At 36.3% G+C, this 69,525-nt stretch overlaps 2 protein-coding genes across 4 annotated transcripts; both read left to right on the top strand.

Annotated features, from left to right (window-relative positions):
- Positions 1-10,827: 10,827 nt before the first annotated feature.
- Positions 10,828-27,633, top strand: LOC128217942 (uncharacterized). 2 transcript variants are annotated; one of them, XM_052925410.1, is made up of 8 exons: positions 10,828-11,026; positions 12,452-12,488; positions 24,804-24,853; positions 25,223-25,269; positions 25,581-25,665; positions 26,221-26,407; positions 26,641-26,713; positions 26,887-27,633. In XM_052925410.1, exons 1-8 carry the CDS (start codon positions 10,966-10,968, stop codon positions 27,388-27,390), a joined length of 1,044 nt encoding a protein of 347 aa, XP_052781370.1. In that variant the 5' UTR covers positions 10,828-10,965; the 3' UTR covers positions 27,391-27,633. The 2 variants fall into 2 exon arrangements, with proteins under 2 accessions (XP_052781370.1, XP_052781369.1); XM_052925409.1 differs by having other exon boundaries at positions 25,551-25,665.
- A 4,751-nt stretch (positions 27,634-32,384) lies between these two features.
- On the top strand, positions 32,385-44,506 carry LOC128217941 (uncharacterized). Of its 2 annotated transcripts, none has more exons than XM_052925408.1 (8): positions 32,385-32,531; positions 33,338-33,371; positions 41,420-41,472; positions 41,861-41,919; positions 42,245-42,332; positions 43,096-43,282; positions 43,581-43,650; positions 43,860-44,506. In XM_052925408.1, exons 1-8 carry the CDS (start codon positions 32,471-32,473, stop codon positions 44,355-44,357), a joined length of 1,050 nt encoding a protein of 349 aa, XP_052781368.1. In that variant the 5' UTR covers positions 32,385-32,470; the 3' UTR covers positions 44,358-44,506. The 2 variants fall into 2 exon arrangements, with proteins under 2 accessions (XP_052781368.1, XP_052781367.1); XM_052925407.1 differs by having other exon boundaries at positions 33,335-33,371.
- Positions 44,507-69,525: the final 25,019 nt, after the last annotated feature.

The following is a 69,525-nucleotide window of genomic DNA, read 5'->3' as shown; positions in this document are numbered from 1 at the left end:
TGCAAATACTGTATACAATAGTATTAATATAGAATACGTCAGATTTGAATTGATAACAAAACCATTTAAAAGAAGATTTCGTAATGGAATAAGATATTATGATGCTTGCATGCTTAGAATTAGAACAGTTCAAAGATTTAAAAAAATAAATATCGTTTGCATCTGTTTATAAATTAAATGTGCAAGTATATCAACATATTTAACCATTCAGGGGCAGACGTAGCCACTGGTCGAAAACGCACTATATGTTAACATAACATAACAAATACAACACAAAATAAATAAATGATAAGCGCTGTAAATTTTCAATTAGTTTGTGAGGTAGCCAGAAAAGTATTTGGTAACAAAGTGTTAAACAAGAATAGCTAACGATGACTAACGGTCACATTTACCAGCTTACGGCAAACGACAGTTATATTTCTACAAACTTGCAGAAGTCCATGCATGGCTATGACCACAGATTATGGAAACAAGTCATTATGTGAGTATCTACTTTGTATGTCTTTATCTACATACATATAATTTAATCTTCAGCACTTATAATTTAATCATGTTCCGTTATAAGAACGTGTCCGAATCAAATACTTTATCCGAAAAATTCCTTTACAAGTACTAAATAACGTATTAGCAGTATATTCTTATGATACTTAGTTTTATAAAACAATACATATGGGTATAACAATACAATTAATTAATTAATTTACGAAAACTGTCAATTTCCTTATTTCCAGATACAAGGTTACAAAGAACAGAACAGAGCAGAACATAATTTTATAAGACGTATACCATCACAGTACATAGTCAAATAATATCAAACATATTTACAAATATGAATTCAACAAGTCACATAATACAGAACCGATGTAGGTTGAAAACAAATAGAATGAAAAAGTTGTCGTGAGCAAATGCAAATAAATGCACGTACATACATAATGTGAGGATGAGCATATTATACTAATTATCATAAGTAAGGAAAATTCTATGTTTTACAGATACTTTAATATATTTTGACAGTTTAAATATTGTATTTTCAGTTTTTAGATTTTAACAATTCTATCAACTTATACATGCTTGGTCTAATGTAAAAATATTTCTTAATATACTTTCATCTAATATCAATATAACAAGGACAAATTAATACAAAGTGATATTCATCTTCTATGTCACGAGTGTAATAAAAATACAGTAACGTTCATTTCTGGGAATATTATTAGTTGCATATCTACCAGTATGGTTTCTTAGAGAATGCGCCGAAACACTAAGTCTACTCACATAGAATCGTAAATCATGTGGAAGAATATTTAAGTATTGCTCGTAGCCTAATTATCTTTAATACTATCATACTAAAGAACTGTTTAAGATATACCATGATTAACCCTATTTCATGTTACGGTTCTCAATTTTGGGGATATGAGTTAAGTCCAAGTATTGAATCTGTACATAATGACTTTTGCAGGAAGCACCTTTGGGTAAATAAGACTACCAACACATGCATGGTTCTTGAAGAGTGTGGTAGATTACCGAAACAATGCTATATAATGCTTAAATCTCTTCATGAAGTTGGACGAACTTGTTGTGTAACAAATATTAAAAACATGTTGTTTACATATGGATCTGGATATATTTGGATAACTCAAGACGTTGAAAGTGTTAACGTTTTTCTAACCATCTTTAAACAGAGAATTATTGATTGTTATAACCAAAATTGATTTGAATCTGTAAACAATTCTAGTCGCTGTTCTCATTACAAAAACACTGTTGAATGTTGAAAGATACCTATCAGTAGCTATACCATTAAACACAAGATAGCGCTTTCAAAATTTCGATGTTCAAACCATAAATTGAGAATCGAAACTGGTAGACATCTAAATATACCAAAAGATGATCGTATATGTACTTTTTGTTATGATAACGAACATATATATATGTCTTAGATTGTGAATATCATACAATGTTTGTCTGTAGAAAGTATGACAATATAAGAAGACAATATTTATTTAATTCGTTCTCTGCTGGTATATATTTAAATGACTTTTATAACCTTATGAAAACAACTAATAATAATAATAATTATTATTATTATTATTATTATTTACCAAACTTATATAGCGCCCTTTTCATATACACGTTCAAAGGCGCTTTACAACGATATAAACTGATAACTAATTACAAGCAATATCATTAAAATACTAAGACAGCTTTTAAACAATAAATGTATGACATACTAAAAATATGAAACACAATAAAATAAAATGTGGCATTAAACTTGTCGTCTGAAGTTAAAACATTAAATATCAATCATACGTTAAAAAATAGTCTAGCGAAACTTCGAAAATATTAAAATGAAAGTAATATAATTTACACTCGGCATTTATATATTAAATCAAGAGTCTAAAACAATTTACACAGGATATGTAACTGTACTAAAAGATCATAGTAGAATTAAAACAGGTTGTAAAATTGTGATTAATATTACATAATGGTCACACAGTCTTCGTAAATCACTGTCTCAGATTATTCCTGGTGGAAATGCTATTCATAAGCTTGTATGAAATAGTGTGCTTTAAGTGCACGTTTGAAAGAACACAATGAACTTGAGTCTCTCACACCGGATGGTAGATCGTTCCACAGTTTCGGAGCTGCATATTCAAATCGTCGGTCACCGTAGGTTACAGTTTTACTTTTTGGTATCACTAAAGTAAGTGCTTTGTTCTGAGATCGCAGATTCCATCGTGGTTTGTAAACACATAACATTTCTTCCAAATATTCTGGTGATTTTCTGTTTAAAGCTTTGTAGTTATGCGTTAAATTTTTAAACTGTATTCTGTATTGCACTGGAAGCCAATGTAGTCCTTTAAGTAAAGGTGGGATATAATCATACCGCAAGGTTCTGGTGATGATGCGGGCAGCTGTATTTTGAACGATCTGCAGTTTGTTGATTAATGTTTGAGGTACTCCATACAGTAATGCATTGCAGTAATCTAGGCGCGAGATAACCAATGAAGTCACAAGTTGTTTAGATGCATCAATTGTCAGATATTTCTGAATTCTGCCTATTTGTCTAAGATGTGCATAACATGATCTGCATACCGAATTAACGTGATCTTCCATGTTTATGTTTGAATCAAAGATGGCACCTAAATTTCTTACATTAACAGACTGTTTAATTTTCGAGTCACCGACGGTTACCGATATATCTTCAATGTGTTTGGAGTTATGAGGAGATGAGAACATAATGACTTCTGTTTTATAAGTGTTAAGTTTGAGCATGTTTAAATTCGTCCATAATATAATGTCTCGAAGACAAGATTGAATGCGTTGTAATGTTTCTTCCTTAGAAATGTCATCTAATGGTTTGAAATATAGATACAGCTGTGAGTCATCGGCGTAGAAAAGGTATTGCAGCCTATGCTCTTTGCAAATGACACCAAGAGGTTTAGTGTACATTGTATAAAATTTCGGCCCTAATACGGACCCCTGTGGAACACTAAAATTCAGTGTGACCGGGTTTGACAGCACACCATCAATGTATACTGTCTGTTTTCTATCTTGAAGGTATGATGTTATCCAATCCAGTGGTTTTTCAGCGATTCCGAACACATTTTCAAGTCATTGTAACAAAAATATTGAGACTCTAAGTAAGTTTTCTTTCTATGTATAACATCTTCTTTTAGAAATTGACAATTAAATGGAAACAATCATGTTTAGATATATGCTTACTTTCCTTTTCTTGACACAGCTCGTATATTATTTGTTTTATTATGTATGTCACGTATTTAGGGCCGGTGGCCTTTGATTACTTAATAAATGTCTTGACTTGACTTGACTCATAACAACCAAGAAAACTCATTGCTTAGAGTATTGCGTACTTTAAGTATAGATTTGATACAATCATACATGCCTCTTATTACATTTAAAAAAATACCTCTGACATCAGGTCTTATAAATTTCTGCCAAATGTTTGGTCTTACCACATAATCAAAAGCTTTGATAAAATCTATAAAACCGCAATATAACTTTTTATTATCGTTAATCATATGGGAAATGAATCCATAGTGTACAAAAACATTGTCAACAGTGCCCATCTTTTTTCTAAAGCCAGCTTGAGCCTCAATATAAACGAAATAATGCTCAGTCCAATTATCTAGTCTGTTGCTTAGAAAATGTGTAAACAGTTTACCTAGAGTACTTAACAAGGTTATACCTCTATAATTATTAGGATAATTAATACTGCCTTTTTATGTAGTGGTACAATGAAGCACTAAGACCAATTATTCGGGGATAAACCTAAATTCAACACTTTATTAAAAATTGCATGTAAGCAATTAGCATTTCTTTTTTCCATATATGAAGAATTCATTTAGCATATTATCTGAACCTGAGCTTTTGCCAGATTTCAAGTAATGGATGGCCTTTAAAATATCTTCTTGAAATGTCTGAGTCTAATTCTGCAAAACGTTCGTTAAAATACAAAATATCTTCATCTAGATTAAAAAAATTGTCACTTAGATTATAAATACTTTTAAAATAGTGTTCAAAAGTGGAAAGATTAATTGTATTTGTTTTCACCCCACACACTTGTTTTAACATATTGCAGTATGTCTTAGCATGTTTATGTCTTAGGCTTTCTATTGTTCTAGTTTGTTGCATATCATATTCATATTTTCGAAAAGTGTCTTTATATTGAATTCTAGCATTAACAATTATGACGATTTTCATCTGAACAATTTAGTCTAAAATCGTTAAGGGCATGATTGAAAATTGATTTTTGTCTTTACAATTGTCATTATACCAGTCAGTATTAGCAGCATGCAAAATAGTATTATTAACAGGTTGTTTAATAACATTTTTGAACAACGGAGTAGCAATATCAGCCATAAATTTTACAAAATCATTAACATGTTCATTTAAATTTGTTTTATTCCTTCCGCTCACATCTGCCAATGAGGATATTGTTGATGTTAATTTGTTTTGGACAGTTGCAGAGCTAAGCGCATAAGTATACAGTGTTTGTTTAATACTGTCCCAAATAATGTTATGATTCACTGTCTCATAAGCATTTGAAATCGTATCAATGCTTGGTAAATAAACAAAGTTTTTATATTCAAAGTAGATAACTTTATGGTCAGATAATACATTTGGATCATTTACTGTGAACACTTGAAAACATGCGAAAATATCTTCTGACGCTAAGACATGATCAATAAGACTACTGCCTCTGCTTCCAACAAAAGTACATTTACCAATATTTATATCATTTCCGACTTTGCCTTTTAAAATTCTAATACCAGTTTGTCTACACATATCAATAAAGAGCTGACCGTTTTTGTTTCTTACCTTTAATCTTGTGAAAAACGAGTTTGAAACAAATCAACAATAATTATAATCATCGGGTAACCCTAAGTCATAGCTAGCTGCATCGTATGGCACAGAGTCTGCTAAGGTTGAGGTTCGTCTGTTGAAATCGCCACATAAAATAATATTACATTTACCATTAGTGACATAATGAATTTTAACTATAGAATCAATCAGCCTATCAAAATTATTTTGGTCATTTCTATTGTAACGATAACTTCCCTCTGGCGCAATGTAACATAACCCAATATACAAGTCATCGCTGAGTTCTACCGTATTACCATTTATTGTAATCCAAATCAAATCATCTTCACCCTTCATGATAAACGCAAGGTTTCTGTCTTCAATTGCATTTGCGAATAAAAAAATGCAATAAATTTAGGTGCATGTATAATAGGTGCGGCATAATGATATTTTTTTAAATATTGTTTTCTAAGATCTTTATACAATTGACATTCAAGAATGAAATGAAACTCATCTTTTAATAAATAACATCGAGACATTCATTATCACAGTGTGTTATTGCTACTGGTTTTTGTCATCTACCGGTAATTATCTCTAATATATTTGCAGATACTCTTATTCTCGACAAAGCAGTCCTATATTTTACTATATCACGATCTGATAAATAAGACCGAAGTTTAAAATCTGCAAACAGTATATATGATCTAGCCCAGTTGATAAACTTAGCTGGGATATCCACGTTTGTATAAATATATCAGTTATTTGTTGTTTAACTCCAAACATAGATAGATATTTATTATGACATATGGCCTCCGGCCCAATCATTTGTACAACAAATACATATATCATTCCAACAGGTATTAAAAAAAATGAAAGTTTGCGTCAGTTTTCTGTCATCACTGCAACGGAAATTGTGAGAATTTATTATTTACGTTTATTATAAATATATTGGGGATGGAACCATTTGTCATATTAGTGATGGTTACCATTTGTGTCGACAGTTGTTGCTATAAGGTAGTTGGGTAACACGAAGCGTCCAAGAGCTCTGTTATGTAATTTTTCTTTCCTGAGTTTGATCAAATTAGTTGATCAAAACTAAAATACATAATTTAATAGCAATATTCATCAAAATATAAGACCGCTCTGTGGTAGAGCGTCATCTTCGTATGCGGAAAAATAATGTATTAATGTCAACCACAGCGCGGCTTACAGAATGTAACTAGAATACATATAGGGCGTTCACCGGCTGCTTATTCTGTTGGCATGAACAATGCTTATATGGGAGGTGTTCATCATCATACGTTCGCTATGATACACATCTTTATATGGTACCAAAATAGATCGTGGGTTCCAGCTTTACAACGGATACTTTTTTCTCGGGCTCTGAAAACGAGCAGCAGCATTAGTTCGCACCCAGTAAAAGGACTCTATCCTTGGTTCATTGGGTAGCATAACTTGTAAGGAGTACACTTGAAAGTAATAAGCAATGCCACCCGATAGAAATTCATATAAATGTGTTTACAAGTTGGCTTAAATATATAGGTACAAACTTATTGGTTCCCGCACAGTTTTAAGTCAGGTTGTTTTCAGTGCCGATCATCTTCAAGTTGTGGTTCACGTACAATTTATTGCTATGGAAGTACATGTATTTGGCTGCATTCGCCTCACCCGTTATACACGATAAACATTCATATGGTACTCTAAAGTACTGTAAACAATCAAAAATAATTGAGAGATATTAAAAGATATGGCTGAGATAAAGTGTTGCTAGTAAAATTCATTTCTGGGTGGCGTATGCCTTTAATTTAAAAATCAAATTTTGCTGACACACAATCCCATGGTGCCTTAAATTTTTGTGAAGTATCAATGGTAATCACAATTAGTGTGATTCTTACATGCCTCTTTTCGTGCATAAAATATTGTTTGTACAACTAAGTAACAATTCCCGTCTGTTGTTGATAAGGGTAACTCGTGAATTGTTAAAGGCAATTTGCGATTTTATTAACAAATACCTGCTTACTAGCGAAATGACACAAAATGTACTTTTTTCTGATAATTATCGATTAATCTGATTAAGCAGTCGGTCTGTTAGTCCAATGAATCAATCATGTTGATCAACCCGATCGCCGATCAATAGTGAATACTTAATATATCATTGACATAATGGTCTGTTGGTGCTTATTTTAAAATCATTTGGCATTTGCATGTATCTCTTTTGTTTTTAATCACATTGGCATTTGTTTGGAAAACATAAATATATAAATTAAGGTGCCAAAGAGGTAGTCATTGGTTGCTAAGAATGTAAGTGGTTGTTAAGCTAATTGACGTAAAGAAAGAAATTTAAAAGGAAGTCATTCAAGTGGTTGACAAAGAAGTCTTTGGCTGCTAAGAAAGTATTTTTGTGCTATGGAAGTCATTAATTGTTATGTAGGTAGTTAGTTACTACTACATGAGGCTACATGCCAAATATCAAGGGGCTGGGCCTTGCGGTATCAAAAAAGAAGATATTACTTTATAAATATAAAGAAAACCTGTGACCTCGGGGAATAGCTACTTTTGACCTCCTGGATATAATTAGAACACTCTTGATAAAGGATCACTACATTCGGCTGCCTACCATTTATCAAAGGTATGGTCCTTGCGGTTTCAGAATATTCTAAACTTGTTTACAATGTAAGAATATTGAAAACTTGCGAACCCTTGGAAAGTTTTGATCCCGTCTCATAATTTGAGAATTCTTGTTAAAGGTCCACTATATGACAACACATTTGAATTCAACAGAGATAACTCAATACCTATTTCATAGAGTCTATTTTTAGGCAAATGTCCCCTCAAGACTAGACCAAACCAATTGCACAGATCATTACAACACTTTTGAAACTCAAGAGTTACGACAGAAGTATATAAATATGTTATTTTAAAATATCACTGCAAATTCCGATGCAATGTAAAAAATATAATATTATAACAAATTATAAGGTTTCAAAAATTCAATTTTAAACCTTAAAATGATTCAAAACCACCAACTGGAGAAGGCACAAGACAGTCTGATAAACATGTTTGATAATTTACATCAATACACATCTACCTGACTTACTTACAGTGAACACATGTCCTTAATGTATCAACTATAAAATCTCGTCGCTTTATTGGAATCAGAAAGTGAATAACACCAATTAACACCATTGCATTCTAACAATGCCAAGAATAAATTGACTGATCAACTTAAATCTTCAAAAGGCTTTTAGTAACGTTTTATAGTAAAGTAATTTTGTACAATGCAATACTGTGTCCATGTAATAAAATGTCTAAAGCATTGAAAATGAAGTCTGATAAAATCTGTTTCGACTTTGCTATGTTCAAGGCAACATATACAAAGGGATTGTGGGGACTGTGGTTGTATTGAACTAGAGTGAAAATTGCAGGTTCAGGTTTCACAAAGCGCCAGACCAATGAAAACAACATTTAAAAAACAACAACACCTATATAAAACCATATTTTCTCCAAGCCTCCAAGTGATTGAGAATTACAATAACCGGCCGCTCATCCTTTAAGATGTGTGTTGCAGGAACAGGTTGTGATAGCGGCCGAGTGTGGGGCGGACTTTATAGTAGGGGAAACGTTAAGCCTCATTTGGGAGGCCATTTTGGCCCTTAAGCCATACTAAAGTATGGCAAAGTTATGGGGATTTGTCCTTACATATGTGACTTTGTATACGCCCGTCATTTATGACATAATTATTATTACAGAACCTGCTGCAGCCGGCCTAAACAGATATTGCCCGCTCTTTAACTTTCCCAAATGTACACCAATTGTCTCCAAGCTTGGTCACCATATATTTTGTTTGTATAGATTACATGTCAATGTAACCATTTTGTGTTTTGTGTTGCCAGGGTCCCGTTACAGCCCTTCCGGTAGAACGATTCCGCAGGAGCCGACGTTTTCTCGCTAAAATTACGCGGCACAAGTACTTCTTGCAAAACGTATGTACGGATGAGAAGTTACCAGCTGTATGAAGTTCCTCAAATACCAAACGCCACTCTGGTGGGAAATACCCACAAACATGTATATTAAAGAATGAATGACGTTCTTAAGGAAATTATTTGGTTTAACAATATATAAACATGTAATATTATATTTAGAATATATAATGAGAAGCATACATTTTTAAGAAACAGGCACGTACCAGGAAATATGCATAGATACATTTCTTTGTAGCTATATATATATATATATTTATATATTCACACCATTTCTCATGTTATTGTAGAAAGTCATGCGTTCCTTTGTAGATTTGCACGTGCATGTTAAAGCCCTCGGGCAATTATTCCTTCCACTGGGGCAATTATCAACCAAAAGCCATGGTCAACCATGTATCATTCTATAAATAAATAACTCTCCTTTGCACGACGTTACGCGAGAGAATATCTAATATTAAGACAGTGTTTGCTGGGTGTACCTTTCTGGAGACGGGTCTTATTGTGTACATTCTTTGGTAGAGCTTTATTTCTCATGCCTTTTTCATTGGAATGGACATTGATATTATGGCAAGTTCGATTTGTTTTATTTTCCTTATTATGAAAATATATTAGGCATGTTTTCTTACTGTTGTATCTATTAATTATTCAAGAATTTAACATTTCGTGACCGTAGTCTACACTTGAGATTACTCTTTTACCACTGACGTGAGTCAGGGTTATCATACACGTAACGTTGTCATTGTTAACGTAACGTTCAATTGTCAACGTCGAGACGTCTACATGCGTTAATGAGACTAATTGACAATGAGAAACATAACACTAAAATGCGCCTTTTACCGCGAGATGGGGTTCAAGACGTCGGTCTCTGCTGCGGAAACTCGGCAAACATGACGTACATCGTCTCCCAGGAGTACGGACGGACACCAACGGCAGCCAGGTACGCGCCAGCCATGGAAAAAAAATTTCATCTTCGGCGACAAGACAAAGTTCAAAGCAAGTTCACAGCGAGCATCCGAGCGCATGTCGGAAGAGACTTTGATTCAGTGTAAAGCTAAGCTGTGATGTTGGCATTTTGTTACTGTATAAAAGCTGTACATATGTTTTAACATTCTGTATAATAATTATTCATTTTACTACCAAGTTATTACATTATATCACTAACTCTCCTTGGCACGATGTTACGCGAGAGTGTGATCTAGTGTATCAAATATTAAGACAGTGATTGCTTGGTGTACCTTTCTGGAGACGGTTTAAGTGTGAACGTTCTTTGGTCATGCTTTATTTCTCATGCATTTGTCCGTTTTTTTTAGTTTCCTAATCATGAAACTATCTCAGGCAAGTTTTCTTACTGTTGCATCTATTCAAGAATTTAACATTTCGTGTTACAATATTTCAAAGCGCGAATGAACATTACAGCACTTGAAGCGGTCTTTAGTGCTATATGTCCGGAAATATTTGTGTACGGAAGCTATTAGAATATGGTGTCACGTCAAACTTCCTTGAAGTCAAAGTATGTGCAATACGGAAACAGTGTAGTGTTATCATTGAAATTCATACTTGAGTTGACTGATAAACAGGAACAAATAAGTTTTGAGAATACATGGTTTCATGGAAATGTAGGCCTAGTTTGGGTTTTAGGTGTACATTTTAATTAAGAATTTTCGAGATGAGTTTTAAACTGTGTACCATCACAGTTTTTATTGGCAATTGGTTGCTCATTGCAAGTGGTATGTATCAAAATATATTCTTAATTCGGTTATGGTTTTAACTTTGATGTATGTACGTATTATAATTTGTTTCATGAATGTATGTTAATTAATAGACAGCAGAGAAACATGATACAGTTATATTTAATGTTCAAGCTGGGACGTAAGCAAATTAATGGATTATATGGATTTACAATTGCTTGATAGGGTAAGAAAATCCTCGTGCGCTTGTTTCAAATAAAGCAAGTATGGAAGCTCGATGTGAATTTCCAAAGGTCCATATAAATTTATAATCATAAAATTGTATTTTTGGTTTTTACACCATCTTAATATTAAAACAAATACTGAACTAAGTAATTACTCGTTCTTATCATTGCCTTTTATCTTTTGTGACAAGTATTCCCTTTTCTTTCCTCACAACGTTTATTCTATTCCCTGCATGTAAATCCTCATAACTTCACGTCCCAGGCCAGTGCTATTATTAATATAACATTTGCCATTTTTATTAAATTCATATATAACGTGATGTTGACAATCAGTACAAATAAGTATATTTTAGGAGTATATGTATCTTTTAACCATTCAGCGTGTTTCAATAACCCACGACCATCGATGTTAACAGTAAGTTATGGTACGACGACATTATTATTGTTTGACGACAATCTATGGAATGCCGCAACGGTACTGTATTAACTGGCATTAAGATAAATATATTAAAGACGATATTCTTTGTTTTATTTTTGAGGTGCCATGTTTATCATGTACCTTTGTAAACAACTACATATAGAAATAATAATAGCAACAGTGAGAAGAAAAAATAATAACTGAAATAGGTGATGGCAACAATTATCATTTTACAGCATTGCTTCCTTTTATAGCAGTATGTTATTTCTAAATGAAATATCCACAAAATACTGTCATTTTTCCTTGATTTTTTTTTAAAACCTATATTTCTTTCTTTTGTTTACCTCTATTTAAAGAACTTTTTCTTCGAGTCCCAGGATGGATTCATACTTCAAAGATAAATTGTGAAATATACCGTTCATTTAAAATAATAAGCATGTCATTGTAATCAATAAGTTTTTCTGTTTCCACACGACAGGCAATCATTGGAGCCTTAACAGTTTGTTAGGTGTTGAAAGTTCTAGACGATCAGATTTGAAATTTTATTCAGAACTTCTACATTTAGAACAACTCATAGCCAATCCTATGTGGAACTACATTCTCCATCTATTTTTTTAATATACTCGAATAAACTTCTAAAAAAGAAAAATAAGAAACCCTACTCACTGTTGACACCCACATATTTCACTCATTGGCACTATAACGGAAGACGCGTTTGAGCAACACATAAATTGTTATGGCTCCAATGATTGCCCGCCATGTTCCTGGAAACACTGAAAAATGATATTTCATCGAAACAGGCATATATCTTTTTTATTTCAGCTGGAAAGCATCCGATAACCGACAATTCGATTAAGGGGTATGTTTCTACCTCGTATTTTACTTCTTCCGAACAACACAAAATGACTTACAATTCAATCAGAAAACTGTTTGTTGTCGTCGCCCGTTTGTCAATATCAGGTGTTAACATATTCAAGTTATATACATTATATCATTTCAATTACAGATGATTCGTAAATCAACAGCTTAGAACCGTAATACTTAAATTAATTCCATATTGAATCAACTCATGCTGTATAACATAACCCATTGGATACCATACTTATGGTACAGCTCATCTCGTAACGTTGCCAAACTTATGGTTCAGAGGCTATCATCTCGTTACGTTGCAAAAAGTATGGTTCAGAGGCTATCATCTCGTTACGTTGCCAAAATTATGGTTCAGAGGCTATCATCTCTTACGTTGCCAAAGTTATGGTTCAGAGGTTAATAAAATTACGTTGCCAAAATTATTGTTCAGAGGCTATCATCTCGTTCAGTTGCCAAAGTTATGGTAAATAAAATATCTTCTCGTTAAGTTGCCAAAGTTAGTGCACGACTGCTTTCATCTCGTTACGTTACCAAAGTTACTGTACTAATGTTGACATATAGTAACGTTGCCAGAGTTGTGGTACTGACGCTCTAAGCTCGTTACGTAGCAAAAAAATACATAATTATGATGATATCTTGTTACTTTGCCAAATTATGGTACTGGTGCTATCATCTCGTTACGTTACCAAAGGTATGGGACTGATATTGTCGTGTTGGTACTTTGTCGAAGTTATTTCACAGTTGCTACCATCTTGGTACGTTGTCAGAGTTATGGCACTATTTCTAGCATCTCGTTACATTTCCAAAGTAATTGTACTGACAGTATTATCTCGTTACGTTGCCAAAGTTAAATCATGGTAATGTTGCTATAAACTCCTGACTGATGCAATACATTCTTTACGTTGCCAAAGTTATGTTACTGATGCAAACAGCTGCTTACGTTGTCAAGGTTATACTATACATGCACTCATCTCGTTTCTATGCCAAAGTAATGGTACTGAAGCTTTCAACTCGCTATGTTAGCAAGGTCGTGGTACTGATGCTGTTATATTTTACGTTACAAAAACTATAGTACTGATGCTTTTATCTCGTAACGTTGCCAAAGTAATGGTACTGCTGCTACTATCTCGTTACAATGTCAGAGTAATGATACTGATGCTATCATCTCGTTACGCTGTCAAAGTTATGGTACTGATTCTACCATCTCGTTACGTTGTCAGAGTAATGATACTGATGCTATCATCTCGTTACGTTGTCAGAGTAATGATACTGATTCTACCATCTCGTTACGTTATCAGAGTAATGATACTGATGCTATCATCTCGTTACGTTGTCAGAGTAATGATACTAATGCAATCATCTCGTGACGTTGTCAAAGTTATGGTACTGATTCTATCATCTCGTTACGTTGCCAGAGATATGGTACTGATTCTACCATCTCGTTACGTTGTCAGAGTTATGGTAATGATGCTACTATTACGTTGTCAGAGAAATGATACTGATGCTATCATCTCGTTACGTTGTCAGAGTTATGATACTGATGCTATCATCTCGTAACGTTGTCAGAGTAATGATACTGATGCTATCATCTCGTTACGATGTCAAAGTTATGGTACTGATTCTACCATCTCGTTACGTTGCCAGAGATATGGTACTGATTCTACCATCTCGTTACGTTGTCAGAGTTATGGAACTGATGCTACTATTTCGTTACGTTGCCAACGTTATGGTACTGATGGTATCGTCTGGTTACGTTGTCAGAGTAATGATACTGATGCTATCATCTCGTTACGTTGTCAGAGTTATGATACTGATGCTACCATCTCGTTACGTTGTCAAAGTAATGATACTGATGCTATCATCTCGTGACGTTGTCAGAGTTATGATACTGATGCTATCATCTCGTTACGTTGTCAGAGTTATGATACTGATGCCTTCATCCCGTAACGTTGTCAGAGTAATGCTACTGATGCTGTCATCTCGTTACGTTGTCAGAGTTATGCTACTGATGCTATCATCTCGTTACGTTGTCAGAGTAATGATACTGATGCTATCATCTCGTTACGTTGTCAGAGTAATGATACTGATGCAATCATCTCGTGACGTTGTCAAAGTTATGGTACTGATTCTATCATCTCGTAACGTTGTCAGAGTAATGATACTGATGCTATCATCCCGTGACGTTGTCAGAGTAATGATACTGATGCTATCATCTCGTTACGTTGTCAGAGTAATGATACTGATGCTATCATCTCGTTACTTTGTCAGAGTAATGATACTGATGCAATCATCTCGTTACGTTGTCAGAGTTATTATACTGATGCTATCATCTCGTTACGTTGTCAGAGTAATGATACTGATGCTATCATCTCGTCACGTTGTCAGAGTAATGATACTGATGCTATCATCTCGTTACGTTGTCAGAGTAATGATACTGATGCTATCATCTCGTTACGTTGTCAGAGTAATGATACTGATGCTATCATCTCGTTACGTTGTCAGAGTAATGATACTGATGCAATCATCTCGTGAAGTTGTCAAAGTTATGGTACTGATTCTATCATCTCGTGACGTTGTCAGAGTAATGATACTGATGCTATCATCTCGTTACGTTGTCAGAGTAATGATACTGATGCTATCATCTCGTTACGTTGTCAGAGTAATGATACTGATCCTATCATCTCGTTACGTTGTCAGAGTAATGATACTGATGCTATCATCTCGTTGCGTTGTCAGAGTAATGATACTGATTCTACCATCTCGTTACGTTGTCAGAGTAATGATACTGATGCTATCATCTCGTGACGTTGTCAGAGTAATGATACTGATGCTATCATCTCGTGACGTTGTCAGAGTAATGATACTGATGCTATCATCTCGTGACGTTGTCAGAGCTATGGTACTGATGCTATCATCTCGTGACTTTGTTAGAGTAATGATACTAATGCTACCATCTCGTGACGTTGTCAAAGTAATGATACTGATGCTATCATCTCGTTACGTTGCCAGAGTAATGATACTGATGCTATCATCTCGTTACGTTGTCAGAGTAATGATACTGATGCTATCATCTCGTTACGTTGTCAGAGTAATGATACTGATGCTATCATCTCGTTACGTTGTCAGAGTAATGATACTGATGCTATCATCTCGTTGCGTTGTCAGAGTAATGATACTGATTCTACCATCTCGTTACGTTGTCAGAGTAATGATACTGATGCTATCATCTCGTTACGTTGTCAGAGTAATGATACTGATGCTATCATCTCGTGACGTTGTCAGAGTAATGATACTGATGCTATCATCTCGTGACGTTGTCAGAGCTATTGTACTGATGCTATCATCTCGTGACTTTGTCAGAGTAATGATACTAATGCTACCATCTCGTGACGTTGTCAAAGTTATGGTACTGATTCTATCATCTCGTAACGTTGTCAGAGTCATGGTACTGATTCTATCATCTCGTAACGTTGTCAAAGTTATGGTACTGATTCTATAATCTCGTAACGTTGTCAGAGTTATGGTACTGATCCTACCATCTCGTTACGTTGCCACAGCTATGGTACTGATTCTACCAGCTCGTTGCGTTGTGAGCGTTATGGTACTGATGCTACTATCTCGTTACGTTGCCAAAGTTATGGTACTGATGATACAATCTCGTTACGATGTCAGGTTTATGGTACTGATGCTACTATCTCGTTACGTTGTCAAAGTTATGATACTGATGCTATCATCTCGTTACGTTGCCAAAGTAATGATACTGATGCTACCATCTCGTTACGTTGTCAGGGATATGGTACTGATGCAATCATCTCGTTACGTTGTCAAAGTAATGATACTGATGAAATCATCTCGTTACGTTGCCAAAGTTATGGTTCTGATGCAATCATCTCGTTACGTTGTCAAAATTATGATACTGATGCTACCATCTAGTTATGTTGTCAATGTTATGGTACTGATGTTACCATCTCGTTATGTTGTCAATGTTATGGTATCGATGCTACCATCTAGTTATGTTGTCAATGTTATGATACTGATGCTACCATCTAGTTATGTTGTCAATGTTATGGTACTGATGCTTCCATCTAGTTATGTTGTCAATGTTATGGTTCTGATGCTACCATCTCGTTATGTTGTCAATGTTATGGTACGGATGCTACCATCTCGTTATGTTGTCAATGTTATGGTATTAATTCTACCATCTCGTTATGTTGCCAATGTTATAGTACTGATTCTACCATCTTGTTATGTTGTCAAATAAATGGTTCTGATGCTACCATCTCGTTATGTTGTCAATGTTATGGTATTGATGTTACCATCTCTTTATGTTGCCAATGTTATAGTACTGATGCTACCATCTCGTTATGTTGTCAATGTTATGTTTCTGATGCTACCATCTCGTTATGTTGTCAATGTTATGGTACTGATGCTACCATCTCGTTATGTTGTCAATGTTATGGTTCTGATGCTACCATCTCGTTATGTTGTCAATGTTATGGTTCTGATGCTACCATCTCGTTATGTTGTCAAATAAATGGTTCTGATGCTACCATCTCGTTATGTTGTCAATGTTATAGTACCGATGCTACCATCTCGTTATGTTGTCAATGTTATGGTACTGATGCTACCATCTCGTTATGTTGTCAATGTTATGGTTCTGATGCTACCATCTCGTTATGTTGTCAATGTTATGGTACGGATGCTACCATCTCGTTATGTTGTCAATGTTATGGTATTAATTCTACCATCTCGTTATGTTGCCAATGTTATAGTACTGATTCTACCATCTCGTTATGTTGTCAATGTTATGGTATTAATTCTACCATCTCGTTATGTTGTCAATGTTATGGTATTAATTCTACCATCTCGTTATGTTGTCAATGTTATGGTATTAATTCTACCATCTCGTTATGTTGCCAATGTTATAGTACTGATTCTACCATCTCGTTATGTTGTCAATGTTATGGTATTAATTCTACCATCTCGTTATGTTGTCAATGTTATAGTACTGATGCTACCATCTCGTTATGTTTTCAAATAAATGGTTCTGATGCTACCATCTCGTTATGTTGTCAATGTTATGGTATTGATGTTACCATCCCTTTATGTTGCCAATGTTATAGTACTGATGCTACCATCTCGTTATGTTGTCAATGTTATGGTTCTGATGCTACCATCTCGTTATGTTGTCAATGTTATGGTACTGATGCTACCATCTCGTTATGTTGTCAATGTTATGGTTCTGATGCTACCATCTCGTTATGTTGTCAATGTTATAGTACTGATGCTACCATCTCGTTATGTTGTCAATGTTATGGTTCTGATGCTACCATCTCGTTATGTTGTCAATGTTATGGTACGGATGCTACCATCTCGTTATGTTGTCAATGTTATGGTATTAATTCTACCATCTCGTTATGTTGTCAATGTTATGGTACTGATGCTACCATCTCGTTATGTTGTCAATGTTATGGTATTAATTCTACCACCTTGTTATGTTGTCAATGTTATGGTACTGATGCTACCATCTCGTTATGTTGTCAATGTTATGGTACGGATGCTACCATCTCGTTATGTTGTCAATGTTATGGTATTAATTCTACCATCTCGTTATGTTGTCAATGTTATAGTACTGATGCTACCATCTCGTTATGTTGTCAATGTTATGGTTCTGATGCTACCATCTCGTTATGTTGTCAATGTTATGGTACTGATGCTACCATCTCGTTATGTTGTCAATGTTATGGTTCTGATGCTACCATCTCGTTATGTTGTCAATGTTATAGTACGGATGCTACCATCTCGTTACGTTGTCAATGTTATGGTTCTGATGCTACCATCTCGTTATGTTGTCAATGTTATGGTATTAATTCTACCATCTAGTTATGTTGCCAATGTTATAGTACTGATTCTACCATCTTGTTATGTTGTCAAATAAATGGTTCTGATGCTACCATCTCGTTATGTTGTCAATGTTATGGTATTGATGTTACCATCTCTTTATGTTGCCAATGTTATAGTACTGATGCTACCATCTCGTTATGTTGTCAATGTTATGGTTCTGATGCTACCATCTCGTTATGTTGTCAATGTTATGGTACTGATGCTACCATCTCGTTATGTTGTCAATGTTATGGTTCTGATGCTACCATCTCGTTATGTTGTCAATGTTATGGTTCTGATGCTACCATCTCGTTATGTTGTCAAATAAATGGTTCTGATGCTACCATCTCGTTATGTTGTCAATGTTATAGTACTGATGCTACCATCTCGTTACGTTGTCAATGTTATGGTACTGATGCTACCATCTCGTTATGTTGTCAATGTTATGGTTCTGATGCTACCATCTCGTTATGTTGTCAATGTTATGGTATCGATGCTACCATCTAGTTATGTTGTCAATGTTATGATACTGATGCTACCATCTAGTTATGTTGTCAATGTTATGGTACTGATGCTTCCATCTAGTTATGTTGTCAATGTTATGGTTCTGATGCTACCATCTCGTTATGTTGTCAATGTTATGGTACGGATGCTACCATCTCGTTATGTTGTCAATGTTATGGTATTAATTCTACCATCTCGTTATGTTGCCAATGTTATAGTACTGATTCTACCATCTTGTTATGTTGTCAATGTTATGGTATTGATGTTACCATCTCGTTATGTTGCCAATGTTATGGTACTGATGCTACCATCTCGTTATGTTGTCAATGTTATGGTTCTGATGCTACCATCTCGTTATGTTGTCAATGTTATGGTTCTGATGCTACCATCTCGTTATGTTGTCAATGTTATGGTTCTGATGCTACCATCTCGTTATGTTGTCAATGTTATAGTACGGATGCTACCATCTCGTTACGTTGTCAATGTTATGGTTCTGATGCTACCATCTCGTTATGTTGTCAATGTTATGGTATTAATTCTACCATCTAGTTATGTTGCCAATGTTATAGTACTGATTCTACCATCTTGTTATGTTGTCAAATAAATGGTTCTGATGCTACCATCTCGTTATGTTGTCAATGTTATGGTATTGATGTTACCATCTCTTTATGTTGCCAATGTTATAGTACTGATGCTACCATCTCGTTATGTTGTCAATGTTATGGTTCTGATGCTACCATCTCGTTATGTTGTCAATGTTATGGTTCTGATGCTACCATCTCGTTATGTTGTCAAATAAATGGTTCTGATGCTACCATCTCGTTATGTTGTCAATGTTATAGTACTGATGCTACCATCTCGTTACGTTGTCAATGTTATGGTACTGATGCTACCATCTCGTTATGTTGTCAATGTTATGGTTCTGATGCTACCATCTCGTTATGTTGTCAATGTTATGGTATCGATGCTACCATCTAGTTATGTTGTCAATGTTATGATACTGATGCTACCATCTAGTTATGTTGTCAATGTTATGGTACTGATGCTTCCATCTAGTTATGTTGTCAATGTTATGGTTCTGATGCTACCATCTCGTTATGTTGTCAATGTTATGGTACGGATGCTACCATCTCGTTATGTTGTCAATGTAATGGTATTAATTCTACCATCTCGTTATGTTGCCAATGTTATAGTACTGATTCTACAATCTTGTTATGTTGTCAATGTTATGGTATTGATGTTACCATCTCGTTATGTTGCCAATGTTATGGTACTGATGCTACCATCTCGTTATGTTTTCAAATAAATGGTTCTGATGCTACCATCTCGTTATGTTGTCAATGTTATGGTATCGATGCTACCATCTTGTTATGTTGTCAATGTTATGGTATTAATTCTACCATCTCGTTATGTTGTCAATGTTATGGTTCTGATGCTACCATCTCATTATGTTGCCAATGTTATAGTACTGATGCTACCATCTCGTTATGTTGTCAATGTTATGGTACGGATGTTACCATCTCGTTATGTTGTCAATGTTATGGTACTGATGTTACCATCTCGTTATGTTGTCAATGTTATGGTACTGATGCTACCATCTCGTTATGTTTTCAAATAAATGGTTCTGATGCTACCATCTCGTTATGTTGTCAATGTTATGGTATCGATGCTACCATCTAGTTATGTTGTCAATGTTATGATACTGATGCTACCATCTAGTTATGTTGTCAATGTTATGGTACTGATGCTTCCATCTAGTTATGTTGTCAATGTTATGGTTCTGATGCTACCATCTCGTTATGTTGTCAATGTTATGGTACGGATGCTACCATCTCGTTATGTTGTCAATGTTATGGTATTAATTCTACCATCTAGTTATGTTGCCAATGTTATAGTACTGATGCTACCATCTCGTTATGTTTTCAAATAAATGGTTCTGATGCTACCATCTCGTTATGTTGTCAATGTTATGGTATTGATGTTACCATCTCTTTATGTTGCCAATGTTATAGTACTGATGCTACCATCTCGTTATGTTGTCAATGTTATGGTTCTGATGCTACCATCTCGTTATGTTGTCAATGTTATGGTACTGATGCTACCATCTCGTTATGTTGTCAATGTTATGGTTCTGATGCTACCATCTCGTTATGTTGTCAATGTTATGGTTCTGATGCTACCATCTCGTTATGTTGTCAAATAAATGGTTCTGATGCTACCATCTCGTTATGTTGTCAATGTTATAGTACTGATGCTACCATCTCGTTATGTTGTCAATGTTATGGTACTGATGCTACCATCTCGTTATGTTGTCAATGTTATGGTTCTGATGCTACCATCTCGTTATGTTGTCAATGTTATGGTACTGATGCTACCATCTCATAATGTTGTCAATGTTATGGTTCTGATGCTACCATCTCGTTATGTTGTCAATGTTATGGTACTGATGCTACCATCTCGTTATGTTGTCAATGTTATGGTACTGATGCTACCATCTCATAATGTTGTCAATGTTATTGTATTGATGCTACCATCTCGTTATGTTGTCAATGTTATGGTACTGATGCTACCATCTCGTTATGTTGTCAATGTTATGGTTCTGATGCTACCATCTCGTTATGTTGTCAATGTTATGGTTCTGATGCTACCATCTCGTTATGTTGTCAATGTTATGGTACTGATGCTACCATCTCGTTATGTTGTCAATGTTATGGTACTGATGCTACCATCTCGTTATGTTGTCAATGTTATGGTTCTGATGCTACCATCTCGTTATGTTGTCAATGTTATGGTTCTGATGCTACCATCTCATAATGTTGTCAATGTTATGGTTCTGATGCTACCATCTCGTTATGTTGTCATTGTTATGGTTCTGATGCTACCATCTCGTTATGTTGTCAATGTTATGGTTCTGATGCTACCATCTCGTTATGTTGTCAATGTTATGGTTCTGATGTTACCATCTCGTTATGTTGTCAATGTTATGGTACGGATGCTACCATCTCGTTATGTTGTCAATGTTATGGTTCTGATGTTACCATCTCGTTATGTTGTCAATGTTATGGTACGGATGCTACCATCTCGTTATGTTGTCAATGTTATGGTTCTGATGTTACCATCTCATAATGTTGTCAATGTTATGGTATCGATGCTACCATCTAGTTATGTTGTCAATGTTATGATACTGATGCTACCATCTCGTTATGTTGTCAATGTTATGGTACTGATGCTACCATCTCGTTATGTTGTCAATGTTATGGTTCTGATGCTACCATCTCGTTATGTTGTCAATGTTATGGTTCTGATGCTACCATCTCATAATGTTGTCAATGTTATGGTTCTGATGCTACCATCTCGTTATGTTGTCAATGTTATGGTTCTGATGCTACCATCTCGTTATGTTGTCAATGTTATGGTTCTGATGCTACCATCTCGTTATGTTGTCAATGTTATGGTTCTGATGCTACCATCTCGTTATGTTGTCAATGTTATGGTTCTGATGCTACCATCTCGTTATGTTGTCAATGTTATGGTTCTGATGTTACCATCTCGTTATGTTGCCAATGTTATAGTACTGATTCTACCATCTTGTTATGTTGTCAATGTTATGGTATCGATGCTACCATCTCGTTATGTTGTCGATGTTATAGTACTGATGTTACCATCTCGTTATGTTGTCAATGTTATGGTTCTGATGCTACCATCTCGTTATGTTGTCAATGTTATAGTACTGATGTTACCATCTCGTTATGTTGTCAATGTTATAGTACTGATTCTACCATCTCGTTATGTTGTCAATGTTATGGTTCTGATGCTACCATCTCGTTATGTTGTCAATGTTATAGTACTGATGTTACCATCTCGTTATGTTGTCAATGTTATGGTATTAATTCTACCATCTCGTTATGTTGTCAATGTTATAGTACTGATTCTACCATCTTGTTATGTTGTCAATGTTATGGTATTAATTCTGCCATCTAGTTATGTTGTCAATGTTATAGTACTGATTCTACCATCTTGTTATGTTGTCAAATAAATGGTTCTGATGCTACCATCTCATAATGTTGTCAATGTTATGGTATTGATGCTACCACCTTGTTATGTTGTCAATGTTATGGTACTGATGCTACCATCTCGTTATGTTGTCAATGTTATGGTACGGATGCTACCATCTCGTTATGTTGTCAATGTTATGGTATTAATTCTGCCATCTAGTTATGTTGCCAATGTTATAGTACTGATTCAACCATCTTGTTATGTTGTCAAATAAATGGTTCTGATGCTACCATCTCATAATGTTGTCAATGTTATGGTATTGATGCTACCATCTTGTTATTTTGTCAAGGTTATGGTACTGATGCTACTATCTCGTTACGTTGTCAAATTTATGGTACTTATGCTACCATCTCGTTTCGTTGCCAAAGTTATTGTACTGGTGCTATCATCTAGTGACGTTGCCAATGTTATATTACTGATGTTATCGTCTTGTTACGTTGCCAAAGTTATGATACGGTCGTTTCCTTATGTTACTGGTGTTATCATCTTGATACTTTACAAATGTTTTGGTACTGGTGATAAAATCCATTTATGTTGCCAGATATATTGCACAAATACTGTCATATGTATACATTGCCAGTTATGGTACTGATGCTGCCATCCTGCTTAAGTTATATTTTTATTTGCTATAATCTCGTTACGTTGCCAGAGTTATGGTACTGGTGTGATACCTCCCTTGCGTTGTCATAACAACAGGTTACCACCTTGTGACATTGTCACAGTTGGTTCTTGTGCTATCACCTCATCCAGTAATGTTGCCAGAGTTATAATAATGGTGTTATCTCGTTTCCTAATATAACTGATACTATCATCTCATTGTGGTGCCATAATGTTGCTGTAATTACGTCCTATTGCCAAAGTAATGGAGATGTTGAATTCATCACTTTGCAAAAGGTATGGCGCTGTTACGCTTCAATCTCGTTGTGTCGACAATGCCTTGATGATATTGCTTTTAAGTCGTTTTATTACGAAAGGCCCTGATATTACTCCGAATGACGAAAGTCATGGTGCTATTGATGTTATCTCTTTTCCTTTCCTAATCATGTTTATATCACTTCCTTACCAAATTCATTCTGAAATTGTTTTTATATTAATGCATGACCAAAGTAAAAGTGTTATTGCTTTTCCCGAATTCAGTGCTATTGTTTTCATTTTGACAAAGCCAGTGTTAGTACTTTCGACTAAATTCCATGCCAAAGTGTAAATGAGTTTGCTTTCATCATGATTCATTACCAAAGTGAATGTGAAAATACTTTCATATCGGTTCCATGCTAAGTTAAAGTGAGGTTGCTTTCATCTCGATTCATTCCAAAGTAAAAATAATGTTGCTTTTATCTCGATTCCATGCCAATGTGAAAGCGTTTATGCTTTCATTTCGATTCCATACCAAAGTGAAAGTATTATTGCTTTATTTAGTTTTCTTGCCAAAGGCATTGAGATTCCATCTCGTGTTTATGGTAACAGCATGGTGACATTGTCATGGTACCTGTGGTCGAGCCATTAAGATACACATAAGCCTATTGCTTGCATCTAACTCTACTTCTGTTTTTTTTTGAGACCTGGACTCAAACTGCGAATCCAGTTGTATTGCAAATTTCTACTACAATAGCGATGTTGGTATATAATTATTTTGTTTTTAACAAGAATCTGGGTCCGTAGTTATTTGAACTTTTTGTTGAAACTAATTATATTAAAGCTTTTTTGTCACATTTACGAAATTGCATGTCTGAATCACTTAAACTAAGACTCAATGTGTTAGAAAATATGGACCCCAGCATTACAGCACATATACAGTAATATTTGTACATTGTTGTATGTTCTGATTTGTTAAATACCAATGCAAACTGTCCTTCTTTTGCAGAAAGGTATCCCCGAGCTACGTGAAAACACCAAACACACACAAAAGATCACGTAAGTTCTCCTTAAAGAAAGGCTCAAAAGACATCAACGTTTGGAGATTTATAAATATTCGATGTGTTTGATTTTGCAAACAATTACAACCAAACATTGTAGTTTTAAAAATATTTTATTAACATCGTAATGGCAAAGAATGACTAGCTCCCTTCGCTAAGAATGGATCGCTAGGTGTGTCCTTAATCATTAAGATTTTACAAATTATGTTCTCATTTATATAATACAAAACGAATAAAGTTTCAGTTTTATATATTTCAACGTGTTGGTACGAATAATCCTAATTATTAAACACAATTTCGACAATATTTTATGGCTATATTGTGCTTAATGCCACGATATTATAATTAAAACCATAGTACTTTTTAGCCGAATCATCTTCAGACTGCAATTACTGTTTGGAAAACTGCATGAAGGTAATGTATAATTATTTTTGTAACTATTAATTTAAGGTAGTTCATGGTGTATTGTGATGCATAAAAGGATTCCAGCTTCAATGTTATCAATTACTGTTCCATTTACTGTGATACATTCATTCATATCTGGATTAATTTAAAGTAAAACTGTCATTTTTTATTCTTACAGCAAATTCTATATCATTCAAGAGCAACTTACAATACTGCCAATTTTTATCCAAATCAATTCTTCGAACGGCTGCAATATTTTTGATATTGTTCATGTAATGTTATTACGGCAGAATGACAAGAAATCATGTGTTGAATTAAAGAGTACAACACACGACAGTGGATGGACTCAAACACCCGAGACGTCGACAGTGATCACCTCAGCGGCAACAACTCCAACTGATGAAGGTAATGCTCTAAATATATTCAAATAGGTGATCTTTTACACCCTTTTATGGTATAAACTATTTTGAATCAATTGAACGCCAGTGCTTTTCAAAATATTCGACTTTAAAATAAAGAAAAAAAAACGAGCAACAATAAAAATAATAACTCTTAAATGCAGTAAAGTAAATTTTAATCTAAAATAAATTTCAATTGCAACTTATTTCAATGTTGTTGTTCAAACAATATGTCGAAAACTAGACACGTTGAACTGACAATGCATACATAAATGTATTCATATTGTTTCAGTTTCTTGCGTTTACATATTTCAACGGGAGGGGGTAAACACATTTTGGGTTAAAAGGGGCGTGTCTTGAAAGTACAACAAAAATAATTAAGCCTTTATCTAGAGGTCTTTATGAGAAATAAACTTTAACCAAGCTGCACCAAGCCTGTACGTTTAATATCCATACAGACCTCCAAAAAGAAAATAACCTATCAACGTTTCGCATTGACATTGTATTGCATCTTCAATACTATTATTTCAATATGTTGCAATAAGATTACGCTTTAACGCAGGAACTCCTTCGGAACAGATGACGGTTACGAACCGTGCAGCACAGGACTGTCCGCCCAAGGACCGTGCGACCCTCCGTGAAATCTCGGGTGTGAGTGTCGAGGCGGCCGTGGGGATCCTCGTATTCGGGCTGTTCGTTGGAGCCATGGCAACCGCCGCTCTCTGCGTCTGCTGTCCCTCCGTCCATGAGTGAGTTGATCGGACATTTTTGTTCCAAGTATCTGATCGGCTACATTTTCTCATTCCCGTAGTATCTGTGTATTTCTTTTGTATATTTCATATAATAGGCATAGCATCAATGTATGGTTTAAATGGCATACGCATTATTCAATGGGTGTCCTGTACTCAGTTTTAAAGGGTTTCGATATGATTTGTTTTCAGGAAATTATAAATATACATTCTGAATGGGTTTTTTTTTCCAGAAAAGCATCAGCCGTAAGGTCAAACAAGAAGAAAACCTGCTCCAACGGTAATCTGGAAGATGAGGAAATCTCGGTGAGCATACATTGTGATTACATGTGGATTTTTAAATACAAATACATAGTGGTTACTTCATGAACTGATATGTGAACAAACGCGTTGCGTAACCTTTGGCAAGAAGTGTTATACTAATGATGCTTATCTTGTTCTTATGCTTTTATTTACGGCATTTTATTTAATTTATTTAGAACGCTAACGAGCAGAAATCCCGACCCCTGCCGTTGACGCCGCTCCCTTCCCTACCTGCTGACATCCGGTCAACAGCCAACAGTGGCCGACCTGCCTCCCAACACATATACAGCGAGTCGATGGATCTACCTGTCGGCAGCACAAACACATATAATGCGTGCGGCTACGACCACACCAACACCAAATCGTCAATTGCTCCAGTGATGTCACCGACATACGGATACAACAAGCTCACTAATGACGTCATACCGGGCACGAGCTCTTCGATAATCGCCGATAGCGCCTACCAGCCACTGAACGCCAACAGAAGCCAGAATGCAGAATACAATCAGTTACCCGCTGTTAAGGATGACGGTGATTTACGGAGCCAGGAGCACAGCGAAGGTGAAGATCACCAGTATTTTGTGCTGGAAAAGGGAGCTGAAATGGACAGTACGGAAACTGGTCATCGTGATAATGTCACCAGTGTTTCACATGATTATTTTGTGCTGGAGAAAAAGTGATGCGCAAAAATTGCAATGATTCAGTTTGACAAATTTGGCAACAATTATTTAATTTTCAATTAAATGGTTTTCTTATAGTTATGCAGTGCGTGTTGAATAAAGCGGTTGAAATAAAATCCTTAAGGAGTTCACAACAATGTTTATAAGGACGATAGTGATGAGTTTTTTTATAGACATACAGTGTATATACTAACGTATAGTGTTTTTTATGACAAATTGTGTGCAATAAATTTCAGTTTTGTTCTTTTTCGTTCAAAAATACAACTTGACCATCCAGTTTTATGCTACGTGTTTTTGTTTGATTTTTCCATATGTATTTTAAATGTTTAATTTAACGTTTGGCGTATTATTTAGGCGAGATCTTTGCAATCAATTTTGGTTTATAACATAAAGGAAACTTCAGAGACTTGGGTGCGCAAATATATATGCCGACACGTTGGGGAATGAGGAAGTACAACAAGCCGCCAATCAAAACCAGTGGACTCAATACTAATTTATTCAACTCACAACAGAAGACTTAATCGAAAAACGTGCATATTTGCGACAGTGGATGAAGGAGAATCGGTTACCGCCATGACCGAGGAATGTGTATATGTGCGACACTGGTTATAGAGAGCTCGGATACCGCCATGAACAAGGAATGTGTATATGTGCGACACTGGTATACCGAGCTCAATTACCGTCATGAAAGCGGAAAGTGTATATGTGCAACACTGGGTATAGGAAGCAAGGCTATCGGAATGACCGAGGACTGTGTATATGTGTGAATGGCGCTATAGAGAGCTCTGTCACCGCTATGACGGAGGACTGTGTATATGTGCGACACTGGGTATATGGAGCTCTGTCACCGCCATGACCGAGGAATGTGTATATGTGCGACACTGGGTATAGGGGGCTCGGTTACCGTCATGACCGAGGAATGTGTATATGTGCGACACTGGGTATAGGGAGCTTGGTTACCCTCTTGACCGAGGAATGTGTATATGTGCGACACTGGGTATAGGGAGCTCGGTTACCGCCATGACCGAGGAATGTGTATATTTGCGACACTTGGTATTGGGAGCTCGGTTACCGTCATGACCGAGGAATGTGTATATTTGCAACAAAGGATATAGGGACCTCGGTTACCGTCATGACCGAGGGATGTGTACATGTGAGACACTGGGTATAGGGAGCTTGGTTACCCTCTTGACCGAGGAATGTGTATATGTGCGACACTGGGTATAGGGAGCTCGGTTACCGCCATGACCGAGGAATGTGTATATTTGCGACACTTGGTATTGGGAGCTCGGTTACCGTCATGACCGAGGAATGTGTATATGTGCAACAAAGGATATAGGGACCTCGGTTACCGTCAAGACCGAGGAATGTGTATATTTTCAACACTGGATATAGTGACCTCGTCATGACCGAGGAATGTGTATATGTGCGACACTGGGTATGAGGTCATCATACGGGTATTAGGCTAATGCTGTAAAGCAATAGCTCAACGTTTATTTCATTCCAATAAAGGGTGCTAAAACATTTTGTTCATATCTCGGTATGAAATTTGATAACTTCTGGTCACAACGTTATGGTTCTTGTAGAACATATGTTTGCCCTGTAGAGTATCATGCAATGAAATGAAGTCCTTTGTTGAATTTGATTATAAAGGTATAAAGGTTTACCATGTGCCGTAAATAAAAAAGCTAAAAGCCAACGACATCTTGCCAATATCGATTAAGCGAAGAATTGGTGCTGTTTTCACTCAAATATCCCAGTTAAAGAGTGGATATCAATTAATAAGAAAATTTAAATACGTATAGTCTAATTGACTAGAGAATATATTATTTGTCTGTGATATTGTCTGACGTGTGTTAATTTTATTTCCCAAAGATTTCATTGAGATCTCTTTTTTCTAGCCCCTTTAATCTATCAGTCATTATCGATGAGAATGTAAATGCATTTTATAATTTTATGAGTATGTAATCATTTTTGTTCAAATCGGGGAATTACTTTGAGTCATCATGATGCATTACCTATTTAGTTTTGTTAACATTAATAAGCTCACACAAAGCGTATCCAATGCTTGTTGTATTGTTGACGATTTGACATAAGTATGCTAGTCAGTTTGTTAGAAAAAGATAAAAAGTTACAACCCACATAAATATTTCACTTCCTTTTTTGCTTTGATTCTTAGGCCATGCAATAAATGCGATTTTGATTTACCACAACTTATACTTACAAACGAAAACACACAAAATGTACCCCCTAAAATGTTCTGATAATTATCGATTATTCCGATTAATCAGTCGGTTTGTTTGTCCGATTATTTTATAGTGAAAATGATGCCGATCGCCCATCAAAAGAAAATACTAAATCTAGAATGGACGGATATCCGACTGGAGAATGTACAAAGAACAGTGATTTAAAACAGTGTTAGTCACAAAGATACATATATGTACATGAGTAAAAACACAAATAACTGTTTAATTTCTTTACATGTGTACCTTTGAACCTAAAAAGAAAGAAACATCTGAATCCCCAACTACCAACTGGTTTGTAGCTGAATATTCGCGAATAACCGACTGGAAATGGTCGAATATCCGACTGGCGAATGTACGAACAATGGTGATTTAAACCGGTGTTTTTCACGAAAAAATACATATGTGTATATGAATAAAACAAAAGAACTGTTTGATTTCCTTATATCAGTACCTTTTAACCATAAACAGAAGAAAATCTGAATCTCCAACTACCAACTGGTTTATAGTTGAATATTCATGAATAACCGACTGTAAATGGTCGAATATCCGAGGTGAATGTACGAACAATATTGAATTAAACCATTGTTTTTCACAAAGATACATATGTGTAGATGCATAAACATACATTCGGCTTGTGATTCCTTTACAAGTGTACCTTTTAACCATAAAACAACACAACATCTGAATCACCAGCTCCCGACTGGTTGGTAGTTGACTATTCTCGAATAATGGACTGGTATTGGTCGAATATCCGACTGGTGAATGTTCGAAAAATAGTGATTTAAAACAGTGTTTGTCACAAAGATATATGTGTGAAAATGAATAAAAACACAATAACTGTTTGATTTATGTGTACCGTTTAACCATAAAAAACCCGAAAACAATCTGAATCCCCAACTACCAACTGGTTCGTAGTTGCATATTCGCAAATAACTTATTGGAAATAGTCATGTTTTATATCAATTTGTAGGTGATTCTTATTTACGTAAAAACAATCGTAAACAATAACACGGGTGGTCAACCATACAATACATGTGTCATATCGGACTGAACAATCATACCATGGAATCCATGGTATCTTATAAACATTCATCCTTGAATCAATTTTATGTGGATTTTATTAGTTTTCAGGTTGCATGGCTTTTCAATAGGCGACATTTCAGTATTAAAACTCTTTAGGCGAAAATCGTACAAATCGAAAGTGTTGCAGATCTCCGACGACGCCCCAAAAGAAGATCGACGACTACCCAAGAAAATTCAATTTGTCAATGACCACCTTCAGGATCGTTTTACCACAGCAGCGACGATGGCACGTAATACAGTGGGCAGACACAACCGCGCAATCCATCCACAGACAGTGCGCAATCGCCTGAGGACCGTCGCCTTGCGGTTCCGTCGTCCCTTGCTACCGCGGTCCAGAAACAATGCCTCCGGCTATCAGGGAGATCTGAACAAATGAAAAGTATAGGACGAGTGTTATCACGATATAGTTTTTTTTTATTTCGTAGCAGGTCCAATACTTAGTATATAGTTTTGGTTTTAATACCGAGCAGATTGAGATATGAAACACTTGGTAAAATGGTATGAGTGATACTGATTATTCATAACACTTTTATTTAATTTCGTTTTGTATAGATTACATGTTAATGTAACCATTTTTGTGTTTAGGGTAGTGTTACAGCCCTTCCTGTAGAACGATTACGCAGGAGCCGACGTTTTTCTCGCTGAAATTACCCGGCACAAGTACGTCTTGCAATACGTATGTTCGGATGAGAAGTTACCAGCTGTATGAAGTTCCACAAATACCCACCGCCACCCTAGCATGTATATTGAAGAATGAATGACGAACTTAAGGAAATGTTTAGGTTTAACAATATATAAACATGTAATATTATCAATATAAAATGAAAAACATACATTTTTAAGTACATACACGCACCAGGGAATATACATAGGTACATGTCTTTGTAACTGTATATCTATGTATTTGTACCATTTATCATGTATCGCAAAAGTCGTGCGTTTCCTTTGGAGCTTTGCACGCGTCTGTATACTTCATCTTCGGCGACAAATTCAAAGCAAGTTTACAGCGGGCATCCGAGCGCATGTCGGAAGTGACTTTGATTCAGTGTAAAGCTAAGCTGTGATGTTGGCATTTTGTTGCTGTATAGAAGCTGTACATGTTTTAACTTTCTGTATAATAATTATTTATTTTAATACTAAGTGATTACATTATATCACTAACTCTCCTTGGCTTAACGTTACGCGAGACTGATATCTAGTGTATCAAATATTAAGACAGTGTTTGTTGGGTGTATCTTTCTGGAGACGGTTTAAGTGTGTACATTCCTTATCATGAAAATATCTTTGGCATGTTTTCTTACTGTGGCCGTAATTACTAATTCATATATTTAAAATTTCCTGACCATAGTCACCACTTTAAGCTTCTCTTCCATCACTGAGAGAGTCAGAGTTATCATACACGTAACGTTTTCATTGTTCACGTAACGTTCAATAAAAATTGCATTTAAAGCATTTCTGTCCTAGTTAAATACATTATGCTCCATGTTTAATGTTACAATATTCAAAAGCGCAAATGAACATTACAGCACTTGACATGTCCGGTAATATTTGTGTACGGAAGCTATTAGAATATGGTGTCACGTCAAACTTCCTTGAAGTGAAAGTATGTGCAATACGGAAACAGTGTAGTGATAATATCGAAAATCATAATCAAGTTGACTTATAAACAGGAACAAGTAAGGTTTGAGATTACATGGAAATATAGGGCTAGGTTAGGATTTAAGTGTACATTTTAAATAAGAATTTTCGAGATGATTTTTAAACTGTGCACCATCACAGTTTTTATGGGCATTTGTTTGCTCGTTTCAAATGGTATGTATTCGAAATATAGTCTTGAATTGGTAATGGTTATAACTTTGATGTATGTTCGTATGGTAAACTGTATCGTAAAATATTCTACGTTCTATTCTAAGGCCAGTGCTATCATTCATATTGCATTGACCATTTGAATAAATTCATGTACGACGTGATGTTGACATCAGTCCAAATGAATGTATTTTAGGAGTATATGTATCCTCTAACCATTCAGCGTGTTCCAATAAGCCACGACCATCGACGTTGAAAGAAAGTAATGGAACGACGACATTATTATTGTATGACAATGGACGACAATCTATGAAATGCCGCAATGTTACTGTATGGTCATCTAGGATTAAGATACAAACAATAAAGCCAATATTCTTTGTAATAATTTTGAGTTGCCATGTGTATCAAGTACTACTACATATAAAAAATAATAGCAACAATGAGAAGAACAAATAATAACTGAAAAAGGTGATGGCAACAAAAAGAAAAAAAATATTATTTTAGAGCAGTGCTTCCTTTTATAGCAGTCTGTTGTTTCTAAATTAAATATCCACACAATATTGTCAATTGTCCTTGTTTTTTTTCTTAAAACCTATTTTCGTCTTCTTTTGTTTAACTCTATTTCAAGAACACTTTTTCTTTGAGTTCCATGATGGATTTATACTTGAAAGATAAATGGTGAAATATCCCGTTCATTAGTAAGTAATTAGCATGTCATTGTAATCAATACATATTTCTCTTTCCTGTTCGGATACTCTACAAAATGGTATTTCATTGAAACAAGCATATATTTTGTTTTTATATTTCAGCAGGAAAGTCACCGAACAGCGCCAAATCGGGTGATCGGTATGTTTCTGAATCGTATTTTAATTCTTCCGAACAACACAGAAATGACTTACAATACAATCAAAAAACTGTTTGTTGTCGCCGCCCGTTTGACAATATCAGGTGTGAACATTCCATTATATCCAAGTTATCATTTTAATTACAGATGACTCGTAAATCAACAGCTTAGAACCGTAATCCTTAAATTAAATCCACATTTAATCGACTCTTGCTGTATAACATAACCCATCGGATACTATACTTCAGGTACAGCTGCTATCATCTCGTAACGTTGCCAAAATTATGGTTCAGGTGCTTTTATCTCGTTAGGTTGCCAAAACTATTGTAGTGATGCTTTTATCTCGTGACGTTGCCAAAATTATGGTACAGATGCTATCATCTCGATACGTTGCAAAAAATATGATAGTGATGCTATTATCTCGTGACGTTGCCAAAATTATGGTACAAATGCTGTCATCACGTTAAGTTGCCAAAGTTAAGGTATTGGTGTTATTGTAACGTGCGATGACAGAGACGCAACATGATCCAGAGGCTATTATCTCGTAACGTTGCCAACATAATGAATCATAGGCGATCATCTCGAAACGTTGCCAAAATTATGATTGAAATGCTATACTCTCATAACGTTGCCAAAATTATGGCACAGAGGCTATCATCTCGTTACGTTGTCAAAATTATTGTAGAAATTATATTATCTCGGGACATTGCCAAAATTATAGTACATAAAATATCTTCTCGTTACGTTGCCGAAGTTAGGGTACTACTACTGTCATCTCGTTACGTTGCCAAGTTATGGTCCTGATGTTGACATCTCGTTACGTTGCCAATGTTATGGTACTGACACTCCCATCTCGTTACGTAGCAAAAATAGTACATATGTTGAAATCTCGTTACGTTGCCAGAATTATGGTACTGGTGCTATCATCTCGTTAAGTTACCAAAGGTATGGGACTGATATTGTCATCATGGTACATTTTCGAAGTTATTGCGCAGGTGCTATCATATTTGTACGTTACCAGCGTTATGGCACTTTTCCTTTCATCTCATTACGTTGCAAAAGTTATGGTGATGATGCTATCATCTCGTTTCTATGCCAAAGTAACCGTACTGATGTTATCAACTCGCTATGTTAACAAGATTATGGTACTGATGCTATCATCTCATAACGTTGCCAAAGTAATGGTATTGATGCTAACATCTCGTTACGTTGTCAAAGTTATGGTACTGATTCTATCATCTCGTTACGTTGTCAAAGTTATGGTACTGATGCTATCATCTAGTAACGTTGCCAGATGTATGGTACGAATGCTTCCAGCTCGTTCCGTTGTCAAAGTTATGGTACAGATGCTACCATCTCGTAACGTTGTCAGAGTTATGGTACTGATGCTACCATCTCGTTACGTTGTCATAGTTATGGTACGGATGCTACCATCACGTAACGTTATCAAAGTTATGGTTCTGATGCTACCATCTCGCAACGTTGTCAGAGTTATGGTACAGATGCTACCATGTTTAACGTTGTCAAAGGTATGGTACGGATGCTACCATCTCGTTACGTTGTCAAAGTTATGGTACGGATGCTACCATCTCGTTATGTTGTCAAAGGTATGGTTCTGATGCTACCATCTCGTAACGTTGTCAAAGTTATGGTACTGATACTACCATCTCGTTACGTTGTCAAAGTTATGGTACTGATGCTACCATCTTGTTACGTTGTCAAAAGTATGGTACTGATGCTTCCATCTCGTTACGTTGTCAGAGTTATGCTATTGATGCTACCATCTGGTTACGTTGTCAAAGGTTTAGTACTGATGCTACCATCTCGTTACGTTGTCAAAGGTATGGTACGTTTGCTACCATCTCATTACGTTGTCAGATTTGATACTGATGCTACTATCTCGTTACGTTGTCAAAGGTATGGTACGGATGCTACCATCTCGTTATGTTGTCAGAACTATGATACTGATGCTACAATCTCGTAACGTTGTCAATGTTATGGTACTGATGTTATCATGTCGTTACGTTGTAAAAGCTATGGTACGGATGCTACCATCTCGTTACGTTGTCAATGTTATGGTACTGATGCTACAATCTCGTTACGTTTACGAAGTTATGGTACTGATGGTATCGTCTCGTTACGTTGTCAATGTTATGGTACTGATGGTATCGTCTTATTACGTTGTCAATGTTATGGTACTGATGCTACCATCTCATAACGTTGCCAATGTTATGGTCCTGGTGGTACCATCTTGTTAAGTTGCCATATTATGGTACTGATGCTACCATCTCGTTACGTTGCTAAAATAATGATCCGGATGCTATCATCTCGTTAATTTATGTTACTGGTGTAATCATCTCGATACGTTACCAATTTCTTGGTACTTGTGGTAAAATATAGTTACGTTGTCAAAGTTCTTGTACTAATGCTCTCATGTATATACGTTGCCAGTTATGGTAACTGGTGCTTCCATCTCGCTTCGTTGCTAAAAGTATATGTTTATTGCTATCATGTTGTTACGTTGCCAGAGTTATGATACTGATGTGATTACCTCCTTACGTTGCCAGAGTCATGGCAACACTAATGCTATCACCTTGTTACATTGCTACAGCCGTGACTATTGTGCTTTCGTCTCATATCCGGTACAAAAATAATGGTACCTCGTCCAAGGTTTTGTTGCCAGAGTGATGATACTGGTGCTATCTCGTTTCCTTATAGTACTGATACTATCATCTCATTGTGTTGCCATGATGTTGTCACTACGTCATGTTGCCAAATATTTGGGGATGTTGGTTTAAACATATTTTATTGAGCAAAATTTATCAACATTTCAATACAAATACATAATCAAATTTCAGGATTGGAACAATAGAAATAAACTAATAGAGTTCCTTTCCCTGATATGATAAATTACAATTAGCATTTGAGGCGGATACTAGTGATGGAGTTATAACCATATTAATATACATGCTCACATTAAATAATGTTTAAAATTTAGGCAATTGAATGATAGACGTTAAATGCAAAAACATTTATTGTAGAGAAAAAAAACAACTTAATTCTAAATTAATCAACTGTATTGAGATAGTAAAAAATATAGTATGAAAAGAACGAAGAATAAAAGAAGGAGAGGCAAAGTAAAAGATGTGTGAGTGTTGGTGGTTTGAGTCGATGACTGGCTTTCAAATATTTTTGACAAATAAGTAAAACGATGAACTGCATCAAACAGAGTACTATTTTGCTCTTCAGTCAGTGTGTCATCACCATATAGAAAGCAACGGAGGGTAACCTCAGTTAGAGATTGAACAGTATTAAACATATTTTGCCTTTGTTCAGTAAAGAGAGGACAAATAAAGAGATAGTGGTATGTAGTCTCCTGTCTTCCATACATGCAAAATGGTGAAGGAACAATATTTTTAACATAGAGATGATGATTCAGGGAACTACAATCGTTGCGTAGGCGAGTGTTCAGGACCTGAAGCCGGCGTTTCCCGTTATAAAATATTCTAAGTGTTTTGGGCTTATCAGAATAGAGGTATGATTTAAAATCAACGATATTGTTTATAGCCTTTGCGTCAACTGGAAGAGAATTCCATGCAGATATTGTTAAAGGAAGGAAGGAATTCATATACAAAGATGTGCGGGCTAGGACACTAGATATATTGGATGAATTTCTAAGTGTTCTTGAAGAAGTTTGTGTTTCTCGCGTCTAGTACTTAACGTATACCAACCAGATTCTATTTGTAGTAAATGCAGAGAAACAAATCTAGTACAACCAGTAACTATGCGTGCACATTCGTTTTGTATTTTATCCAGTTCGTCTTTTTCGTATTGTGTACAAGTATCCCAGATAGCATCTGCATACTCCTAGATAGGCCTAATAAAGGAAAGAAATATGACCTCCAGAGACCGCCTATCAAGTAGATAACGAAGACGTTTCATTATATTAACTCTGGACCAGGCTTTATGATGTAGTTAATATGAGCATGCCAACTGCAATCATCAGAGAGAAAAATACCAAGATGTTTGTGAGATTCAACAGAAGGAATATTCACTGGTGGGTGAATGGGTTTATTTCTTTTACGAGATATGACCATTGATTCTGATTTTGATGGATTGAACTTAACGAGCCATTTGTCGGCCCAGAGAGATATTTTGTTAATATCATTCTGTAGTTTTAAGGCTGTAGACTGAGGGGAGTCGACAATAACAAAGAGACTCGTATCATCCGCAAAAAGGTTTATACTTGAATCAACCTCCTTAACAATATCATTGATGTATACGAGGAACAAAAGAGGACACAGAATTGATCCCTGTGGGACTCCAGCTTTAATCTCAGATAATGAGGAAGTAGCTCCTGGAATTACAACGACCTATTTCCTAAGTAATTGGAAAACCAAGACAGTATACGACCAGAAAGTCCTGCTTGTTCAAGCTTGTACAATAGACCACGATGCCAAACCTTATCAAAGGCTTTACTTATATCGAAAAAGACAAATCTTATTTCAAGTCCATCGTCGAGAGCTTGACAAAATGTATTACAGAGATAAGTTAACTGGTTAACAGTAAAGTCACCGGGCATAAAACCTGATTGGAAACTGGTAAAGAAGTGTGAATCACGAAGAAAATTAAATACAAATGTTTAAATACAATTCTTTCAAAGACCTTTTCCATTGTATTAAGAAGAGAGATTGGGCGATAGTTAGAGGGGAATTAAGAATTAAGCGAAACATTAAACAATTCACATAAAGGTTGGCGAAGTTGGACAGATGCTTCACGTAGGATACGATTGTTAATGCCATCTGGGCCTGATGCTTTACCTGTCTTGAGACAATTAATATCCTCAACCTCAGATGATAAAATGATAAAGGATTCTAGTTTTCCTTATTCAGCTCTAATTTCGTGTTGGGGAACAGCTTGACTAGAGTCGTCAACGTATGTTTGGCGCACAAAAAAGTCATTGAGAATATCCGCCTTATGGTGTTCATCCGTAACAAGTTCACCATCAAGTGGATTGACTAGTGACGGAATGCCGTCATGGTGATGTTGTCGGAGTGATAAATGATTTTAAAGTTTTCCACCAGTCCTTTGAACTGAGCTCACTGGATTTGAGATTCGAAGCAAGTTTATTAAAATAAAGTGATTTAGAACTACGAACGAGAGCAACTACTTCGTTTCGCAAGCTGCGGAACCTTGTCCAATGTGTCGGATTATTTAAGCGTTTAGCTTTTCTAAAGGTACGTTTTCGCTGCCGGATTTTTAATTTAATTCTAGCGTTCATCCAAGGAGGTTCATTTGGATAAATATTTACTACCTTGCTTGGAATACAACTGCCGGCAATATCAGAAATAGTTTGTGTTAGATTAGAGGTAAACAGATCTATATTAGCATTTCTAACAGTTGTACAATCAGTATCCGAAAGCTTCCGTCGTAATTGTACATAATTGCCATTATCATATTTCCATACTTTACGACGAGAAAACTTCTGTACTGATTTTTGGTATCTAAAATATTTAACTTGACTGAGTAGCTGCTATGACTGTTCTGAACTATAACTAATGCGAAAAATATTGTCAAAAGTAATGGGAATTGAACATATAGACAGTACTTAGGCATGACAATTATTGATGGTATATCACGAGCGGTCAAGATATGCGCAAGAGTAAAAACAAATACATTTCTACGGTTGTCATGCCTCTCAAAACTATACTGTAAATATTTAGCTGTACAAATGACATGATTCGACTCTAACCACCAAATAACACAGAAACTGTATAGAGAGAGAAGAGAGAAGAGAGAGAAAAGAAAACAGTTATAAATGCAATTCACAAGTAAGCATTGGGGAAGCGTTCTTACAGGATGATGATTAAAAAACATTATACGTTTTAAATAAGATCGAAAATATTAATATTATAGCTGTGGACCGGTAAAGTGGTAAATCAACTAGAAGAAAAAAAAACAAGAAAACATATTTGATGCAAAAAGAAAAGAAAAGTGTTTAACACCTACAGAACAATGAACTTATTGCTGTAATAGTAATTCATATTTTCATCGAAGAGTTTAAACTGTGTTCTTAAAGAATTGAACATTAATTTACACTATATGGTAATCAATCGTATGCACAAGTTGATAACATACATAAGAACATGTCAGTTTGTACATAGACACAAAGGATACCTAAGCTCTTTAAGTCATAACCTATTTAACATATTTTCTTGAAAGATCCTCAGTTTATTTAAAATTGAAATAGATGTTGTTCAAACGAGGTATATAAGTAAAATCAAGTAATCATCAATAGTACAGTACAGTACATACACACACTATGAAGATGCCGTAACTGTTACGAGTATCCGTGATATATCGCATAGGTTTCTATCTATTTGACAAAACAGGTAGTATGCTATGTATTAGGACAAATGAATTGAGATATTTTTATAAATGTTTACATTAAAGCATAAACATGAATATTGTATACAACTTGACAGACACTGGAACACTCACATGTATATACATACTTATACATAGTTACGCAATACATCACGCAGTACCATTAATGAGTAAATAACCTATTGTCAGATAACCTTTAGTTTAAAAGGACTTCAACAATTTTTAATGAAAAGGTTTTACACAAGTTTAAATGTGAATAATGAGGGATTAAACATCGAGTTTTAGGTGAAAATAAATGAATTATAATTTTAAAAAAATAAAAAAAATATTTTTTTTTTTAAATAAATGGTGATGTTGAATTTATCACGTTGCAAAAGGTATGAGGTTGCTACCCCTTAACCTCGTTGTGTCGACAATGCCTTGATGATATTGCTTTTAGGTCTTTTCATTACCAAAGGCCCTGCCATTACTCCGAATGACAAAAGTCATGGTGCTATTGATGTAATTTCTTTTCATTTTCAAATAATGGTTGTATGACTTCCTAGTAAAATTCATTCTGAAATTGTCTTTATATTAATTCATGACCAAAGTGAAAGCATTATTGCTTTCTCAAGATCCCTTGCCAAAGTGAGGTTGCTTTTATCTCGATTCCGATGCCAAAGTGAAAGTGAGAGTGCTTTCATTTCGAGTCCATGCCAAAGTGAAAGTGAGTTTGCTTTCATCTCGATTCCATGCCAAAGTGAATGTGACTGTGATTTCATCTAGATTCTTTGCAAAAGTGGAAGTGAGTTTGCTTTCATCTCGATTCCGTGCCAAAGTGGAAGTGAGTTTGCTTTCATCTCGATTCTTTGCCAAAGTGGAAGTGAGTTTGCATTCATCTCGATTCCATGCAAAAGTGGAAGTGAATTTGCTTTCATTTTGATTCCTTGCCAAAGTGGAAGTGAGTTGGCTTTCATCTCAATTCCATGCCAAAGTGGAAGTGAATTTGCTTTCACCTGGATATATGCTAAAGTGGAAGTGTGTTTGCTTTCATCTCGATTCCATGCCAAAGTGAAGTGAGTTTGCTTTCATATCGATACTTTGCCACATTAAAAGTGAGTTTCCTTTCATCTCGATTCCATGCCAAATAAAAGTGAGTTTGCTTTCATTTCGATTCCATGCCGAAATTAAAGTGAGTTTGTTTTCATTTCGATTCCATGCCAAAATGAAAGTGTTATTGCCTTCATTTTGTTTTCTTGCCAAAGACATTGGGTTTCCATCTCGTGTTCATGCTAACAGCATGGTGACATTGCAAATTGCCGTGCTTGTACCCTTAAGGTCGTACAATAACCTATTGCTTGCCCCTAGCTTTACTTCTGGGCATTTTTCGTTTAAGACCCGAGACTCAAAATTGCGCGCGATATTGGTATATATTTTGTTTTTGTAACAAAAAGCTGGTTCTACAGTTATTTTCACTTCTTTGGTTGGAACTATTTATATTTAAGATATTTTGTTACATTGAGGAATTCGCATGTCTGAGTCTGGCCCTCAAACTAAGACTCAATGTGTAAGTGAATATGGACCCCTTATTATGCCAGCATTACGGTACATATACAGTAATATTTTTATACTGTTGAATGTTCTGATTTGTTAAATACCAATGCAAAGTGTGCTTCATTTGCAGAAAGTTCTGTACCCTGAAATCATTGGAAACTCAAAACACAGACGGTAGATCATGTAAGTTCGCTTAGAAGAAAGTATCAAACGACATCAATGTCTGGACATTTATAAATTTTCGATGTGTTTGATTTTGCAACAATAGGTACCAAACCTTGTAGTTTTTAAGTTATTTTAATAAACATCGTAATGGGAAAGAATGGCCAGCTCCCTTCGCTAGGAAGGGATCGCTCGGTCTGTTCTAAGTCATTAAGATTTTACAAAATATGTTCGAACTCTTACTTGTATTCAACGAATCAAAAATGATCGAATGAAGTTTCAGTTATAAATTCTTGAACATGTTTGTACGAATCATCCTAATTATTGAACATTGATTTCCACAATATTGCATATGTATATTGCCCTTAATTCCACAATGTCATAAATTAAATCCATTATACTTTTTTAGCCGAACTTTTAATAGACTGTACAGACAACGACACTGTCTGTCAGAGATACTGTAGGAAGGTAATGTATAATTATTTTTGTAAAAAATCATTTAAGGTAGTACATGGTGTATTGCGATGCATAACAGGATTACAGCTTCAATGTTATCATTTACTGTTCCATTTACTGTGATACATTCATTCATTCATATATGGATTAATTTAAAGCAACACATCAGAGTACTCCCTGTCATTTTTTTTATTCATACAGCAAACTTTTATAATATTCAAGAGCAACTTATTATACTTGCCAATTTGTAATCAAGTACATAACAATGGTAAATAATATCAATGCTTCAATCGGCTTCAATAGTTTTGACATTGTTCATGTAATGTTATTTCGGCAGTATGACAAGGAATCAAGTGTTGCATTATACTGTACAACACACGACAGTGGATGGAGTCCAGCGCCTAAGCCAACTCCAACTGATGAAGGTAATGCTCTAAACGTGGTGATCTTTGGCTGTTGTGTTATATATCATTTCACGGACTTTATAAAAATGATATTTTAACCTATATCAGGTGATCTATGATATCTATAATTAGGTTGTCCCTGACTTGTCACAGACTTTCCTTATGTGAGTAAAGAATAATTTCAAAAGTCAAGGTCGAAATAGCTTCAAAGGGAGCTAATTAACACACTTTTAAGGGTTTAAAATTCTTTGAATTAATGGGACGGCAGTGTTTTATTTTAAATATTCGACTTTCAAATATAGAAAAAAAAACGAACAACAACAACAACAACAACAACAACAACAACAACAACAACTCTATCTTAAATACGGTAGTAAATTTCAATCTGAAATAAACTTCAATTGCAACTTATTTCAATGCTACAATGCTGAAAACAATATGTGGAAAACTAGACACGTTGAACTAACAAAGCACACATAAATGTATTCATATTGTCTCAGACTCTTACGGGTACTTAGTTCAACGGTAGGGGGTGAACACATTTTGAGTTAAAGGGAATGTGCCTTGTCAGTAAACAAAGAAGATTTCAGCCATTATAATTAAGCTTTTATCTAGAGGTCTTTATGAAAAATAAACTTTCACCAAGCCGCACCAGGCCTGTACGTTTGATATCCATAAAGACCTCCAAAATAGAATAACCTATACATTGAAATTGTGTTGTATCGTCAATTTTAAACTTTAATATTATTTCGTTATTTTGCAATAAAATTACACTTTAACGCAGTAACTCCTTCGAAACAGAAGAAGGCATATGACTGTCCAGTACAGGTCTGTCCGCGCAAGGATTGTGAGACCCTCCGTGAAATCTCGGGTGTGAGTGTCGGGGCGGCCGTGGGGATCCTCGTACTCGGGCTGTTCGTTGGAGCCATGGCGACCGCCGCTCTCTGCGTCTGCTGTCCCTCCGCCCATGCGTAAGTGATCAGACAGTTTTGTTCCGAGTATCTGATCGGCTACATTTTCTCATTCCCGTAGTATCTGTGTATTTTTTATAGTTCATATAATAGACATAGCTTCAATGTATGGTTTATGGTTTATATTTAATGGCTCCATTGTAATTTGTTTCTGTATATAATTTCCCCAATGGCATACGCATTATTATCTGGGAGTCCTGTTCTCAGTTTTAAAGGGTTTCGATATGATCTGTAATCAGGAAAGAACTAAACTGCTGAAAATCTATTTTTTAAAATAGACATACAGAATGTTTTTTAGGAAAGCATCAGCCGTAAGGTCAGGCAAGAAGAAAACATGCCGCGGGAATCTGGAAGATGAGGAAATCTCGGTGAGCATACAGTGTGATTACATGTGGATTTTTTAATACAAATACATAGAACTGATACAGGTACAAACGCATTGCGTAATCTTTGGCAGGAAATAGTGTACTCAAATCAACACACAGGTATGGAGTCACTGTCAAACCGATACATCAGAACTTTGATGCTAATCTTGTACTTATGTTTTTATATACGGCATTTTAATCAATTTATTTAGAATGCTAATGAGCAGAAATCTCGACACTTGCCAGTGGCGCCGCTCCCTTCCCTACCTGCTGACATTCGGTCTAGAGCCACAACAGCGCAAAATGCCAACGGTGGTCGAGCTGACTCCCAACACATATACAGCGAGTCGATGGATTTACCAGTCGACGACCACTCCAACACCAAATCGTCACTTGCTCCAGTGACGTCACCGAGATACGGATACAAGAAGTTCGTCAATGACGTAACACCGGGCACGAGCTCTTCGACAGTTGCAGAAAGCGCCTACCAGCCACTGAACACCGACAGAGGACATAGTGCGGAATACAATCAGATCTCCGCTGTTAGGGATGACGGCGATTTACGGAGCCAGGAGCACAGCGATCCCGGTGGAGCTCACCATGATTTTGTGCTTAAAAAGAAGGACGCTGAAATGGACTGTACTGAAACGGGTCATCCTGATAATGACACCAGTGTTCCACATGACAGTTTTGTGCTGGAGAAAAAATGATGCGCCAATATTGCAATGGTTCAATTTGTGAAATCTTGCAACAATTATTTAATTATCCATTAAATGTATTCCCTTATAGAAAAGAAGTGTTGAATAAATCGTTTGAAATGATGACCTTAAGGAGTTAACAACAATGATTAAAAGGACGATAGCGATGAATGTCTTTATATATAAATACTAACGTATATTGTCTGTATATGACACATTGTGTTCAATACATTTCAGTTTTGTTCTTTTTCGTTCAAAAATAAAAAATACAACTCGGTCGTCCAGCTTTATGTGACGTTTTTTTTGTTTTTTTTAAATGTTAAATTGAACGTCTAGCATAATATTTATCCGAGATTTTTGCAAACTATTTTAACTCATGACTGTGGAATGTGTACATGTGCGACACTTGGTATAGGGAGCTCGGTTACCGCCATGACCGAGGAATGTGTACATGTGCGACACTTGGTATATGGAGCTTGGTTACCGCCATGACCGAGGAATGTGTACATGTGCGACACTTGGTATAGGGAGCTCGGTTACCGCCATGACTGTGGAATGTGTACATGTGCGAAACTTGGTATATGGAGCTCGGTTACCGCCATGACCGAGGAATGTGTACATGTGCAAAACTTGGTATATGGAGCTTGGTTATCGCCATGACCGAGGAATGTGTACATGTGCGAAACTTGGTATATGGAGCTTGGTTACCGTCATGACCGAGGAATGTGTACATGTGCGAAACTTGGTAAATGGAGCTTGGTTACCGCCATGACCGAGGAATGTGTACATGTGCGAAACTTGGTATATGGAGCTTGGTTACCGCCATGACCGAGGAGTGTGTACATGTGCGAAACTTGGTATATGGAGTTTGGTTACCGCCATGACCGAGGAATGTGTACATGTGCGAAACTTGGTATATGGAGCTTGGTTACCGCCATGACCGAGGAATGTGTACATGTGCGACACTGGGTATAGGGAGCTCGGTTATCGTCATGACCGAGGAATGTGTATATGTGCGACACTGGGTATAGGGAGTACGGTTACCGTCATGACCGAAGAATGTGTATATGTGCGACACTGGGTATAGGGAGCTCGGTTACCGTCATGACCGAGGAATGTGTATATGTGAGACACTGGGTCTAAGGAGTTCGGTTACCGTCATGATCGAGGAATGTGTATATGTGCGACACTGGGTCTAGGGAGCTCGGTTACCGTCATTAACCGAGGAATGTGTATATGTGAGACACTGGGTCTAAGGAGTTCGGTTACCGTCATGATCGAGGAATGTGTATATGTGCGACACTGGGTCTAGGGAGCTCGGTTACCGTCTTGACCGAGGAATGTGTATATGTGCGACACTGGGTATAGGGAGCTCGGTTACCGTCTTGACCGAGGAATGTGCATATGTGCGACACTAGGTATAGGGAGCTCGGTTACCGCCATGACCGAGGAATGTGTATATGTGCGACACTGGGTATAGAGAGATTGGTTACCGTCATGCCGGAGGAATGTGTATGTGTGCGACACTTGGTATAGGGAACTCGGTTACCGTCATCACCGAAGAATGTGTATATGTGCGACACTGGGTATAGGGAGTTCGATTACCTTCACGACCGAGGAATGTGTATAAGTGCGGCACTGGGTATAGGGAGCTCGTTTACCGTCATGACCTAGTAATATGAATATGTGCGACACTGGGTATAGGGAGTTCGGTTACCGAAATGACTGAGGAATGCGTATATTTGCCACACTGGGTATGAGTTCATCATACGGGTATATGTCTTTTGCTATAAAGCAATAGGTCAACGTTTATTTTATTCCAATAAAGAGTGCTTAAACATTGTATTCATATTGCGGTATGAAATTTGATAACAATTGGTCACAACGTTATGGTTATTGTATGACACATGAGTTTGTATCAAGTCTCATGCAATGAAATGAAGTCCTTAAAAAAGTTAGCATGTGCCGTAAATAAAGCAAGTTAAAAGCCAACGACGTCTTGCCAGTATCGATTAAGCGAAGAATAGGTGCTGTTTTCACTCAAAATTATTCTTGCCCAGTTAAAGAAGGGATATACAAATAAAGTATTTGTCTGTGATAATGTCTGACGTGCGATACTTTTATTTCCCAAAGATTTCCTTGAGATAGTGGTTTACTTTCTAACCCTTGGAACTACTAGTCATTATTTCTGAGAATGTGAATGCATTTGTAATAGATACAGTACGAGTTTTTCTTCAAAAGCCGTTTCGCTAGGACGAACACCAATTTTGTCCGAGGCGAAACGGCTTCTTACGTTGGTAAGAGACACTTTTGAGGAAAAAACGAATAACTGGATCTGACCTATACGACGATATATGTGAGCAAATACATGCATTAATAAATAAATAAAATAAATATATAAATAAATACAGATTTATAAATAGATAGATATGAATAATTTTCCCGAAAAATAATCATTAGATTATTATCTTTTAACCAAAAAAGAAAAAAAATCTGAATCCCCAACTACCAACTGGTTTGTAGTTGAATATTCGCGAATAACAGACTAGAAATGGTCGAATATCCGACTGGCGAACGTACGAACAATAGTGATTTAAACCGGTGTTTTTCACAAAAATACATATGTGTTCAATAGAACATGAATAAAAACACAAGAACTGTTTGATTTCCTTACATGTGTACCTTTTAACCATAAAATGAAGAAAAACTGAATCTCCAACTACCAACTGGTTTATAGTTGAATATTCACAAATAACCGACTGTAAATGGTCGAATATCCGACTGGAGAATGTACGAACAATAGTGAATTACACCATTGTTTTTCACAAAGATACATATGTGTTGATGCATAAACATACATTCGGCTTGTGAATTCTTTATATGTTTACCTTTTAACCATAAAACAAGACAACACCTGAATCCCCAACCCCCGACTTGTTGGTAGATAAATATTCGCGAATAATCGACTGGAAATGGTCGAATATCCGTCTGGAGAATGTACGAACAATAGTGAATTAAACCATTGTTTTTCACAAAGATACATATGTGTAGATGCATAAACATACATTCGGCTTGTGAATTCTTTATATGTGCGTACCTTTAAACCATAAAACAAGACAACATCTGAATTCCCAACCCCCGACTTGTTGGTAGATGAATATTCGCGAATAATCAACTGGAAATGGTCGAATATCCGACTGGTGAATGTACGAAAATTAGTGATTTTAAACAGTGTTTGTCACAAAGATATATGTGTGAACATGACTAAAAACACGATAACTGTTTGATTTATTTACATGTGTACCTTTTAACCATAAAAAAGACGAAAACAATCTGAATCCCCAACTGGTTGGTAGTTGCATATTCGCGAATAACCAACTGGAAATAGTCGTGTAGCCTAATATCAACATCAATATCTAACTATGATTTTTCGAATTCGCAACTGGCAACTAGCAGGTAGTTTAATATTGGAATCCCCAACTACCAACTACCAAACATGTTTTATATCAATTTGTGGGTTTCTTATTTAAGTAAAAACAGTCGTAAACAATAACACGGGTGGTCAACCATACATTACCTGTGTCATATCGGACTAAACAATCATACAATGAAATCCATTGTTTCTTATTAACATTCATACTTGAATCAACTTTAAGAGGATTTTATTATTTTTCGAGTTGCACGGCTTTTCAATAGGCGACATTTCAGTATTAAAACTCTTTGGGCGAAAATCGTTCAACCCGGAAGTGTTGCAGATCTCGACGACGCCCCAAAAGAAGAGCAACGACTCCCCAACAGGAAATTCAATGACCACCTTCAGGATCGTTTTACCACGGCAGCGACGACGGTACGTAATACAGTGGACAGACACAACCGCGCAATCCACCCATAGACAGTGCGCAATCGCCTGATGACCGTCAGCTTGCGATGCCGTCGTCCCCTGCGGGTTCCGATTCTTACCGTAAGGCACAGGCCGGCAAGATTATTGTGGCCCAGGCGACATTTGCGATTTACAAGGGCGGACTGGACCAATGTTTTATTTGTTGATGAGACACGCATCAGAACACTTGGGAATGACAGACGTGCTCGCGTATATCGTCGTCGGGGTTAGCGGAACACTGAAAACTGTCTGGTAGAATTGGATACCTTTAGAGGTGGTTCCATAATGCAGTGGGCTGGAGTTTCTATACCTACGAAAACTCCAATTGTACCTATTCAAGGAAACATGAACGCGATGAGGTATCAAAATGACGTCATTCGGCCGGTTCTTCTACCTTATATCCGTGCCAATTGCGGTATGATGTTGGCACAGGATAACGCACCATGTCACGCACCAAGAAGCACACAAGTGATTCTTGTAGCAAAACAACGTGCGAACACTCCAATGGCCTGCAAAACGTCTGGATTTAAATCCGATTGAGCACGTATGGGACCTTTGGGAGCGCAAGGTGCGTGCCCAGTCGCTGAAACCAAACTTTAGGGTGCTCACGCGTGTTATTCATCAGATTTGGGCAGCCATTCTACAACAGTATCTTCAAAGAAACATTATATCGATGAGGACACGGTGCCTTGCTATAATTACAGCAGCAGGTGGACATAAAAAATATTAAAACAAAATCAAATACGACGTGATTTGATCTTGCAATTTTTGTTATAAAGAATTTGTTTTAATGAGAATTCTCTCCGTTAAATTTGTTCCCGTGATAAAATTTCAATGAAGTTTTGTTTTAAGTGTTAGGAAAATATCGTATTAAACTTATATTTGGTTATTTGATTTTTTCTCTGAATTATTTTCCTAAATTATGATAAAACTAGATGGCCAATTAGAAATTCGTCGTAGTGTATGGGGATTTGTCTTTACTTATGTAACTTTGTATACGCCATGTATGACAGAACATATTGTTACAAAACCTGCTGCAGGCGGCCTAAACAGATGTTGCCGCTCTTTTACTTTCCCAAATTTACACCAATTGTCCCCTAACTTGTTCACCATGTTTACGGGCAAACATTAACGGTCAAGTTTGGTCTCTAGCCGGAAAGTCGTCTCGGAAAAATGACTCTTTAATTGAAAAACAAAATAATAATTCAGATTTTTGAGTGTCCACTCTTTTACTTTGGTCCAACATGGTCAAATGTATGTCAGTTGATCTCAATGTAACCATTTTTGTGTTTTGTGTTGCTAGGGTCGTGTTGCAGCCCTTCCGGTAGAACGATTCCGCAGGCGCCGATATTTTTCTCGCTAAAATTACCCGCCACAAGTACGTCTTGCAATACGTATGCTCGGATGAGAAGTTACCAGCTGAGTTTCACAAACACCCACCATCACCCAGTAGCGAAATACCCACATACATGTATATTGAAGAATGAATGACGTACTTAAGGAAATGATTTGGTTCAACAATATATAAACATGTAATATTATAAATATATAATGAGAAGCATACATTTTTAAGAAACAGACACGTACCAGGGAATATACATAGATACATGTCTTTGTAACTATTTATATATTTATTTATTCAAACCATTTGTCATGTTATTGCAGATAATCGTACGTTTCCTTTGGATCTTTGCATGTGCCTGTGCGTGCGATGTCACATTGAGGAGTTTGCCAAACAGCGCCGCTGCGGAAACTCGGCAAACATGACGCGAATCGTTGCCCAGGAGTACGAACGGACACCACCGACAGCCCGGTACGCGCCAGCCATAGAAAAACACTTCATCTTCGGCGTCAATACCAAGTTCAAGTACACGTACACAAAGGGCATCTGAGCGCATGTCGGAAGAGACTTTGATTGAGTGTAAAGCTAAGCTCTGGTGTTGGGATTGTGTTATTGTATGAAAGCTGTACATATGTTTAAACATTCTATATAATAATTAATTATTTTACTTCCAAGTTATTACATAATATTAATCACTCTCTTTGGCACGACGTTACGCGAGAGTAAGATCTAGTGTATTTAATATTAAGACAGTGTTTGCTGGGTGTACCTTTCTGGAGACGGGTCTAATTGTGTACATTCTGCGGTAGTGCTTTATTTCTCATGCCTTTTACATTGGAATGGACATTGATATTATGGCAAGTTCAGTTTTTAATTATTTTCCTTATCATAAAAATATATTAGGCATGTTTTCTTACTGTTGCATCTATTACTTATTCAAGAATTTATGATTTCGTGACCGTAGTCACCACTTTAGATTACTCTTTTACCACTGAGTGAGTCATCATACACGTAACGTTGTCATCGTACGAGGGGTATGTTTCTGTCTCGTATTTTAATTCTTCCGAACAACACAGAAATGACTTACAATTCAATAAAAAAACTGTTTGTTGTCGTCGCCCGTTTGACAATATCAGGTGTTAACATTCCATTGTATCCAAGTTATCATTTTAATTACAGATGATACGTAAATCAACAGCTTAACACCGTCATACTTAAATAAAGTCCATATTGCTGTATAACACAACTCATTGGATACCATACTTACAGTACAGCTGCTATCATCTCGAAACGATGCCAAAATCATGACTCAGAGGCTATCATCTCGTTACGTTGCCAAAATTATGGTATAGAGGCTATCATCTCGCCCCGTTGCCAACATTAAGATTCAGAGGCTTTAATCGCGTAACGTTACCATAATTATGGTACAGAGGCTATCATCTCGCCCCGTTGCCAAAATTAAGATTCAGAGGCTTTAATCGCGTAACGTTGCCAAAATTATGGTATAGAGGCTATGATCTCGCCCCGTTGCCAAAATTAAAATTCAGAGGCATTAATCGCGTAACGTTGCCATAATTATGGTACAGAGGCTTCATCGCGTAACGTTGCCAAAAGTATGACTCAGAGGCACTAATCTCGTAACGTTGCCAAAATAATGGTACAGAGGCTATGATCGAGTAACGTTGCCAAAATTATGGTACAGAGGCTATCATCGCGTAACGTTGCCAAAATTATAATACAGAGGCTATCATCTCGTAACGTTGCCAAACTTATAATGCAGAGATAATCATCTCGAAACGTTGCCAAAATTATGGTTCTGATGCAATCATCCCGTAACGTTGTCAAAATATGGTACAGAGGCTATCACCTCGTTATGTTGCCTAAATTATGGTTCAGATGCCCTCATCTCGTAACGTTGCCAAAATTATGATTCAAATGCCATCATCTCGATACGTTGCCATGATTATGGTTCAAGGGCTATCATCTCGTACCGTTGCCAAAATTATGGTTCAGTGGTTCAGCTGCCATCAACTCATTACGTTGCCAAAATTATAGATCAGGTGCTATCATCTGATTACGTTGCCAAAATTATGGTTCAGAGGCTATCATCTCGTAACATTGCCAAACGTATTGTAGAAATGCTATTATCTCGGGACGTTGCCAAAATTATGGTACATATAACATCTTCTCGTTACGTTGCCAAAGTTAGGGTACTACTGCTGCCATCTCGTTACGTTGCCAAGTTATGGTACTGATGTTGACATCTCGTTACGTTGCCAAAATTATGGTACTGATGTCGACTTCTCGTTACGTTGCCAAAGTTATGGTATTGACGCTCTCATCTCGTTACGTAGCGAAAATAGTACAGGTGTTGGATCTCATTCCTTTGCCAAAGTTATGGTAGAGGTGTTATCGTTTCGTTACGTTACCAACGGTATGGGATCGATATTGTCATCTTGGTACTTTGTCGAAGTTATTGCACAGGTGCTATCATCCTGGTACGTTGCCAGCGTTATGGCGCTTTTCCTATCATCTCGTTACGTTGCCAAATTATGGTACTGATGTTAACATGTCGTTACGTTTCCAAAGTTATGGTACTGACACTATTATCTCGTTACTTTGCCAAGGTTAAATCATGGAAATGTTGCTAACAACTCCTTATGTTAGCAAGTGTATGGTACTGATTACTCATTTTTTGACGTTGCCAATGTTATGTTACTGATGCTATCAACTGCTTACGTTGTCAAGGAAATGGTATATACGCAATCATCTCGTTTCTAAGCCAAATTAATGGTACTGATGCTTTCAATTCGTAACGTTGCCAAAGTTATGATACTGATGCTTTCAACGCGTAACGTTTACAAAGTTATAGTACTGATGCTTTCAACTCGTAACGTTTCCAAAGTTATGATACTGATGCTTTCAACTCGTAACGTTTCCAAAGTTATGATACTGATGCTTTCAACTCGTAACGTTTCCAAAGTTATGGTACTGATGCTTTTAACTCGTAACGTTTCCAAAGTTATGGTACTAATGCTTTCAACTCGTAACGTTTCCAAAGTTATGATACTGATGCTTTCAACTCGTAACGTTTCCAAAGTTATGATACTGAAGCTTTCAACTCGTTACGTTGTCAAAGATATGATACTGATTCTTTCAACTCGTAACGTTTCCAAATTATGATACTGATGCTTTCAACTCGAAACGCTGCCATAGTTATGATACTGATGCTATCGTCTCGTTTCGCTGTCAAAGTTATGAATCTGATGTTATGACATCGTTACACTGTCAGAGTTATGGTGCTGATGCTATCATCTCGTTATGTTGCCAAAAGTTTGGCACTTATGCTTTCAACTCGCTGTGTTAAAAAGATTATGGTACTGGTGCTATCATGTTCAACGTTGCCAAAGTTATGGTACTGATGCCTTCATCTCGTTACGTTGCCAAAGTCATGCTACGGTTGCTATGATCTCGTTACGTTGCCAATGTTATGGTACTGATGATGTCATCTCGTTACATTGCCAATGTTATGGTACGGATACTGTTATCTGGTTACGTTGCCAATATTATGGCACAGATGCTACCATCTTGTTACGTTGCCAAAGTTTTGGTACGGATGCTACCATCTCGTTACCTTGTCAAAGTTATGGTATGGATGCTACCATCTCATTACATTGCCAAAATTATGATACGGATGAAATCATTCATCTCACCACCTTATGTTATTGGTGTTATCATCATGATACGTTACCAGTTTCTTGGTACTTTTGCTACCATCCAGTTATGTTGCCATAATAAGTGTTCAAATGCTGTTATGTGAATACGTTGCCAGTTATGGTACTGATGCTGCCATCTTGCTACGTTGCTAAAGTTATATGTTTATTGCTATCATCTCGTTACGTTGCTAGAGTTATGGTACTGGTGTGATTACTCCCTTACATTGCCAGAGTCATGGCAACACTGGTGATATCACCTTGTTACATTGCCGTGGCTCTTGTGCTATCACCTCATATTCGGAAAAAAACATATGGTACCTCATCCCGTTTTGTTGCCAGAGTTATGATACTGGTGCTATTATCTGGTTTTCTTATAGTACTGATGTTATCATATCATTGTGTTGCCATAATGTTGTGTCATAACGTCATGTTGCCAAAGTTATGGTGATGCTGATTTCACCACATTGCAAAAGGTATGGCGCTGTTAAGCTTTAATCTCGTTGGGTCGACAATGCCTTGATGATATTGCTTTTAAGTACTTTCATTATAAATGGCCCTGCTATAATTCCGAATGACCGAAGTCATGGTGCTATGGATGTAATCTCTGTTTCTATCAAAATCATGTTTATATTACTTCCTTGCCACATTCATTCTGAAATTGTTTTTATATTAATGCATAACCAAAGTGAAAGTAATATTGCTTTTCCCAAATTTATTGCTATTGTTCTCATCTAGATTTTTTGTCAACGCCAGTGTTTGTGCTTTCGTTTCGATTCCATGCCGAAGGAAAGTGTTATTGCTTTCACCTCGATGCTATGCCAACGTGAAAGTGAGTTTGTTTTCATCTCGATTCCATGCCAAAGTGAAAGTGAGTGGGCTTTCATCTCTATAACATGTCAAAGTGAAAGAGAGTTTGCTTTCATCTCGATTCCAAGCCAAAGTAAAAGTGAGTGTGCTTTCATCTCGATTCCATGCCAAAGTGAAAGTGAATGTGCTTTTATCTCGATACCATGCCAAAGACAGAGTAAGAGTGATTACATTTCGACTCAATGACAAAGTAAAAGTGAGTTTGCTTTTATCTCGATTCCATGCCAAAGTAAAAGTGAGTTTTCTTTCATTTCGATTTCATGCCAGAGTGAAAGTGAGTTTGCTTTTATCTCGATTCATGGCCAAGAGGAAAGTGAGTGTGTTTTCATCTCGATTCCATGCCAAGGTGAAAGTGAGTTTGTTTTCATCTCGCTTCCATGTCAAGATGATAGCGAGTTTCATTTCATTTCGATTCCATGTCAAAGTGAAAGTGCGTGTGCTTTCATCTCGAGTGCATGCCAAAGTGAAAGTGAGTGTGCTTTCATCTCGAGCCCATGCCAAAGTGAAAGTGCGTGTGCTTTCATCTCGAGTCCATGCCAACGTGAAAGTGAGTGTGCTTTAATCTCGATTACATGCCAAAGTGAAAGTGAGTATGATTTTATCTCGATTCTTAACCAGAGTTAAAGTGAAAGTGAGATTGCTTTCATCTCAATTTCATGCCAAGGTGAATGATAGTGTGTTTTCATTTCGAATCAATGCCAAGTTGAAAATGAGTATGTTTTCAACTCCATTCTTCGCCAGAGTTAAAATGAGTGTGCTTTCATCCCGATACCATGCCAAGGTGAAAGATTTTGCTTTCATTTCGAGTCCATGCCTAAGTGGAAGTGAGTTTGCTTTCATCTCGATTCAGTGCCAAGGTGAAAGAGAATGTGCTTTCATTTCGATTCCATGCCAAAGGGGAAGTGAGTTTGCTTTAATCTCGATTTCATACCAAAAACAAAGTGTTTATACTTTCATCTCGATTCTTTGCCAAAATGACGGTCAGTGTGCTTGCATTTCCATTCCATGCCAGAGTAAAAGTGATTGTGCTTTCATCTCGATTCCATGCCAAGGTGAAAGTGAGTTTGCTTTCATCTCGATTCTTTTCCTAGGTGGAAGTGTGTATGCTGTCACCTCGATTCTTTGCCTAAGTGGAAGTGAGTTAGCTTTCATCTCAATTCCATGTCAAAGTGGAAGTGAGTTAGCTTCCATTTCGAGTCCTTGCCAAAGCGAAAGTGGGTGTGCTTTTATTTCGTTTCCATGCCAAAGCGAAAGTGGGTTTGCTTTCATCTCGATTCCATGCCAAGGTGAAAGTGGTTTTGCTTTCATTTCGATTCCTTGCCTAAGTGGAATTGAGTTTGCTTTCATCTCGATTCTTTGCCTAAGTGGAAGTGAGTGTGCTTTCATCTCGATTCCATGCCAAGGTGAAAGTTAATTTGCTTTCTTTTCGATTCTTTGCCTAAGTGGAATTGAGTTTGCTTTCATCTCGATTCTTTGCCTAAGTGGAAATGGGTTTGCTTTCATCTCGATTCCATGCCAATGTGTTATTAATTTTACTTTCATTTCGATTCCATGCCAAAGTGGAAGTGTTATTGCTTTCATTGAGTTTTCTTGCCAAAGGCCTTGTGTTTCTATCTCGTGTTCATGCTAACAGCATGGTGAAATTGCCATGGTACCCGGGATCGTGCCCTTGAGATCGTACATTAACCTATTGCTTGCACTTAGCTTTACTTCTGGGCTTTTTCGTTTGAGACCGATACTAAAAACTGAGAATTTTATTGCATTGCCAATTACTTTTACAAAAGCGATGTTGGTATATATTTTGTAACAAATAGCTGGTTATACAGTTATTTTCACTTCTTTTGTTGAAACTATTTATATTAAAGATATTTTGTCACATTGAAGAATTCGCATATATGAGTCTGACCCTCAAACTTTGTCTCAATGTGTAAGTGAATATGGACCCCTTATTATGCCATCATTACGGTACATATACAGTAATGTATGTACACTGTTGTGCTTCATTTGCAGAAAGGTCTGTGACCTGAAATTATTGGAAACACAAAACACATACGGAAGATCATGTAAGTTCGCCTTAAGTCTTTAATCATTAAGTTTCAGTTCTTTATATCAACGTTTTGGTACGAATAATCCTAATTATTGAACACTAATTTCGACAATATTTTAGGTATATTGTGCTTAATGCCACGTTACAATAAATAAAACCATGGTACTTTTTTAGCCGAACAATCAGACTGCAAAGACTGTTTGATATACTGCAGGAAGGTAATGTATAATTATTTTTGATAGTATTCATTCAATTGTATATGGTGTATTGCGATGCATAAAAGGATTCCAGCTTCAATGTTATCATTTACTGTTCCATTCACTGCGATACATTCATCCATATATGGATGAATTTAAAGCAACACATCAGAGTACTCCCTGTCATTTGTTATTCCTACAGCAAACTTTTATATGATCCAAGAGCAACTTATACTTGCCAATTTGTAATCAAGTACATAACAATGGTATATAAAATCAATGCTTCAAACGGCTTCAATATTTTTGACTTTGTTCATGTAATGTAATTTTGGCAGGATGACAAAAACTCATGTGTTACATTAGAGTGTACAACAAACGACAGTGGTTGGACTCCAACACATAAGCTAGTGACCTCCTCAGTGATAACAACTCCAACTGCAGGTGATCTTTGGTTGTTGTGTTATATATGGTCTCACGGACTACGGCGGTGTTATTCAAATGAATATATAAAAAACGAACAACAAGAACAACAGCAATAACCCTATCTTAAATGCGGTAAAGTCAATTTTAATCTGAAACAAATTTCAATTGCAACTGATTTCAATGTAACAATGATGAAATCAATAGTTTCAAAGACCAGTACGACCCTCCGTGAAATCTCGGGTGTGAGTGTCGGGGCGGCCGTGGGGATCCTTGTACTCGGTCTGTTTGTTGGAGCCATGACAACCGCCGCTCTCTGCGTCTGCTGTCCCTCCGTCCATGCGTAAGTTGATCAGACATTTTTGTTCCAAGTATCTGATGGGCTACATTTTCTCATTCCAGTAGTCTCTGTGTATTTCTTTTGTATAATTCATATAATAGGCATAGCTTCAATGTATGATTGATATTTAATGGCCCTTTTGTAACTTCTTTCTGTATATAATTTCCCAATGGCATACGCATTATTCATTGGGAGTCCTATACTCAGTTTTAAAGAATTTCGATGTGATCTGTTATCAGGAATGAACTAAAGTGCTGCAAAACTATTTTTTATATAGACATACTGAATGTTTTTCAGGAAGGCATCAGCCGTAAGGTCAGGTAAGAAGTTAACCTGCTGCCACGGGAATCTGGAAGATGAGGAAATCTCAGTGAGCATACGTTGTGATTGCATGTGGATTTTTTAATACAAATACATAGTGTTTGAACTTTGAACTGATACAGGTACAAACGCATTGCGTAACCTTTGGCAGGAAATGGTGTACTCAAATCAACACATAGGTAGGGAGTCACTGTCAAACCGATTCCTCAGAATTAACTTTGATGCTAATCTTGTAATTATGATTTTATTTACGGCATTTTATTAAATTGATTTAGAATGTTAATGAGCAGAAATCCCGACACATGCCGTTGGCGCCGTTCCCTTCCCTACCTACTGACATCCGGTCAACAGCCACAACAAACCACGCCAACACCAAATCGTCACTTGCTCAAGTGACGTCACCGTGATACGGATACAACAAGATCGCCAATGACGTAATACCGGGCACGAGCTCTTCGACAGTCGCAGAGAGCGCCTACCAGCCACTGAACACCGACAGAGGACAGAGTTCGGAATACAATCAGATCCCCGGTGTTAGGGAAGACGGTGATTTACGGAGCCAGGAGCATAGTGACCCAGTGGAGCTCACCAGTATTTTGTGCTAGAAAAGAAGGACGCTGAAATGGACACAAGTTTGATTATCATTTGATTATCGCGCGGCAGTCAATCCACAGTGCAATATTTAACGACGCTCCGGCTGTCAAAACAAAGTGACAAAGTGACACGCGATTCGCGAATTCCTAATACACAAAATCATTTTGACATGTTTGAACAAATATACGTCCGGTTTTGTGAGGTAAAATTACGTTGACAATTAACAAATTTGCTCGATTTTTTGTCCGGTATCCGGAATTCCGAGGTTTCGGTTTTGTAGGGATTATTTTACATTGAAAATAGAAGGGGAAAATCGGGACTATGAAAAAAGTCCGATATCCCGAGGATTCGGGTTTTGTGGAGATCCGGTTTAGTGAGTTTCCACTGAACCACCTATACCACTAGACCACTTTCACCCTTAATTGTTCTTTGTATTATCTCGTATGCAAATCTCATTGAACAACACAGAAATGACTTGTAAATAAACATTTCATTAAAAAAAACTGCCCGTTTTGCAAAATCAGTGGTTTGACCAGTTGAGACCTCAGATTAAATATTTCATTTTATCTCCAATTATCATTATATTAACAGACGATTTGTGAAAGTTAGAATTGCGAGTTACACTTTAATCGGTTTTGAATCGACCCTTGCTTTATAACACAACCCATTTGATATCTAAGTTTGGTGGGAGTTTCGTCATTTCGTAACACTGTCAAAGTTATGGTACTGGTGTTGTCATCATGTTGCCAAAGTTGCTGTACTGAAGCTATCACCTCTTTACCTTGTCAAGAGTAATGTGACTGATGCTATCCTCTCGTTACTTCACAGAACAGAGCCTAACAGTCGCCCTTGGCTTACTTTATACTGCACAGTTAACATTGACTCTGATCATACATACTGTACAAACAAATATATTTGGGGTGGGGGGAGGCTGTTAATTACGTCATTGGATATAAAACGACGCATTATCATGATTCCACGACAACATTTACACATACTACCTAAGCTACTGCCTTGTGTATATTCATAAGTTTGTCGATATCCATATCAATCAAGCAAAAGCGCAGATAAATCTCGCTGAATCTTGCCTGATTGTTAGCTTCGTTAATAGCTGTACCTTTCCACTTACTTTCGAATTTTAATGGATTGTTACCTTAAAAGAATCCCAAACATTCATACCAACCCATCTCTTTCCCATTAACTGAACACAGATTAATCTTTGGTTTATATATCTCACTTACGGTTTCATCCAATTTTCTTGCCAAGTACCATTGTACTATAGCTTTCATCTCGTTTCCTTGCCAGATTCCGTGGTAACATTGCTTAAATCTTATTTCTTTGCCGAGTTCCATGGAACTATTACTTTCATCTCGTTTCCTTGCCAAGTTCCACGGTACTTTTGCTTTCATCTCGTTTCCCTGCCAAGTGCCATGGTACTATTGCTTTCATCTCGTTTCCATACAATGTTCCATTGTACTATTGCTTTAATCTCGTTTCCTTACCACAATCCATTGTACTATTGCTTTCATCTCATTTCCTTACCACGTTCCATTGTACTATTGCTTTCATCTCGTTTCCTTGCCACGTTCCACTGTGCTATTGGTTTTATCTCGTTTCCTTACCACGTTCCACTGTACTATTGTTATCATCCCGTTTCCTTACCACGATCCATTTTACTATGCTTTCATCCCGTTTCCTTACCACGATCTATTGTACTATTGGTTTTATCTCGTTTCCTTACCACGTTCCATTGTACTATTGCCATCATCCCGTTTCCTCACCACGTTCCATTGTACTATTGCTATCATCCCGTTTCCGTACCACGTTCCATTGTACTATTGGAATGTGTATATGTGCGACACTGGGTATAGAGAGCTCGGTTACGGTCTTGAACGAGGAATGTGTATATGTGCGACACTGGGTATAGGGAGCTCGGTTACTGCCATGACCGAGGAATGTGCATATGTGCGACACTGGGTAAAGGGAGCTCGGTTCCCATCATGACCGAGGAATGTGTATACGTGCTACACTGGGTATAGTGAGGTGCTACACTTGGTATAGTGAGCTCGGTTACCGTCATGACCGAGGAATGTGTATATGTGCGAGACTGGGTATAGGGAGCTCGGTTACCATCATGACCGAGTAATGTGTACATGTGCGACACTGGGTAAAGGAATCTCAGTCACCCTCATGACCGAAAAATTTGCATATGTGCAACACGGGGTATAAAGAGCTCGGATCCGTGATGACCTAGGAATGTGCATATGTACGACACTGGGTATACGGAGCTCGGTTGACAGTCATGACCGAGAAATGTGTATATGTGTGACACTAGGTATAGAGAGCTCGGTTACCGTCATGATCGTGGAATGTGTATATCTGCGACACTGGGTTTAGGGGAGCTCGGTTACCGCCATGGCCGAGGAATGTGTATAAGTGCGAAATTAGGTAAAGAGAGGTCGTTAACCGCCATGACCGAGGAATGTGTATATGTGCGAAACTTGGTATAGGGAGCTCGGTTGCCGCCACGACCGTAGTATGTGTTTATGTGCGACAGTGGATATAGGGAGCTCGGTTATCGTCATGACCGAGGAATGTGTATATGTGCAACACTTATTATAAGGAGTTCGGCTATCGTCATGACCGAGGAATGTGTATATGTGCGACACTTAATATGGGGACCTTGGTTACCGTCATGACCGAGGATTATGTATACGTGCGACACTGGGTATAGGGATCTCGGTTACCGCAATGACTGAGGAATGTGTATATGTGCAACACAGGATATAGGGAGCTCGGTTACCGTCATGACCGAGGAATGTGTATATGTGCGACACTGGGTATGAGTTCATTATAAGGTAATATGACTTTTGGTATAAAGCATTAGGTCAACGTTTATTTTATTCCAATAAAGAGTGCTAAAACATTTTGTTCATATCACGTTATGAAATGTGATAACAATTGATCACAACGTTATGGTTCTTGTATGACACATGAGTTTGTAGCAAGTCTCATGCAATGAAATTAAGTCCTTAACAAAAGTTTACCCTGTGCTGTAAATAAAAAAAGCTAAAAGCCAACGACGTCTTGCCAATACCAATTAAGCGAAGAATTGGTGCTGTTTTCACTCAAATATCTTATGACCAGTTAAAGAAGGGATATGCAAATATAGTATTTGTCTGTGATAATGTCCGAAATGCGATAATTTTATTTCTCAAAGATTTCCTTGAGTTTGTGGTTTACTTTCTTACCCTTAGAACTACTAGTCATTATTGCTGAGAATGTTAATGCATTTGTAATAGATACAGTACGAGTTTTTCTTCAAAAGCCGTTTCGCTAGGACGAACATCAATTTGTTCGAGGCATAACGGCTTCTTACGTCTGTAAGAGACACTTTTGAAGAAAAAACGTGTAACTGTATCTGACCTATACGACGAAAAGTGTATTGCATATATAAGTGAGCAAATAAATGCATTAATAAATAAATAAATACAGATTTATAAATAGATAAATATAAATATTTTTCCCGAAAGATAATCATGGCCTTTCTAAACACAATATATCGGCTAGTGGGATTACTCGAAATTCTCTTGCATGGTCCACTTACAACCGTAAGAAGACACTTTTTCAATAGCTCTGTCGTATAAAGGATTTTATGAGTCTGTAATCATTTTATTCAAGTCAGGGAATGACTTTGAGTCATCATGATGCATTACCTATTTAGTTTTGTTAACATTAATAAGCTAACAAAATGTTTATCTAATGTTTGTTGTTTGTTTTTTTGTTTTGTTGACGATTTGACATAGATGTGTCAGTTTGTTGGAAAACGACAAAAAGTTACAAACAACATAAATATTATACTTCTTTTTTGCTTTGATTCTTAAGCCATGCAATAATTGCGATTTTATTTACCAGAACTTATATTAACAAGCGAAATGACACAAAATGTAATCCCTAAAATGTTCTGATAATTATCGATTTCTCCGATTAATCAGTCGGTGTGTTTGTCCGATTATTTTATAATGAAAATGAAGCCGATTACCTATCAGAAGAAAATACTTAAACTAGCAAGGATGAATATTCGACTTGTGAATGTACGTAAAATAGTGATTTAAAACTGTGTTTGTCACAAAGATACATATCTGTTCATGAGTAAAAACACAAATAACTGTTTAATTTCTTTACATGTTTACGTTTTAACAAAAAAAGAAAGACAAATCTGAATCCCCAACTACCTGGTTGGTAGTTGAATATTTGCGAATTACCGATTGGAAATGGTCGAATATCCGACTGGCGAATGTACGAACAATAGTAAATTAACCATTGTTTTTCACAAAGATACATATGTGAAGATGCATAAACATACATTTGGCTTGTTATTTTTTACCTTTTAACCATACAACAAGACAACAACTGAATCCCCAACTCCCGACTGGTTGGTATTTATACTTTTATATGCTGATGACACGGTTATATTCAGTGGTAATGCTGAAGAATTACAACATGCATTAGATGCTTTTAAAACATATTGTGATATTTGGAAATTAAAAATAAACACAGATAAAACCAAAATCATGATAATAGGCAAAGGACGACGATTGAACAATCTGAATTTCAAAATAGGAGACATTGTTTTAGAACAAGTTGAAGAATATAAGTATCTGGGCTTGTATTTATCGAGGACAGGATCAAATATTAAAACAAAGAAGTATTTAGCTGACCAAGCTACAAAGGCCATGTTTTCGCTACATAGAAAAATAAAAAAACTCACACTACCATTTGATATTCAAATTGATCTTTTTGAGAAATGTGTAAAACCCATTTTATTATATGGATGTGAAATTTGGGGTTTTGGAAATATTGATGTCTTAGAAAGGGTTCAACTGAAATTTTACAAATATATTTTCAACTTAAAAAAATCTACACCAAACTATATGGTATACGGAAAAATCGGCATCCAGCCGCTATCAGTAGACATAAAAACGAGAATTGTATCTTACTGGGCTCGAATGATTGACAACAAAGAAAACAGTCAAGTAATGAAACTAAACTCAAAATTGTATGTTATACTTAATGAACTTGTTTCACAAAGACGTGTTAAATCACCGTGGTTCGAAAATGTTAGAAATATACTCTGCAATAACGGTTACTCGGGTATATAATATAGCCACAGTTTTAGTAATAGTAAATGGCTTATAAAGTCTATGCACCAAAAACTAAATGACTGTTTTATTCAACAATGGCACTCTGATATTGACAGAACCTCAGCATCGAACATCTACAAAATTGTAAAAGTTAATTTTGCACAAAGTAATTATATAAATGATTTTTCATCAAATTAACTAAATCATTATTGTCCTTTATAACCAGAAATCATAGACTACCTATAGAAACGGGTAGATGGAATAACACTGTCATAAATGAAAGAAAATGTGTTAACTGTGATGATGTTGGGGATGAGTTTCACTATTTGTTCAAATGTAATACTTTTTCAAATGAGAGGCACAAATATCTTAATAGATATTATTATAACAGACCTAATACTCAGAAATTAAGAGAACTGTTTAACAACGAAATCAAGGAGGACATTCATAAACTAAGTATCTTTTGTCATAAAATAATAAATTACTTTTCAATGAAAAATCAAAGTTAGAAACGAATTCATTTTGGAATAGGAAAAAAAAGAAAGAAAAAAAAAAGATCAATACATCATAAACTCTTGATTAAAAGCACCTTTAAATCCTTGTGTTTCGGTTTCGGCAAGTTTTTAAAATAGGTGTGAAAATATCATATTATATATGTACGATACATCGACTAGTGAAACCTTGCGCGTGCGGATTGTCCGTACAGCTGGCGAAGCTAGTCGATCGTACAAATCTAATAAATGACTAACCAAATTTTTTGTCCACATTTTATCTTTTTTGTAGTAGATACTTATGCTAAATAGATATACTCACACCTATAATTTGTATTAGGTTTTCATAAAGCAAACAATCACTAACCATAACAATGAAAGTAACTAGTCAATTTGAAAATTGATTTATTTGAGCATTATTTATTTTTATTTCTTTCACTAATATGTCAACATATGATATGTACACACTGCAAACAGTTGTAAAAAGCATTGTATATATTTGTTAAATCATTGTTATATAACATGAAACATAGCTGTTTGTATAAATGCTGTTTCATAATATGCGTTAAACAACTCATTTTCTGTAGCTTCTTACACGTATACATTCTATAAATTTCTGATTTTTATTTTTTAATCCAATAAGTCGATGGTACCGCAATGTATGTCACATTTATATTTAATAAACGTGTTTATATTTTGCATACTTGCATGTGCCGATGCTGCATCTATGCGCGGCATTATTATTTCTAAAAAGCTTACTTATGTATATGTGTGTATTTTTATGATTCTCTATAACACTAAAGTGTTTGTTTGTATATAACATTCTATACTTATGTATAGCCGTTTTGCATTGTATTACGTGATATGAATATTGTATTTGTATAAAATGTCTGCTTTTTTTTTTTGGAACTTAGCATTTGAATAAAAGTAGAAAAAAATATTTGAGTATTCGCGAATAATCGACTGGAAATATATGTGAACATGAATAAAAACACAATAACTGTTTGATTTCTTTACATGTGTACCTTTTAACCATAAAAAAGACGAACACAATCAACTTACAACTGCTTTGTTGTTGGATATTCGCGAATAATCGACTGGAAATGGTCGAGTAGCTTAATATTAACATCTAACTCTGATTTTTCGAATCCCCCAACTGGCAACTAGCAGGTAGTTGAATATTCAAATCTCCAACTGCCAACAAGTAGGTAGTTGAATATTGGAATCCCCAACTACCAACTACCAAACATGTTTATTTTTATATCAATCTGTAGGTGATTCTGATTTACGTGAAAACAGTCGTAAACAATAACACGGGTGGTCAGCAGGTTTGTTCCCACTTTCTCAACCGCTAATTTTCACACTTACAAATTATCACCAATTATCTCTTCGCCCCTCAAACTTACCTTTTATTTCTACACTGTTCAACAAAAAATGAACTACACACAACAACTTGTATTTGCGGTATATTATTTCTCTTTTCTTTAATACGGATACCTTGTTTATCTCTGATTAAAACGCATACTTATTGTATAAAATAACTAAAAGTTTGTCATTTGTTTGCAATGCATATCTATGAAAACAAAAATTATTTACATAACAATAAACAACAGACAATGTACACCAGATTCTTCATTCTCATTCAGAGTTTCGCCCGTGAACACAACATTCCCCTTTAAAATTAATAACTAACTGCGCCACTGCCACCCTTATGTATACACTCTGGTAGTCATTGTCCAGAAAGAGCAGGCTGCTAATGAGGCCAGGATTTTCTAGCATGCTAATGGCGGGTCTACCGTGAGCTGGAGCAAAGGCTCAATAGTCTTTAGCACCAGCTGCAAACAGGTGATATGGATATAATGACATATTTTGATGCTGCTTCCTATTTAGTAAATGTGTGTGAATAAAAGTGTTGTAATATGAGTTATATGTAATATATGTTTTAATTTCATATCAATCAATACATAGATTATAAATATCTTAATATGTGCTTTTTAATTATACTATTAAAAATGTGTTATTGAAGAATATAATTCTCTCTTTTGAGTGCTGTGTAATTATATATTCATGAATTAATATCAATTCGTTGTTATTTTATGTACTTAATAGTAGTGTTGAACACTTAAGTTTTTATATATGTGCATATTCATCATTTACTCCATAGCTGTGTGCTTCGTTATTCTACAGTTTTCTTCATAGAACAGTCCATTCTTGCATGTTGAGTTATATGAACTTTTCTAAATTGCAACTAAAAATCATCTCTATATTTGTGTTATTTAATGAAATCAAAGACCAACTTTCTCAAAACTAGAAACGCAACCTTTTCAGCACAGTATAGCAATTTTAGCCAATTGTCACCTATCAACTCGATTGTTATAAGACACAATACATCTCCCCGACCCCAACCCCATTTTCTATAGGAATAATTAGCGGTTGGGAAAATGGGAACACACCGGTCAGCCATACAATACCTGTGTCATATCGGACTGACCATACAATGAAATCCATTGTATCTCTTTTTAACAGACAGACAGAAATCTTTATTGTCGTAAACATGTTGTGTAACATTTTCTTGACAAAATATAGAAACTATAAACACACATATAAGTATTCAGTATGGTCACAACGATTTATGGCCTAAATACAAAGAAAAGAGAAAAGTATAAGTGAGTTAAATTAAAGAACAAAAAATAAATAAAAGATAAGGTATCAAAAAAGGGAAACAAGATACATATCAAAATCAAACTGTGGGATATATATTAAATACAGTAATGAAGTATTATGGGAGGCTATTCACAAATGTCATAATACTTGAAAGATCTAAACGGTGGTATTTATTAAGGAATTTCTTAACATAAATGCTTGATTTATAAATTTACTTGCTATATGCAGTTTATGAAATGACAATCTTAGCTAAGACAAAGACATTCTTAGTTTCTTTGGTAAATACTCTAGGTAAAGTTCAATTTCAAAATGTTCCTTAATTAGTGTATATGTGCATAAAGTACTACTTTTGCTTATCCCTTCATACCATGCTTGCTTAAACACATCGAGCACTCTATTTTTAAACATAATATGAAAGTTTTTCAAATTAACTGAGTTTGGATTTAACCACACATATGAGAAACCATACATATCTAACAAAGATTTTACCTTATTGGCCCAGTTGTTACGATAATCAAGTTTTCCTAACATGTCATTATTTAATTCTTTTGTGATAATGTTGTCGGTAGAAATAGTTTTACACCAAAATTTTATAATCCTAGCATATCTATTGGCGTATAGAGAGTATCTACTTATTTCACCGTAAACGGCCATGTTGCATGAACTCGTTTTAACACCTAGAATATATTTACAAAATTTAAGATGAATTCGCTCGATCTCTTTCGATATTATTCGTTGATTCAGAATTAGATTTAAAATATTTCCAGAAATCTCTAGGTTTACGTTTCTTTAGATGTTCTATTTCTTGCATTTTTAATCTGAATGCAGCATTCTTCTTCTTCTTAACAATACTTTTATACACATGCTTACATTCTACTAATAACAATCTATTTGCATGTGATTTATCGGTATGAAGTAAACATTATGCGCTTCAATACCTTCAGCGTCAAACCAGTCATTCTTTTTTACACAAGCATTCGAAACGAAATAAGGTTTATTACTATAATGATAACATTTTGAGAACAAAGGATCCGTAACAGATCATATAAGATTAAGATAAGATATTTCAAAGCCATTGAGCAGGTACAGCGTAGAGCAGCCCGCTTTGTCTTCAACGACTATTCTACAAAGACCCCAGGATGCGTCTCCAACATGATAAAAGACCTTAACTGGGAGTCCCTCGAACAGCGTCGAAAACACAGACGGTTGTCCAAGATCCGCAAAAACCTTGTAGACATCAACGCAGACAGGTACCTCCAAAGTGGCGATGCGCGAACCAGGGGCCAACACTGGCTATTTGAGGAGCGAATAACAAACCAGGTACTGGCAAACTCCTTCTTCCCACTGACAGTGCGTGAATGGAACCTCTTACCTGCTAGCACAGTATCTGCGCCCACCATGGATGCATTCAGGTTGCTCTTAGCGGAGTAACCTGACACTTCTTCACCAGACATGACACTGTATATAGTTTTAAAAATTTTAACATTTAAGACACTGTGCGAAATTTAACATTTGAGACACTGTGCGCCACCACCACGCCTAGTCTCGTTGAGCTACTTACGCTCTTTGAAGAGCCCAGCTCAGTATATGGAAGAAGAAGAAGATTCGAAAAATCACTAACAGCATCATTTACAGATTGTCTAGCGCTATCAATAGTATTAACAATGGTATTGAAATGTAGTACACAGCCAATAATTCCTGAGCGAAACTGTTCTCTATATTCATTTTTCCATTTGTACTTTATCTCACATCTTTCTTGTTTTTTTTTGCGTAATATAATTACATAACAGTTTAAAATGCAAAGGTGAGTGGACACTCCATTGATTGAATGGAAAAATAGTGAAGTCGCCAATCAATTGAAGAGTTTCGCTCATGCATCAAAAGATAATCTTTAACGGAACAACCATTATTTGAAAAGTATGTATAATTATTTGAGTTGCCTACTCTACCATTAACAATGCGTATTGATGACAATTTACATAAATCTAATAACTATTAATCTAAATTAATCTAAATCTCACGACAACAAACACAATGCCATCTACCTTTACTAGGCACACACCAACTATCACGGTGCCAACAAGAACCAATACTATTCCTACTTATACCACTACTACCCGTACAGCAACAACATAAAAAGTATAAACAAATAAAACAACTATCTCTACAACAACCGCCACTGCGCCTACAACTGCAGCCAACTAACAGCAGCAACAACAACAACAGAAACGACAACAACATAATCAACGATTCTTTATGACTAGAATATATACGCATACATGTATATCAACAAAATATATCTGCAATACTGGAAATAGCAATCTGTGACAAATGTGACTCAGTTGTAAAATTTACATATTTTGTTAAAAAAATAATGCAATTTTTGACCTGTGAGGAATGTGATTTTATGGTACATAAAAAACCGGCTTCGATCACAAATTTCCCAGGAGCTGTTCGAAATGTGTTACAAATGAGATCTTATTTTTCCCAGCTGTGTAGAATAGGATCCTATTTTTCCCAGACCTGTGAAGAATATGATCTGGGAATAATAAGGTCCTACAAAGCTCATTCTTTAACATTCATCCTTGAATCAACTTTAAGTGGATATTATTATTTTTCAGGTTGCACGGCTTTTCAATAGGCGACATTTCAGTATTAAAACTCTTTAGGCGAAACCGTACAAAAGTGTTGCAGATCTCCGACGACGTCCCAAACGAAGAGCGACGACTCACCAACAGGTAATTCAAATTGTCAATGATCACTTTCAGGATCGGTTTACCACGGCAGCGACGACGGCACGTAAAACAGTGGGCAGACACAACCGCGAAATCCACCCACAGACAGTGCGCAATCGCCTGAGAACCGTCGGCTTGCGGTGCGCAAGGCACAGGCCGGCAAGATTATTGTGGGCAAGGCGACATTTGCGATTTACAAGGGCGAACTGGACCAATTTTTTTGTTGTTGATGAGGCACGCATCACACTACGTTGGAATGACAGACGTGCTCGCGTATATCGCCGTCGGGGTGAGCGGAACAATGAGAACTATCTGGTAGAACTGGATAACTTCGGGGGTGGTTCCATTATGCTGTGGGCTGGATTTTCCATGCGTACGAAAAATCCAATAGTACCCAGTTAAGGAAACATGAACGCGATGAG

This window comes from Mya arenaria, chromosome 14 (genome assembly GCF_026914265.1).
Source record: "Mya arenaria isolate MELC-2E11 chromosome 14, ASM2691426v1".
Lineage (NCBI taxonomy): Eukaryota > Metazoa > Mollusca > Bivalvia > Myida > Myidae > Mya > Mya arenaria.
The sequence above is the reverse complement of the archived record's forward strand: the minus strand, read 5'-3'. Positions and strand labels throughout refer to the sequence as shown.

Coding starts and splice junctions, on each gene's coding strand:
- LOC128217942 (XM_052925409.1), top strand. CDS start 10,966: ATGAGTTTTAAACTGTGTACCATCACAGTTTTTATTGGCAATTGGTTG. Junction 11,027..12,451: donor TTGGTTGCTCATTGCAAGTG/GTATGTATCAAA, acceptor TTTTTATTTCAG/CTGGAAAGCATCCGATAACC. Junction 12,489..24,803: donor ACCGACAATTCGATTAAGGG/GTATGTTTCTAC, acceptor CTTCTTTTGCAG/AAAGGTATCCCCGAGCTACG.
- LOC128217941 (XM_052925407.1), top strand. CDS start 32,471: ATGATTTTTAAACTGTGCACCATCACAGTTTTTATGGGCATTTGTTTG. Junction 33,372..41,419: donor AGCGCCAAATCGGGTGATCG/GTATGTTTCTGA, acceptor CTTCATTTGCAG/AAAGTTCTGTACCCTGAAAT. Junction 41,920..42,244: donor GTCAGAGATACTGTAGGAAG/GTAATGTATAAT, acceptor TTATTTCGGCAG/TATGACAAGGAATCAAGTGT.